The sequence below is a fragment of the Pollicipes pollicipes genome, unplaced genomic scaffold (assembly GCF_011947565.3).
Source record: "Pollicipes pollicipes isolate AB1234 unplaced genomic scaffold, Ppol_2.1 Scaffold_7231;HRSCAF=8579_pilon_pilon_pilon, whole genome shotgun sequence".
In the NCBI taxonomy this organism is placed as follows: Eukaryota; Metazoa; Arthropoda; class Thecostraca; order Pollicipedomorpha; family Pollicipedidae; genus Pollicipes; species Pollicipes pollicipes.
Window position 1 is genome coordinate 9,117,667 of NW_023597034.1, and position 70,773 is coordinate 9,188,439.

The 70,773-nt window shown below is 53.8% G+C and overlaps 2 protein-coding genes and 1 pseudogene across 2 annotated transcripts; all 3 read left to right on the plus strand.

The window, feature by feature from the left end:
• Positions 1–5,251: 5,251 nt before the first annotated feature.
• Positions 5,252–26,099, plus strand: LOC119109143 (sarcoplasmic calcium-binding protein). Its single transcript, XM_037232712.1, has 6 exons — positions 5,252–5,545; positions 19,600–19,755; positions 20,973–21,140; positions 24,039–24,182; positions 24,838–24,918; positions 25,396–26,099. The coding sequence occupies exons 1-6, from the start codon at positions 5,435–5,437 to the stop codon at positions 25,540–25,542; spliced, it is 807 nt and encodes a 268-aa protein (XP_037088607.1). The 5' UTR covers positions 5,252–5,434; the 3' UTR covers positions 25,543–26,099.
• LOC119109144 (histone H3-like) lies at positions 15,138–15,546 on the plus strand (annotated as a pseudogene).
• A 727-nt stretch (positions 26,100–26,826) lies between the features above and the next one.
• LOC119110693 (calpain-A) lies at positions 26,827–52,440 on the plus strand. The gene is made up of 12 exons (XM_037234595.1): positions 26,827–26,933; positions 27,220–27,324; positions 30,462–30,563; positions 30,865–31,002; positions 36,381–36,512; positions 38,282–38,475; positions 40,795–40,966; positions 42,034–42,206; positions 47,715–47,892; positions 50,207–50,324; positions 51,194–51,315; positions 51,602–52,440. Exons 1-12 carry the CDS (start codon positions 26,850–26,852, stop codon positions 51,827–51,829), a joined length of 1,746 nt encoding a protein of 581 aa, XP_037090490.1. The 5' UTR covers positions 26,827–26,849; the 3' UTR covers positions 51,830–52,440.
• The last annotated feature ends 18,333 nt before the right edge of the window (positions 52,441–70,773 follow it).

Here is a 70,773-nt window from a genome sequence, read left to right on the forward strand (position 1 = left end):
GGGACAGCCCGCCTCGTGCTCACGAACCGCACGGCGAACGGGGCAGCCCGCTTTGTGTTCACGAACCGCACGGCGAGCGGGGCAGCCCGCCTCGTGCTCACGAACCGCACGGCGAACGGGGCAGCCCGCTTTGTGCTCACGAACCGCGCGGCGAGCGGGGCAGCCCGCCTCGTGCTCACGAACCGCTCGGCGAGCAGGGCAGCCCGCTTTGTGCTCACGAACCGCACGGCGAACGCGCTGGCCACCAACCGCAGTGAGAGCATGACATACAAGAGACACTCCATATGCCCATATACATTGTCAAAAATGACAGGTATCACAGCGGCATTATCACAGCACATCACACACCCGTAAGCCGCCTATTCGGTACGCAGCGGGCGGTCATAAAAATAATGTATCATCGTGTGACGGTGCTAAAACCTCGCTGAGAGGAGCCAGACACCCTCGGAATCCAAACAAGTGGGTCAACAGTCACTAAAATATCCGTCTTTCGTGAGAGCTCCTAGCAACACTCCCTGAGAGCTCCATAGCCGTTCACCACCGCCTTAACTCGCGATTCGCCAATCGCACGGCTGGAAATTAGATGGGTACGGACCCGGCAAGTCGTGGCTGTTGTAGCCTTTCAAACTGACGAATTTTTAATGACTTACGTCATCTATGACTAAGATTAGGTATTGCGAAAACGCATATCTTCTGGGTGGTTTATCTTCTCGGCGGAAATTTGTCGCACCGAAGTAGGCTGCACGCCTGAGTGTCTTTAACGGTCAAATCCCTCAGTCCATGTCACGGCAAATGACGTTCATGATCGGATTAGAAGAGGTTTCATTGTCCGATAACTTCTACTGGTGTCATTCATTGCAGAACAGCGTTGGACTGCTTAGTCACTTGTAGACGGCACATTCACCTCCAAATCATCCAGTTCGTGTCAGACCATCAACTGCCGCATCTACTGAGATCGGACATAAGTCCTCAGAACGCTCCCAAACGGGTCGATCGAGTTCATGCTCGAGAGCACGTGGCCGGCTGCACACACAGAGCCTGACTTCCTCCATCAATATTGTCGTCCACATTCTTTTCTTTCAAACGGTGTTGGTTCGGCGCCGTTGCGACGCCTGACTGCCAACGCTGACGCAAAGTAACGGATAGCCAGAACCCAAACAATGTCACGTAACCCGTCTAAATCCCTCAGCAACACTCGCCCCACCACCGATGCGCCCCGTCCCCAACCCCCAGTAGGATACCTCCTGCCGATCAGAACGGTGCCCGACGCACCATATTCAGTCCCAACCATCCCGCAAGGGCTTTTCTCGGCGCCCCAGAGGACATCGTGCCCGCCGTGAATCCCCAGCTGACCGTCTGATGCCACTAGCAAGGGCACATCTCGGAAGGAGCACATCAACCACCTCCCACCACGCAACACGGCCATGGTGGAAGAGATTCTCGAAGAGAATCTCTTCCACCATGAGAGAAGAGAAGAGAGTCTAGAGAAGAGAAGAGAGTCTCGGAGCACAGGCGGCTGACGTCCACAGTCACATCTAGAGGCCATTATTATGGGGCAAAAGGCCCTCTATAAGAGCAGCTTTTCCTGAGAGCTAAGATCACTTGCAACGGTAAACGACCAGTGAATCAAATTTACTTTACACGACACCTTGCAGAAGCGCTGCCTATCACAGTGTTTTACGAATGTTTTACGATTGCACAAAACGAATAATCCTGTTTTAGCGGTGGTTCGGTTCTCTCAGCCGCGGTTCTCTTATCTTGCATACCGGCCTCCGGTTATTCACAGTTTCCTGAGTGTCCTCGTGCTGGCTACAAGGGCAGCCCACCTTCCCGCAACCTGTACCAACACTCACACAGTTCGCGTGAAACATTCGACCGGATTCCGTGGAAGCCACCAACACCCAACGCCAAGCAGGAACAAGCCAGTCGGCAATACGCGGATCCCTTTGAACGCCTCGTCCGCGGAACCGTCGGACTCGATGCCGTGTTTTTCCGTCGGCCGTCGGCCGGCAGTTCGACGGAGCGATGACCGGCCGATGCCGGAGAGGCCGCCCGGTTCGGATCCCCTCTGGCCGCCACAGCCGCCTGGCGGGGCAGCACAGCTGCTCCGACCCGGCCCCGGAGCACCCGTGCCCGCCTGACGCAAACGGCCGCTCCAGCAGCCTGCTCGACGCCGCGACACGGTGCGCGAGCCTTGAATTTGTCGCCCGCCGTCACTTTCGCGGCGCCGTTTCTGATGCAACACGGCTGGCCGTGCTGCGCCGCGCGGAGCCAGTTCACTTGCTCCAGCACAGATCCGCTAAACGGCTGGTTGGCTCGAGATGCCAGCTATCGACGCCTGACGCGCAGAATCAGTTACAGAATCGCCTCAACCCATGCTGGAAGAGGCGGGGGAGGGGGGGGGGGGCAGCCGTTTTTCCCACTGGCGTGCCACCGGAAGTGACCCCAAAGCCCCTTGTCTATTTTCAAAACCAAACTTGCTGCGACAAAGTAGAGGGTGGCCTGGGATGGCTCGTGTATAGTTACAGCCGATCGCGATTCTTAAGCGTCGACATAAATGACCTATGACGGGTGAAAACAGGTCACTGGGGCAAACTGAGTGAAATTGGCCTTCACTCTTTTTTCATATCTGCGTGTGTAACAACGGAGGGGAAGACGGTGCTGTACAGTGAATCAGGTAGCTACCAACTCATCGGTGCATGTGACGCGTTACAGGTCACATCAGGTCATACAGGTCAAACGTTATGCGCTTCCGCCCGCCCATTATTTCCAAAACCTAACATAGCGAAAATGCGCGACAAACGCCGCTGGGAAGCGATTGCAAGCCGCATCAAACATCGGTTGAGGCGGCCAAAGATGCATGAAACCACAGATCGCCATCATAACACGAAAAGCCCTCAATGACGGTCATTTCTTTGCATTTAAATCATCCACTTTCATGGTCGTGTATTAAAGTGACGACGCAGAAAAATAGGAAAAATACCGAGAATACTTCGCCACGAATAGACTTTACCAAATAAATCATGACAACGAATCATGACGAGACATGGAGGAGCGGTATGGACAGCAAGCGTATTTATGTTGTAACGACGGGTCATGAAAAGTTGAGCATCATTGCGATATTTACTCAGCGTAATTGTACTAGCTTGGCAATTGGCAAACTGAACCTGAGGCCATTGCATTTGACACAGTCGACACCACTCTGTGCGGTAAATAATCAGATGCCACAAGTCGATTGCGGACACCTATTCTGTAACGTACCAGATCGGACTCCTTCATACATAATGCAGCCGAAATCTCCATAAAGAACTGGAGATTCACGGAAAGGATCTTGAAATTGTAAAAATATATAGAGAGATGTTTTGCTCATCTGCTTAAAATCTAATCACCAAACGCCCAGTGGTACACCAGTCAGAAGCTGACAAACGGTATCGTGTTGCCGGCCGGCCGTCAGACAGCTAAGACTTGCGGCCGGGCTTTGCAACTGGAGAGTCGCAATAGCCTGTCGTGCGGAGTATACTAATCAGCACCCGTAATACGATCACGCTGAGGGAGACGTTATACCCCAGACGAGAGCGCATGCAACCGTGCGATCTCAGTCGTGTTGTGTTCTCAGCACCGCCTTAACAGACAGATTGGGTCCACGTTGTATGTTGGGTGCAGACTGTATGTGGTCTATGTTGTCGGTATGCTTCAAGTTTTCTCAGTCTCAAGCTGAGCCCTGGGACTGGAAGCAGATGCAGCTGTGCATCCAGACTGCAGCGACGCGGGACAAATAATTATTTGCAAGCCGAAGCCTGCGGAAGACTGCACCCCATTACCTTCCACCGCAGCAGGCGGGGGCCTTCACGAGGGTCCCAAAACGGAGCTGCCGTGCCTCAGCCAGCGAGCAAGTGCAGCGTCCGTGGCAAAAAAAAAAACGGCCATGGAGACTACTCCGTTATTGATATCACACTAAAAGGTGTCATTTCCCACCCAAAACCTTGAACATAGACGCACAGTATTACACTCATGCCGTTGCGAGGACTAATAAATGTACACTATCAGTTTATTGTCTACCCACACCATGCCATTCGCCTAACACCGTGTTGATTTGGTCGGAGTTGTGCAGAAAGCCCTTCCTACCGCATTCGCATCACCGACGAAGCCCGCAGCGGCGCAGATGGAGTCTTGCGGGAAGCGAGATTCCATCTTGTGAAGCTTTCCTCCACGCTTGGGACGTTACGCAGAACGCAATATGTGATTTTAAAAAAGACCTGTGGGACCCTGGGCCCAGGAAAGTCTGTTTTTAACCAAGGAACCAAAGGTAAAGATCCAGCGTGTCCGGCACAGTGGCATTTGAACACAGCTGGACCGATGCGCTGCGCGACTTCGAGCATATTCGCACAAACAAGCTGAGGGTACGGAGCTGTGCATGATATACAAAATATATGCATACATGTTTTATGCCGGGAAAACAGCATTCAGCTCGACCATTCTGGAAACAATCGGCTAGCTGCTTACTGGAAACTGACATTCGGCCAAATGCACTTCGATTCCTCGCACGGCTGCCCGGCAGCCCCCCTACGCTGGCGAGGATCGACTACGGATTCAGGATGTCAGCACTTACCGCTCTCTGAACGGTGCAATAGTGCTGGTAGCACAGCGTCCTCTGCAGGTGTCCAGCACCTCGACACGTGAGGTGAGGTCTGGACGCGGCCGCCCTCAGCGTCACTCCCAGCAGACGGCCAAAGCTGGTCATCATGTAAGCCCTCAAACACTTCGCGTTTCACACACAAGCTTCACAAAGCTAACGCCAGATGCACAACCCTCCCGCACTAACCCTTGCTATATAATGCCGCCGCCAGACAACGCACGCGCGGCCCCACCGGTACCCACCCCACCGCTCTGTTTAGGTACGATAGCTGGCGTCCCAACAGTTACCAAGGCGACAGCCATCACCCGGACTCCACGAGTCTACTGGCTTCGGTAGAGCTGCTGCGACCTTGGATACCCGTCTGGCGATTGGTCGGTGCCTCCGCCCCCTTCCACGTGCTTTTTGCTGTTCCGATTGGTTTCGAGAGCTTTTATGTTCGTCAGGCTTCTGTGAAATGTCTCACGCAATGTTGTTTCAACCAAGAGTTCTTTCCTCAATGGATCGTCCCAAGGAGTTGAACATATTCAATGAAAAGCCACCGCGATGGCCCTCGGCCACACGAGCAGCACGCCCCTGACACCTACCGGCAGGACTTGATAACAACCGTTGCCGGTCTGCGAGAGGTGCTGTGAGCGGCGTGGCGCGGTGGTGGCGGTGAGGCGAGTGGTGAGGATTGGGTTTGAGGGAATCGAAAGGCCTGTTTCGGCTCGGTTTTGTCACTTGGGAGTTTCTGGAGAAGAGTGGTCTTATCCAGCTTAATAGCGAAGTGTTGGGAGACCAGAAAGCCGTCCTTCCGAAATGGCTATCCCTCGCTTGGCGGCTAGGCTCCTATGGACCCGAACCAGACAGATCTCCGCGCTGCCGGCAGTAGCTGCGTTGCGAGTTCAGCGTCCGGTCACGTTTCCACAGGTAAGTATTTCTTGGTTTCGTTAATTCCAGCGCAAACGATTCTTGTGAGCAGGGCGAGAGGCGCAACCAAGACTTGCTTGAGTGTGGGCGGAGCTCGCTGTTGACGCATCACGTCGATTTGTTACTTTCTGTCTAAAGCCATCTACGGTGACAAAGGGGAAAAATCCTCGTTAAGGGAGGTCTCCTTTATCTGGATATGTCCTTGCATGCGATGTTAATAGTCGAATGTACCTCATCGGGCGTATTTCGTGAGCATGCGTGTTATTTATTCTGATTGGAATAGGTACCTTTCCGCAGGGGCATAGCTAAGGAAAGGGGTTGGAGCTCGGGTCCTCCCTTAGTCTCGAGATTGTTCGTTTTTTTCGTATTGGATGGCCCCTAACAGAAAGTTAAAAATCGGCGGAATGCATGCACAGCGAGTCCCCTTCGCACGCACGTTTAGAAAGTGCTGGCTGCGTCCCTGCCTTCGCGGGTGGCCCCACCGTCCACATTTTAGTGTGCCAGCTCTGGGGAAAATACCGGGGAGGAATAAAACTGGTCTAAACCATCGGCATGCGTGTTGAAGGCGGTTTCTGAAACTGCCTTCGGTGTTCACGTCATGAGAGGGTTCCTATCATAGCTCACAAACTTGCGCGCGATACCAGCATCGAACTTTATCATACGACACGCACCGTCGCCCAACTGTCCGCCAACCGATATGAACACCTGTATTCTACGCCCTTAACTATGATAACTCAGCTGTAGACTGGGGAATAATGACCTTGAATCCGGTCGAAGGTAACCGAGCTGCCAAAGCGTAGGTGCTGGTAAGTTGGCTGCAGACGACTGATCCGTACCTAGGTGATCAGTCCTACCATAGGTGAGCGACGTTGCAGTATCAGCGGTGGTAGGTGCCGAACTAGCACACGCTGCACCTGGGCGGTCCTTGTGCTGGTAACCCCGGACCTTTGTCAGTGCCAGGAAGTGAAGGACTGCATTAGAGACCCGAAAGTCGAATCTAGTTTCAATGTCGGGCAAACCTTGTCAGCTGTGGATTGGTGCCCTTGAATCCATGGCTAGCGCTGAAGCGGTGCGGCAGCTACGGCTTCAGAATCTACGGCGTCTTGGATCGTCATGAGCATTCGCTGGATGCGTGAACCACATGTGACGAATGGTTGGTTGCATCAGTCTGTTCAAGGGTGCTCAGAATTCTCAAAATATGCAATGGCTTTGATGTAACGGCGTGTGAAAATGGAGCAGTCAGCGTGGTGGGGATAAGTTGCACTTCCAGGTGCTCTGTGACGAGTGAAAGCCCCAGGTTGGTGTTTGCATGTTTCAAAGGCACAGGTGAAGCGTGGAGTGTCTTAAAGCGGTCTCTTCCATGTATCATCATACTTGAGACTGTATCGTTCCAAGAAAAGTTGAGGAGACTGGACTGGCCATAGCCTGCGTTAGGCTCCCTAGTTGGTATCCGGCACGGGTTAAAACCTGCCGCTGCCGCCTGGCTTCCCTGTTGCCGCGAAGTGTACCGGTTTCGCCAAGTGAACTGATCCAACCCGTACTGGCTCGGCCGGTGAAGTCCGGTACGTACGGCCGCAGCTGCCCCCCCCCCCCCCTCGCTACCGGCCCGCCGCACCACAAGTGCGGAACAAAGCGATGTGTCGGTCGAGGCGAACGGACGTTCGAACTTGGCGGCTTCGTCGGCTGAGTGGCGCCAGCGACGGCGGCGACAGTCGACACGCAGTGAACGGCGACTAGGCGCTGCACCTGCGACCTTTCCTGGCGAATCTGCTGTGTTCTGTGTTTGGCTGAACGATGTTGAGGCTGTTATGTTGCAAGTTGCCCTCCATTGAGTAAAAGGTTTCGAACTTTAAGTTGGCAAGCGCGTACATCCGTAGTTACCTTAAATATTTGACAACTGAAAGAAGCCGTTGGTATCATTTCCATCTGTGGCGCATTTGCGCGCTTCGGAAGGTGTGTGCTTGTTCATCTTGATCCCAATACCACCGTATGTTGACCCGGGTGGATCCGACATCGAACCTCGAGTCGGGTAATGCCAGGTACCACGTCAGTAAGTAGAAAATCAGGCATAGATCGAGGGAAAGTCCAATCTTCGCGGTCTTTGAAGCACCATGACCTTGCCCCCTCCCAGCCCTCCTCACATGCATCGGCTGTTAACGGTATTTTGTAGCGTTGCGACTTGCATGTGAGCTGCCCAGACGGTAGTGCTGCGTGACGTATGAACCTTCGGTTTCGCAACGTCACAAAGAGCGGTCAGGCAATAAACACGGGCTGGACGATGATGAAACTTCATCGTTGTTTTCATAAACGCGATCCGGGTTCGAATTATTTGATATGGCTCCCGTCTGGCGGTGAATATCAGTCCTCGACACTCCCGCTCCCGTACCTGCCGGGGGGAAGGGGGGGGGGGGGTTCAAAACGGGACGGCATGTCAGTCAAGAACTAATCGTGTTTGAAGAAAACTGACGGGTGCATTTTACCGCAAGGCTGGTTCCTATGTGTCCCACAAGCTTATTGTACTGCTAAGCTCGGAGCTCTGTTATTACAATTCTGTCGGCGGAACTTTAGGCCGATAGGATTTGATTCGTGAGCCCTAACCTGGGCCTCTGGCACCCCGCTGTATCGGATTGTTTTGAGTATGTCTTATACGCTGCAATGAGTTCTCATGGGGCTTATTTCAAAAGCAAGTTTTCAGAAAGACTACAAAATAAATGATGACCACAGATGGATAAACCAAATTAGATCTTGTTGAAGAAACATGTGTTGATGCTGACTGATTTTGAGTCCGATGTAAAATTTTCGAAATTGAAAAAAAAAATTGTGACCTGCAAGAAAATCTGAGTTATTTGGGAAGAATTAGAGAAAACTGGCTTCCATCCGAAGGCCGACTGGAATAGTTCTAATGCAAACACCAACGTGCCTGGACTTACAGGGCGTGCGTACAGATGTAAATGACTTACTCTTTTGCAGTTTCTGTTCAAACTAAAAAATACCATTTTGCTTTGAGGTGAGCTTACGTCAAAACAGAAGCCCTTCCGACCCGCAATCCAATGGCTGGTGCCACTGAATTATAATGTAACGGCATGGACAGCTGCATCGGTCCAGACATGCGATGGACCATTCAGATAGTTCGGGTCTGGAATTACAGGCGTAAGGTCAGCAGTCGCTGGCAATGTACGGCGCATGTCCGGCCGCTTCGCAGAGGCGAAGCACAGAGCAGCGAGACGAACCGACCGCAGGGAAGAGGCAGCGACGGCCATTTTGAGGCCCGGCTTGCGCGGCGACGGCCCGGAGTGAGGTGATCAGAGCCAGTCACGTAACTGCTCCGATGGTAGAAAATAGGTTATGGTTTTGCATCACGCTGATAGAAAATTAAGTGTGCTAATCAGAATAGCCCCTTCGTTTTTTGTGATAGGCATGTGAATTTTAAGTTGTACTGCAAGCCATGAATGGATCATGAGTTGGACGTGGACAAGCGAAAGTGATGCGAAACCTGATATCGGTCTCACGGGACGGGAGTAATTCGGACTATATATTCGGACTATTGTCTCACTCTCTTTTTTGGAGGGCAGGGTCACTTACCCATAAGTCGACAAAGGTGCGATGCTTGTGGTATCGCATGGAAGAAGCCGTTTGCAAGGCAACTAATTCGCATATGGGCTAGAGTTGCTGCTTTGCGGCCTGAACGCCCTCGCTGCTAAAAGATGGCTGAAGGCGTTTAAGCGAGTATTTCGAGTGAAATGACGGTTAATGACGGTGTTTAAATGTCGGACTATTGTTCTCACTCTCTTGTTTGGAGGGCAGGTCCACTTAACATAAGTCGACAAAGGTGCGATGCTGTGTTTAATCGCATGGAAGAGCCGCTTTTTGAAGGCAACTAATCGATATGGGCTAGAGTTGCTTGCTTGCTGGCTTAACCGCCCTCGGTGCTAAAAGATGGCTGAAGGGCGTTTAAGGCGAGTATTTCGAGTGAAATGACGGGTTTCTTTGGCTTTTTAAAGCCACAAAATTCCCACAAAAGGGTTTTGCGTATCTTATAAGTCGTTCTTTATGGTTTAATTGGAGCCGAATCGTCTGCAAAGAATGGAGCTCTTAACAGATGTATGAACTGACTCATAAGCAGCTATATTATCTATATTTTAGTACTAGCCATGTCACAATCATGATCAGACTTCTCGCAGCTTAGCCTGGTATACGCTGTTAATGACGGTTATGTTGCACCACTACAAAGACGTCAATAATGCATGAACAGAATGGTCGGAGGCTGCACAGCGAAATCCGGAACAGGCAGTTGATGATAGTTTTGATTTTTTAGCTTGATATATCGATCAAAATATGTTTGTTCGGATTACATACACCGGGTTGAAGTTAACACAAAAATTATTCTGGAACCAGCTGCATAAAATACGTCTGTTACAGTCTTGCCTCCAGTGCCTCAGTAGTGCCAGTCAGGACTTGAACAAGAAGGCTAACAGGGTCTTCAGGTCGTTGTGATCTTTTGGTGCTTGATTAGACCATATCGTAAATAACCCCGCAACACCTCGAAACAGCTCACCGTGTTTCAACAGACAAAATATGTTACAGACCCTGTGCTCTTCCTGCGTGTACGCCAGCACACTATTCGTGGCCCTTTCACTTTTGACTTGCATGTGTCATCGTGGATTTTTTGGTACTACCATATCGAAGTTGTCCTCCCTATAACTATCAATGCACATTTGTCGTATTTGGTTAGCTGGCAGCTGATGTGGCTCCGTTCATGTTTGCCTTTTGGTATCAGTTTTATGCCATTTATATAAGGGTCACAATTTGAAGCCCGCCGTGGGTCATTCGCCACCGTGAAGACCAGTTAAAAACACAGGAAAATAATACTCTGGCAGAAGTGGCAACGCACTTAGAACGAGGGGTATGGGATGCGTGCTTAACAAAGTGCAGTGTATGTGTCGATGTAGTATGGATTAGTTTAGATGGATTAATGGATTGTTGCATGGCGTTTTAAAAATTAGCGTGTTATGCAAAATTGCGCCCAAATATAGCATAGGCCTTACGAGTTTAAGCAGGCATTTCCAGAACCATCTCCTTGCGAGGCGTGGCGGGTTTGAAAAGGGAATTGGGCTGCTGAGGGGGAGGGACGGGTTTTCAGAATCGTAAAAAGTGGCACCTCATTAACCTTACTGGGCAGCGACATATGGAGCCCAACAGCCGTAAGGTCATAACAAGACCAGCCGGTGGCCGAGCCAATATGTACGCCACGCAACGGAAATAATGACTTAATGACGAACAAATGTTAGGTGCCTGTAAGTATTTGTGAGGTCTGTTGGTCTGCTTGCAATGCGTAGGTATTGTCAGGAAAGCTAGGAAAAATTATCTCGTGGAAAGAACCCCCCCCCCCCCCGTCGCAAGTCATGGTAACCCTCGTCGCATATTGTGGCTGCGCCCTTGCGTATGATAGCGCCGGACACGATTTTGACATGGCCTGGTATGAGCTGATCAACCTATGTTAGTTTTGGGTCACAGGCACTTTTAGATCATTTTGCACGGGAGTGACGCCATGAAAACGCCGATGGGTGTCTGCTCCCGTGCGGCACACGAGTTTGCCTGAAGGCGTCTGATTTATTTATTTTCCTGTCAAAGTGAGAAGAGTTGCCGCGGTTTGGAAGCCAACAATTTCTTGCTACGCGATTGCCCATGATGGCTTCCATTATCGTCACGCATTCGTTTCTTTATCAAGCTTTTGGACTTGTCTGCATTAGCAGGGTGTATAATCGTTCTGGACCGGGGTTATTTTACCGAAATGACCGTCTTTATCCAATGCGGCAGCATTGCACATACGTCTGCTGTGCGACTTTGTGCACATCCTGTCAGCGGTGCGAGGACAAGGAGAGGATGGGGTCGGGGAGCTGTACCCCTAACGTGATGAAAATTGAGGGTTGGCCATATGGACGCTGGCCTGAACGAAGTAGCATAAACGGCTATCGCCTCTCCTCCCCCTCCATCTTAGAATGGCCTTCATCGCCCGTGCGTCCTGTCCGCGCGTGACGTTAATGCACTGCAGGAAGTGTCCCTGGCACGTTGCCAAATGCGTGCGCACTGCATAGCAACTTGCCCCGTCCCCCTCCCCTATCCCATATCCGGCACAGTCAAGGACGCCCGCCAGACGCACCTCGTGACGAGTATGGTGGCGGGCTGCCCAGTCTCAACAGTATCCTGCTTGGTGCAGCCAAGCGGGGGGGGGGGGGGGAGGGCTCGGCCCGGGACAGTATTAATACTCCCTGCTGGCCTTTGTTAGTTGATGCGTTATACGCGGGGTGTATGAAGACACGACGAGCCCCTGTTGGTCGTCATGGCCCACCGGTACTGGGCTCAAGCAGGCGCGGGGTCCAGGTGCTCTGTAAAAGTGTTTATTACACCGCTACACAGCCACACAAGATTCTTTCAAAGTCATCATGACGTCAATTATATGAAATAACGGATGGTGGACTCTTCGATTCCGCCGGCTTTGACAGGCGGAAGCCGCCGTGCTGTTGGTGACAGTTGGGTAAAGTCGGATATTACCAGTTTTAACTAGATGTTGCCGGGGTTAACTCTGTTTTTTTCTTAGGATTGAAAAGGAATACGAACCCGTCTGGAATGAAATCATACACCCTTTCAGTTCACGTATTTTCTGATGATAGATGTAAGTGATTTTAGGCTCTAGCCCCCCCCCCCCAATTTAAAAAGTGGGCCAAATTCGGGGAGAAACAGTTTTTCGTGTAATTTGAGGGCAGGTTTAGCCTTTTTTCTCTGCTGGGCCTCCCCGCAAGGTGTTTTGCGAAACTCCAGCCCTGACACAAACTAACAAGGAATACATCAGCACGCCTTCGATAATCAAATAGCAGTCGCTTGAATGTCTCTTCAGCAGCTAGCGCATGCGTGGTCCATCCACACGAAATCTAAGCGCCCAAGGCAGGCCAGTCTCTTACTCAGACACAAAGCTACCCTTTCATTCACACCACATATATATTGTGTGAGGTAAGCCAATGCGCGCCCAACCACACAACTACGCTTCATTGTGTGGGGTCATCATGATCTCCTGAAATGTCTCCTGAGCAAGTGCTTGTCTGAGCAAGTAATCCAACCAGTGTTGCTGTAGAGAATGGCTGGCGTGATGCTTTGAGACCCTGACCTGCATCATTTGACATTTTTGTTTTCAAATGCGCGGAAGCGCCAAAATGATTTCATGCTGAAATATTACCTACAATTAATTCATGTTCAGCTCTGCATGAGTCGCCACGAGGTCGGTTGCAAACCAAGCAGCGAACATTGCTGCAGAAACATGCATGGAGTAACGAAACAGCGAAGCCTGAGTGTCGAAATTGAAGGACGTGGGATTTGCGTGCGTAAGGCGGTGAGGAGTTTTTTGTTTTAAAACGAATCAAACTGGTTGAAGAGTCCCGGTTTATTTCGCCGTGGGGTCTTATCAGGTATAAGCGCGAAACCGATTTGAAGATCCGGCTAGATCTTCGGCACTTATTTTTTAATCATGGCAGGTGCGATTAGTACGCTGAACCTGAGGCATGAGCTCCGTTCGCTCGAGTACCTTTTTACGCAGTTAGCTACATTTGCCTTTGCATGTGCACTTGAATCTTGACCTGAGTGTGTTAATCGTTCAACGTATGCGTCGTTCATCTTTGCCTTTATGTTTTTTAAAATTATTGCATTATTATATTATTTATTATATTTTTATTATATTATTTTGTTATTTGATTTTGTTTTATTTATTATTTTTATTATATTACGTTATTATATACATTATCAGGTCGTTTTTCACTGCCCATTTTCTTGGTTTTTGGTCTGCTGCTTCTGACGTTTCGGTGTCACTGGCACGATGTCCGCCTTTTTCGGGTGGAACGCGTAAACTCCACTGATAATGTGCCAGTGCGAACAGTGATAAGCATGCTGATCATCGCTTGACTTGTTGAGCTCACTGGATAATGTATGCTATATATGAGAACGGTTTAGTACCCAGTATATGCATTTTTATGCGGTACAATGTATTGTTCTTGAGAAAATGAGCCGTCCTGGTCTGCAGCTTACGCAGAAATAATCTTAACGCCTTTTGTGCATCAAGAGTCATAATTTTGTGCATCTCCGGTTCTGACAGGCCTCCAAAGCCTGCCACTTAGCCAGCAAGTTCGCTTAAAGCCTTTCGGGCTTCTTCACGCGCCTTTTGCGGGGCTGCTGCTCTTAAGTGACAGTTCTACCGCGGTCCGCCGTCGGACCCCCCCCCCCCCCCCTCCCCCACTCCCCACCGTGAATGTCACCGCTCGCTCACCGGCGGCGGTCCCGCGGGGCACGGGGCCAAGCGGTGGTCGCCGGACCAGCGATAAATGAACTCTGCGTCTCAAGGTCGACGTCGTGGCCCGCGGACGCCGTCCCGCCCGGCCCGGCCCTGTCCGGCGGTGCAGGAGCTGCCACCGGCGCGGAACGGGTCAGACCGGACCGGACCGGACCGGGCCGGGGCAGACCGGACTGGGTCGGACCGGGCCAGGCCAGACTGCATCGCATCGCATCGCATCGCATCGCATCGCATCGCATCGCATCGCATCGCATCGCATCGCACCGCACCGCACCGCACCGCACCGGACTGGGAGGCTAGTTAGCGGGTGGGTTAGTCCGGCCGAGGCGCGGGAAGCGCCGTGGGCCGCTCGTGCACGCGCGGCACGCGCTCCTGCCTTTGCCGCTGGCTACTCGCCAGGGTCCAACACTGAGACGGGTGCGATGTCCTGCCCGCTGGAGGTGGGCTTCCGGCTGGGTCCGAGTCGGCAGGCATCACGCCAGTCAGCCGGAGTTTTGTCGTAATCAAGCTCCTGTCAGATTGAGCAATCGCATCACCGGCAGGCGTGCACATTTCGGCGACTCTCAGGACCGGCTGGATGCTCAGAATGCGTTGGAGACTACAGCGCGTTCGAATCAGGAGAAACTGGTCGTTCGGGTGGTGCAGCCATGAGGCCATGACCACTGTTTTGGCGTTGTTTACATGGATCCAGCCAGGTTTGGGATCCAGGTGTGTGGATCCAGCCACGTTTGGGATCCACGCGGCCACAACTGTTTGCTGATCAGGATGCCACCCAAGGAACGCGGCGGGTCGCCGCTGATCGCCATCAAAAAGTATATCGCCGCCAGCTACAAGGTCGACGCTGAGAGGTTGGCACCTTTCATCAAGTGGGCTCTCAAGCCCGGCGCGACCAGCGGTGCGCTTGTGCAGACCCAGGACAAGTGCCAGCGGTTCCGTCAAGCTACCGGCCGCTACGAAGGACAAGCCCGCTAAGAAGCCGTCCAAATCGTCCAAGAAGAAGCCTGCAGGCTCGGCTAAGGTCAAGAAGACGCCCAAGAAGCCAACAAGAAGACGGCTAACAAGAAGGCCACCAAGTCACCGGCCAAGACCAAGAAGGCCAAGCTCACCAAAGCCAAAAAGCCCAAGGCGCCTAAGCCAAAAAAGTTTCTGGTCAAGAAGACCGCCGCGAAGACGGCTGCCAAGAAATAGGCTGGCGTGCCACCACCTCCTTCGGTCAGGGGTCTGCGCGATGTGATATGATTTGATGCGACTTGAAAAATGGCGCGCTCAAGGCAGACCGCACGCAAGTCTACCGGCGGGGAGGCGCCGCGCAAGCAGCTGGCCATGAAGGCGGCTCGAAAGAGCGCGCCGGCCACCGGCGGCGTCAAGAAGCCTCACCGCTACCGTCCGGGCACGGTGGCTCTTCGCGAGATCCGTCGCTACCAGAAGAGCACGGAGCTGCTCATTCGCAAGCTGCCGTTCCAGCGCCTGATGTGCGAGATTGCGCAGCACCGAGGGAAACCTCCGCTTCCAGAGCAGCACCATCATGGCTCTACAGGAGGCTAGCGGGGCGCACCTGGTCAGTCTGTTCGAGGACACGAACCTGTATTCCATCCACGTTAAGCGGGTGACCATCGTGCCCAAGGACATCCAGCTGGGGCGTCGCATCCGTGGCGAGCGTGCTTAAGCACTGAGAGCGAAATCATTAACTTACTGCTTACTACTAATTGTGGCAAAAAAACTGCGTCACTCACAGCTTACTGCTAATGCTGGCAAAGGACTGCGTCACTCACAGTTAACTGCCAGTATTGCCAGGGTAACTTGCTTTATGCCTTGTTCTTTGTGCAGGCATGCCGCCCCCTAATGCAGACGGGGTGGGATGGATTAACGTATTAAATGAACTAATTGTTTGAAGTACATGCGGGGTAAGGATGTATTACCATATTACATCAAAGAGTAAGGATGGATTAGCGTATTAAATGAACTAATTGTGTGAAGTACATGCGGCGTGAAGTGACTGGTACGCCACTCGCCTCTTCGGCTACCGTACACTGCACTTTGCTTTAACGCAAAATGACATTGCTCATGAAATTGTTCATTGTTCAAAAGACGTGTTTATGAACCATAAAAATATTGCGCATAAAGTGGAGGTGAGCGCGGAAAATACGGACTAGAATGTGCAAAGCTATCAACGAGAATGAGAACGTCCACGTACTTCTTTTGTCGTCCCATCGCCGCGTCACGAGCGCCACTCCATGCACGAGCTTTGAGCTGCAGCGCGGCAGTTTGTCGGATGAACGCATCCACGACGCAACAATTCAGTGCTTATGCGCCGTCAGTCCTGATGTATCCTCTGTAGAGATGCGGGAAAAATGCTATTTATACGCCGTGTTTTGTCATGCAAGGCCGTCAAGTGCATGTTATATGATTTGCCTGAGTGACCTCTGCCCCCCCCCCCCCCTGCCACGCCGTTTCCACTGCTACTGCTTCTGCGCCACCACTGGTCCGTTCCCTGGCTGTGGATTGTCTTGTAGTAGAGCGCATAGCCTCCTGGGCTCAAGCGTGTGGTTGTGGAGTCGGCGGCAGACGCGCCGCGTTTGCCGCCATACCCTGAGTGCGGCGGAGGTGGGCCGACGTTGCAGGCCGCTCCCCCTCCTGATTCAGCCCTCTAGGCTCTCCCTCGAGGTCCCGCCCGCCCCCCTGTTCGTTTCCCCACGTGCTCTCCCCCTTCGTCTAGCGCCTCCGGGCGACCTTTGTTCAGTCCTGGATCAATAGTGCCCGCAGTGCGGTGCTCCGTCGCAGCGGTGGGCAATATTAGCGGGCTTGGCTCCGCCAGCAGCCGCGCGGCTAGCTCAAGGTCAGCTGTGTGCCTGTAAATTTAACTGAACCGGTCTCTAAATTTCGCGCGAAGCTGAAACCTTGGCTGACGTTAAGGATTGTTATTTTGGGCCGGCACAAGTAATGTTGGCGTCAGCACAAGGACGCCATTTTCAGGGTCTGATGTCTCAGGGTATGGCACAGTGTGCCAGGAAAAGCACCCTGCTGCTTACCGACTGGTCAGAACGTACTCGCCCGGTCCGGGAGGTGGAGCTTTCGAAAATCCCCTCCCATGCTCTCGAGAACCATGTCCGGTAGAAAATGGGCACATTGTGAAAGCCCGCGTCGAGTAGGCCTCGCAGCACACCGTGATTTCACCTTTGGTCACTAAAAAGTCACGAGATATAATAGGGTAAGTTATTTGCTTTTTTACTTTGCACTCATTAAACTGAATTTCGAGCAATGACAGGTCTCAGTGTCTATTGAAGGTTGTAGAGGAAATACACCACACAACATGTTCAGTATTGGTTCACTGAGACACTAGAGTGTCATATGAGGTCAAATAACTGGTCAATAAAAAGGGGTCGGCGGTAATCAGGCGTTGGGGTATGATCGGATGTGCCGTCACATGGTTGGATGACGGGGTTTGGCCCTGTAGCATACATGAGCATTCTGTGCCAGAATGAGCCAACTTACGACGCATGGTCATGCCGAGCCAGTTCGACTTGACCATAGGTATGATGTATGATGTGATCAGTTTGACCAAAAATGGGCTCATGAAAATCGTTGCATGCATATGCCACTCACTTGATTTTTTACATACGACAAACCCATTCAGCCGCAGCCAGGTCAAATCAGCGCAGACATGAATATTTGATACACATGATGACGTGTTGAAATAAATTGGAGGAGTCTCGCCAAGAAAAAATCCGGCAAGGCATTAAATCTAAATGAGGTAAGAAAGTAGTAGATGACAGTGAGCCCATTTGTTTTTTGCTGACCTGACATCAGGTCACATTTAATTGCCATGTTAAATGCCACAAGAGTATTTGTATTTTGTTTAAATGTAAGCGGACAAAGTGTTTGTTTCTTGTTTCAAAATCAAGTTTCAAACAATTTAGACCATATCAGGTCAAATAAAGTCGGTTTGGGTGAAAACCATTGTACCTTGACTAGCTTGGTTAGCTTCAGTGATGTCTGAAGCGCTGCCGGATATTTATCAAATCGTTTCAATGTGTGTCCATAAGAAACAGCAAGCTGCTCCTTATAAAAGCGACATGAAAGGTCATGATCATGTTTGACCTTATCTCCTTCATGGTTTTTCGGGGTAGTGGTATTCTTGAAGCAGATGTTTATGTTTGCACAACACTTTATGACCGCTTAAATTCCATCGGGCTCAGTAATTTCCCCGCTAAGCTTTAAAATAACGACAAGAAGGCCTGACCTTAGGTTAAACACCTAAACATTTGTCGAATTTTCGAAATAGGGCAATCGTTGCAACCGTTAAGTGGTCACCTTGATGTACTTTTGCCACCAAGCGATTGCAGTACGCCATGGCACTCGAACTGTTTTTTTAAGGAATTCGAATGTATTTGAATGACCCTAGGTCAGTGATTTGGTATGACAGGAATTCAGCTCTTTTACGGTGCACGATGGAGGGATGTATGAAGTGTTACTGGAATTTTCTTGGACGTCGGACGTGTTATGTGCACAGGCCAGCGATATGAGGCTCGCGATCTGTAGGGAAGTGAACTGTCTGGTACTCTGCACGGGTGACTGCTCACTCGCGTTCATGAGAGCGCCAGGACTATATTGAATTGTGTCTGTTTGGCCCCGCGCGCCAATCCGCATGATAAGATATAATGAACGGCATATATATATATATATATATATATATATATATATATATATATATATATATATATATGGATAGGTGCGTATAATTGTATAGATATAATTATGAGTTAAATATTCATCCATATTTTTTCTTCGTCTCTGTGTTTAGATATATGTTTGGCAGTTTGAAGCCACAGCTATGGGGACGCGTTCACGTCCGGCCCCCTCCCCCCTCCCCCCCCCCTGTCCTGCGCCGTGTGCAGGCCTGCCTCGCGGCGTGCTGCTGCACACCAGGGGTCCGGCCAGCGGGCTGCTGGCTCGCTGCGTGCTGCAGGACCGGTCCGGTCCAGTCGCGACAGATCCTCTCATGCGGGAAGAGTTGGCCCGGCTGCGCTGCACAACACTGCAACGGTAGCCTGGCCCGGTCTGGACAGATTTCCTGCGAAAACCTTGGCGGCAGATGCTGAAGATATGCCGTGCATGTCATGTGTATAACATAGGCCCTGGCGTTGCGGTTAGGAAAGACGTTTCTGCAGCCCGATTTAGTTGTTGATAGTCTGTGAGCCTTGCTGCGCCTAGCTGAATGAACTAATCTAATAGCCTTGCTGCAATTCGCTGAATGAACTAATCTAATGATTTGTTTGGTATCGCCGAGCAGAAACGGCGCACATTGATTTGTTCTGGTGAAAATCTGAAAAAAATTGTTCTAAGCAACTGCACATTCAACGCGTGCTCGAGGCTGCACAGTCCTCGGTATTGTAAAGAAAACAGCGCTATGCTGTGAAAAGGTACTGTGCCGCACATGTCGTGACTGTGCGACCGAGCTGCATGTCACCAGCCGCCGGTGGCTGCGCTGCGTCAAGAGCGCAAGAGCGCGTGACTGTTCGCCGCTGTGACTTTCGTCGCTGTGTGACCGAGCTGCCTGTCACTAGGCGCCGGTGGCTGTGCTGCGTCGAGAGCGCAAGGGCGCGTGACTGCTCGCCGCTGTGACTTTCGTCGCTGTGCGACCGAACTGCATGCCACTAGGCGCCGGTGGCTGTGCTGCGTCAAGAGCGCGTGACCGTCACCCTCCTGCCGGCTGTTGCAGGTGCTGTTCGCCCAGCAGCGCCACTGCTCGTCCGGCAAGAAGCCGCCCACGCCTCGAGGCCAGCCGTCCTCGTCCTCGTCGTCCTCGTCGTCCTCGTCGAGCGACTCGGACTCCTCTGATGAGGAGGTGGACGGCAGGAAGCCCTATGGGAAGCGGGTCAGTGTCGCAGGTGCACGGTAACCGTGCGGCACTGTGGACTGTCCTGTTGCTCGTTCTCCGCGTCGAATGTGCCTGGATTACTTCAATTCGACACCTTTTCCGTGTCTGTGTGCTGCTTGTGTGTTACTTTGTGCGTGTGTGATTGAGTGAATGCGTTTTAAGCATGCCACTGTTGTATCTTAAAGGATTCGACGACCCACCAAAACTTGATCCAAATTGATCTTTTCATGCCCGAGCAGTGCGTTGTGACGTCAGAATGTGGGTTTTAATCGCAGAAAATACCGATTAACGGATAGTTGCCACTTTTGCGTGCTGTCTTCATCTGTTACGCTTTGACGCAAATCACTGGTATCACGGCCAATACTGCTGCCGCGTCCTGGCCTCCCGTAAGGTTCATGCCAAAGAGAAACTTGACAGAATTGACGAGCGGTCATGTGAAAAAGTAACAATGAACCAGGAGCGCGTGCCACAACATTTCTAAGATTGAACCCAACCCAAACATTTTGATTGGATGCATTTCAAGAACCAGCTCCAACGCTAGGAAGCGCTTGTTACGTAGGTCCTGACCCCACCATCCGATCGTGAAGTTCTATGCAAACAGCAGATTTTTGCGGCGAAGGCTGAACGTACTGCGATGCTTGTCACGGTTCATCCTGCCCTCTGACGTCACCTGACCTTAAGCGCTGCAGCCGTAGCCACCAGCCGTAGGCCCACCCAGTCAGTGATAAATAACGAGCACCTGAAACAACTCCAAGTCAGCCGCTGCGAGTGGGTGAATTCCAGGGCAGGCGCTTTAACTAACCGAATTGTCTAGATGGTTTTTGAATGACTTAACTGTAATTGCAGTAATAGTTCAAATGCAACTTTTCTAATCATCGAGTTCTGAAACGATTTCGTAATGGGTTCGCTCCCTTTAAGTGGCTGTATGTATGCACGGACAGACCTATTCGTGCGTTGGTTTGCACAGGTGCTGCCAACTGCGAGTCTTTTTCTTGCGTGTAGGAAGGGAGAGAGGGGGAGGGAGAGTGTGTGATAGACTGGTTTCCACCCGAGACGATCGCCAACGCTCGCCTCGGTTCGCGCTCTGCACAGGCGTGCTCTTGTCGTGCCTGCGTCCCGACGCGCGCGCCAGCCCGGTCACGTGGTCTGCGCGCACGTGGCGGCGCCGGCTGGCGCAGGTCACTGACCGCGCGGGCCGACCGTGTGCCGCGCAGGGCTCGTCGGCGATCTGGCAGAAGAAGATGCGGACCTACCACCGGGTGATGGACGTCAACAAGGACGGCACGGTCAGCTGGGACGACTTCCAGGACATGGCGCGCAAGTTCGCCGAGCTGGGCCACCTGTCGGAGCAGCAGCAGGCCGAGTTCGTCGCGCAGCTTAAGGTGCGCCCAGCGCGCGCCGGCCGCGCCGCGCCCCGGTGCGGCCCGCGTCCGCGCGCCCCCGGCCGCACGCGTCGGGCCGGCGGCCGTGGTAAGCTGCGTCAGGCCCAGACGGCCGGCGGCGGCTCGCGGTTTTTGTGGGCCCGACGCTGGTCCTGTCACTTGCACGCCATATGGGGCCGGCGATCTATAAAAAATGGCAGTCGCGCATGAGCCGTTTTCCCCGTGTCATCGAGAACAGGCAACCCGATTGAGCTGGTCAGCGGGGATGCGCCGCCTGTTTGTGTTGGTTAGGCTGCGTCGCCCGTCTGGATGACAATGGTGCTAGCGGGCGGTCTTCAGTGCAGATAACTTCGTCAGGGGGGGGGGGGGGGGGGCTTGGTGGTGCTCTGCCGTAGGAGGAATGTGGATGAGGGACTACAACAAGCATTCGCGATGTATTTTCTTGTTGCGATTTGTTTTTGACGAATCTTCGTGGCACCTGGCATGTCTGCAGAATTGGATAATGCTGTCAGCCAACTAGTGAGGTACCTTTGAGCCTGTGCCAAAGGAAACGTTGCTGCCGGACACACAGCAGGCTGGTGCTCTGGGTCCAACACAAACCCGGAACTAATATCAATGTTTAATTAAATCACCTATCTCCTGTAAACCCTGCTGACTAATAATGTGAGGATGCAGGATGTCAGATGCATATAACTGATGCCGATAAACCATGCTCCATAGATGTTCTCCTGACTGCTTTTGTACTTGCCCCCCCCCCCCTCCCCCGTTTTCCCTTGCACAACTTGAGTGTGTCATTCGACAGCGTGTACCGGCCCCTGCGAAGGAGGGCTCAGAGTCCTCCATTGGGTTTTCCGGAATGGCTTCTAAACGGTCCATAGCACGGTGATGGAACTTTGGTTACTTGCGTTAACAAAATTTCCAAACACATTTTGTGGAGATTCACAGGTTTTGACGTTAATAGTTCAAGATCTATGACCGCTCTCTTGAGGTAGTGTCGCCGATATTTTCGTCAGGGGCGACAAATGAAGTGTATTCTGGCAAGGGATGCACTTTTAACAGGGTTCTTAAGCTTATCTTCCGATCTTTATCCCAGGGGAACGCAGCACTGTCGTTCTGGTGACTTCTAAAATGCATGGCCATCCGAGGTCAAGCTTGGTCAAACTTTGACCTTTGTGAACACACTTGCCCGTTTGATGGCCATATGTATGAGCCTTTGTGGCTCACAGCCTGCGACTCGGCAATGCCCTTCTGACCCTGTTCTGCCGAGTGATTTGGCTTGTTGTGATATATCCGGACGGACTGATGAGAGAATCGCCTTGACCTCTTTGACCTGGCATGACACTACGGGTCACATTGGTCAATGTCCGTCAGTGCCTATCTGAAGTTTTTGAAGAGCTTTTCAAGGCGTCTTTCGCATGTTGTGGTATGCTTAGTTTTGAGATAACAGGAGGGGTCTGTAAGGGGCATATCTGTCCCGTTTGATCTAGTTTGACCTGTCAAAGGTCGCATTCATCATTGCTGGGACAAACATGCTTATGGAGTTTGACGAGAGCTTTCCAATGCCGCTCTGCGTGGCTTTAACTCATTTGATTTTTGAGATATTTCGAAGGGTCTTCAGCCCTGTTTTCCAGATTTAATTCAGGATTAAATGTCGTTGGTTGAGGCCTTGATGCGGCTGTTCACGATGGACTCCCAACTGGTCCTCATTGAATGATGGCACAGTAGCTTCGTGTCGCGTCTGTACTGTGTTCCTGGCCTTCCCTGACCCACCGATATTTCGTGGTCAACGTATCAGAGTTCCAGAGACTCATTAACACAGTTTTGATACGTCCCGTAGCCCTGCCTCCTCTGCGTGTCAGGGTTTCCCGCAGCCCCCCACCCCCCATCCCGCCGTGGGGTGGTTGGCCTGTGACCTATGAAATGTCATCCTTCGCCGCCACCTTTGCCGGCGCAGTGTTCATGCATGGCTTCGAAGCTGCGGACGGCGTCCGCGTGTTCGGACGGCGCTGGCCGGCCGCCGGTCGCTGCCGCGCCGCCCTGGGCGGTGCTCGTGTTCACCTGTGCTGGCCAGCCGCCGGTCGCTGCCGCGCCGCCCTGGGCGGTGCTCGTGTTCACCTGTGCTGGCGCGTCACGGCGTCCGGTCCGCCGGCCGGTCGACCACGCACTAAAATTAGGACAGCAGTGAAGGGTCTCCTCTGTGTTGGTGCAGAGTCGTAGCCTTCCCTGGCAACAGCACAGGATCGCTCGGCCTGGTACGGTGTCTGTCGCCGCTGGTACAGTGTCTGTCGCCGCTGGTACAGTGTCTGGCGCCTCTGGCACAGTGTCTGGCGCCGCTGGTGCAGTGTCTGCCGCCGCTGGTACAGTGTGTCTCCACTGGTACAGTGTCTGTCGCCGCTGGTACAGTGTCTGTCGCCGCTGGCAGCAGTGCAGAAACTCTACATGTTCAGACAGCGTCTACCTCCCCTGACAGTTGTGCCAGTTTTTTTTTCGCTCCAGCACAGTGCGTCAGCTGACCGTGACGGCCCCGTAGGAATTCCCCGCCCTGGTACAGTGTTGGCCTCCGCGGTAGCGGGGGGGGGGGGGGGGGGATACGCCTGCCGCTCGCTCCGCGGACGTCAGACGGGCCGGCCCTCTGCCAGCACCGGCTCCGCGCGCCCCACCGGTCTTTTGACGTGTCCGCTGACGCCCTGCGGATGGCAGGAATTGCCCTGCGGTGGTGAGCTCCTCGGAAGTGTTGTTGTTGAATACTGTAACGCGGACATCCGAAGATGATGACAGCAAAGGCTATCCTGCGCCAAGACGAACCTTGCTGCGTGTTGGTGACGCAGTGCGGTGCTGTAGTTTGCGCTGACGACGGCTAGAAAGCCTGGTCGCTGAGACGGAGCGTATTTCTTTCAGTTTGTGTGGGAGAATAACTGGGGCGCCTCGGGTGACCCGTACTGCTTTATCACGGAGGAGGCGCTGCTCACATCCATGGAGCACGTGGTCAACACGCGCGACCTCAGCAAGAAGACGGACCATTTCCTACCCTACCTGTTCAAGGTAGCCCCCGTGGCCGCGCCCGCTGCTGCAGGGTCGCTGTCCGGCGCCTGCAGGGTGTCTGGCACGACCTGGCTGGCCTCAGGTCGTGATCAGCGGGAACTAAGTCGACAGCACTGCGGACACAGGCGCTTTGACTCGTGGTGGTGGCTGGCTAATGGTATTTGGCTGCTGACTGACATTACATGATACATGATGGTAGGTTTTCTATGACATATGCGACCATCACTCTTCGCTCACCGTGCTTATGTGTGGCCTGCGTTCTCTGTCCTTGTCTCGTGCAAGTAATGCTTTATCACATTCGTCAGCGATTCACGTTCGCTTGTTAGATGTCACATGAGCATAGGGTGAGAAGGCTCGGAGCGCCCTCGCTGTGAAAGTCGTGAAACATTAACACAATGGCGATGCTTGGTCTGGATTTCCTGACGGTCCGTTTGGCATATCCATCTTGGGTGCGCTCATGCGCCCCTCGGTATCACCACTCGGTACCATTGGCGGGCGCTCCCTTCACTCTCGCTTACTCACTGCAACTCATCGATAGACTTGTGCGCTGCGTTTTTTTTTTTTTTGGGGGGGGGGCTGTTGCGTAACTGTTCGGCCAGCGCTGTCCGCCGCCCTCTCGACCGTTGTGCTGATGGACCGTGCTGGCTCGCCCCAGGCGGTCGACTACAATGCCAGCGGCGACATCTCCGTGGACGAGTACAAACTGCTCTTCAAGTGTCTGGGCTTGACAGAGGAGGTGAGCTGCCCGGCAGCGGCGGCGCCCCCGTCCATCCCTCCGACCCCACGGCCGTGTCGGTCGCCGCCGCCCCCGCCCCCGCCGCCGCCGCCGCCGCCGCCCGGCCGGGTGGCCCCAGTGACCTGCTTTATTTAGGCGGGAATCAGCAGCGTTGTGGCCCGTTTAATGCCGTGGTACTGGTCATGTTGCCAGCCTCATCTCGCCGCTGGCGAGAAGAACGGCTGTCAGCACGTGACTAACCCGGTAAGTCTGGTCGCCGTCTTCATGTGGTTCATATGGTTTCTCTCGTAAGTCTGGCTCCATCGCGCCTGCGGCTGAACGTTCAAACATGCCATGGCGCTTGTCACGTGTAACGGCGCATGTCACATGTAACGGCGCATGTGACGTGTAACGGCGCACCGCTCCGGCCAGCGTGTGCTGGTGTTAGCGTCTGCGCGGGGTGCGTCTCGCTGCTCACAAAGGCTTGCTCCGCCGCAGGACGCCGTCGTGTCGTTCAACTCGATCGACGTCAACGGGGACGGCACCATCACGCTGGACGAGTTCGTGGCGCACGGCAAAGACTTCTTCCTGACTGAGGACGAAACGCGGCCTTCTAAGTTCTTCTGGGGCCCGCTGACCCAGTAGCCGTCTGGCGGTGCGGTGCCGAACCCGAGGTTGCGACCGGCGCCGCCAGGGTCGCTCGTGGCAGGGATTGTAGTGGAGCAGGTATGGAGTGCTCGACTGCTTGTGACTTGCTGTAACTGCAGTCCGATTGAGCATCTTGTGAAGGCTGGGGCTGGTCACAGATGTGGTGGAAACAATGTTATCCAACGGTTCAACCGTGCTCTGATATGCGATATGTTGGCGCTGGTATGCTCACGTCGGTATTGATTTTCGGCTTACTGTCGCCACGTGGATAATCGGCCGGCCGGCTGGCTACGTTTTGGAAATACCCGTGCCTTGTCGCACTTAAGTTGGCTTGGCATTGCGTGATCCATGTGTGCCGACAGGCTCCCGGTGTTGCGTCAGACTGTCCGGCGAGCGTATCCGTGAGCCAGTCGCTGAGGTGAGGGCGTTAGGCCGGCGGCCGTCCCCGCCGCGCTAAAGGGGGCCGCCGCCCATGCTTCTTTGTACTGGCGTGGGCTGCCGTAGCACGGATGGGGTGTGTCAGAGTGGGTGTAGAAATAAATAATTTCGCATAATTTGCGTTTGTTCACATCGAGCCTGGTGGACAAGCTTGTCCAGCGGCCGGTCCCTGTACGGCTGGCAACGAGATCATCGGAGGTGCGCCAGCCTCCCTGACCAACGGGCTGCTGGGGTGGCAGCCGGTCGCGTGGCATGACTCTGAAGCGCGCCACTAAAGCATGAAGGTATGCGGGGGTCGCAGCCCTGGACCCTAAAGCAGACCGGTCGTCGTGGCCGGTCCAGTGATGGGACGCCGACCAGTAACATTGGGTCGCCCGTGACGGTGCGAGACCGGCCATCGGTTCACCGGCCCGTGACGTGACGCCGTCGCGATCGCGACCGGCGGCGCGGCGCTGACCGGCGTGACATTGACCGTCGATTCCGACGCCAATGGCGCGGCATTGTCCACCGAGCAGCCATGGCGACATGGCCCGTACACTCAGGGAGGCGCGCGCGCGCGCGCACGCCGGTCGATCGATGCCCCGTCCAGGCGTGCCAGGCCGGCCTAGAGCGCGGCGGCCGGTGGGCGTAGGCGGTCGGATCGCGCACCCGCAGTCCCGCCCTGCGCGTCGCTGTGGACGACCTGTCGGCTGGTGTCGCCGGACAGCTAGCTCGCGCCTCCGGACGGCTAGCTCGCGTCGCCGGTCGGCGAGCTCGCGCCGCCGGACGGAGCGCACGAGCCGCCGGACAGGGCGCTCGCGCCGCCGGACAGAGCGCACGTGCCGCCGGGCCGTGTGCGCCCGGGCGGGGAGCCGCCGGCCGCCACCATGGGCTGCGGGCAGAGCTCCGCGTCGTCGCCGGTGGTGGGCGACGTCAACGGCGGCGTCTCTGAGGACGACACGTCCAAGAAGGTGGGTCTGCCGCGCCGGCACCGCCCCCAGACGCTGAGGCTTCATCACCCGATGCAGTATGCCGCACCGCGTTTTGTTTGTGGCCATTTTTGCTTGCCGCCACCCAGAGATCGCTTCGTTTGGCCCACCGTGGAGTGTCGTCCCGGTTCTGCCCCTGCCCTGTAGCCCTCGGCCGGCCGCCTCCGCCTGCGGGGCTTGCGGCCGCTGCATGCGCCGGCGCCCGCGCGTTTGCTCACTGTGCCGGGCCGCTGCGTGTGTGACTGGCACCGGCCGGCGCGCCCCGCAGGTGTACGACGACCGCATCACGCTGCCAAACAAGCAGAAGTTCCGCATCACCGTCTCACCGGCCAGCACTGTGGTGGAGGACGACGGAGCCGGCGGCCGACCGCGGGTAACTGGGGCAGCCCCGGCTGGGGACGGGCGGCTGGGGGCGACTCCAGTTGAGGACGGAAGAACGGCTTGGGGCGGCCCCCTAGCTGGAGACTGAAGAGCATCTTGGGGCGACTCCAGCCGAGGATGGAAGGGGCGCTGGGGGCAGTTCCACCTGGGGACGGAAGGGCGGTCGGGGCGGCTCCAGCTGGGGACGGAAGGGCGGCTGGGGACAGCTCCAGCTGGGGACGGAAGGGCGGCTGGTACCGATCACACCGAATAGAACTGGGAACGGCAGGACACCTGGCTGGTCAAAGTTGGATACGGTGCTAGTTGTGTGCCGGACCAAAGTGTGAATGGGGACGGAATCGCAACTGGTGAAGAGGATGGCTGGGTTCGGCGGAGTAATGGGGACCAGCAGGCTGCTATGGCTCCTTTACTGGTTGCGCTCACGAGAATGTCAGCCGACGGGCAGTACGGTGAACTCTGCTGAGTTATCCCATCATTCTGCCTCCGACGATTATCGCATTTCACGTCATGACTAGCGTCACATGACGTCATGACATGACTACCCGTACAGGTAGATTTGTATTCAGGGGCTTCCACAAAGTGGATTTCCTAGCTTCCATGTCGATGTACATACAGTAGTTACAGAAGATAAAGCAGACAACGCAGATGAAGGCGGCACACTACACGACAACACGTGCTCGTCCACTTGACAAATAGGAGGTCGGAATGGTCCTAAATGTCGCCTGGCTCGCGACCGCTGACACCTGCGGGTCTGCGAACCACGAGCTCCATTCACTAGATGCCCAAAACATGAACAAGCTGCGCTCAAACTTAGTGCGAACACGCGGCACCTGCAGCCGCTTGACGGCAGCTGCTTGAGGGGAGGGGGCATGAGCGTGTGACATATATATATATATATATATATATATATATATATATATATATGCATTATACCACGCTCACTACATAAAACATCATCACATCAAGGGAAATGCTTCACTAGTTTTGCTCAATTAGAGCGGTTTCAGCTAGTTGCGAACACTGTTCAAAACGTATTTACCCACAGCGCTTTGTATGGCAATCGTTACCCGTTTGATCCGTGTTGGTGTTGTCACTTTGGACTCAGATGGATCATGGCCATCCGCTTGGCAGGTTGCATGTGTCATGATTTGTCCACCTCGTGGCGTTTGAAGCGACAGCGTCGTGTAGGAATCACTCCCCATCGTACTACAGTTGGATTGGGTTTGCCGTGCGTGTATGCGCACTCCCACACGTGAAAGTATTAACACTGTCTTCACGGCCCGCTGCTTAACACCACAGCCATTTGGTCCGCACTGGAGGAGTGGCAGGATTCTATACAACGACAAGTCACAGTTCCACATTACAGAGTTTTGAGCCATCGGCGTGGCCGCTGGAGAGCAGAGCGCCGTTTGTGTACTAGGGTGTGCCGCGCCGCGAGCATGCGGTCGCGCAGTCGTCACCCCTGGCAGTACGACCCGTCACTGCCGGCACATGGCCGGCGGCACCCATAGACGACAAAAGTCAACGGTAGGGGGCCAGGCCGAAGCAGAAATCAACGGTAAGGGGCCAAGCTGAAGCAGAAATCAACGGTAGGGAGCCAGGCTGAAACAGAAATCAACGGTAGGGAGCCAGGCTGAAGCAGACCAGGCCGGCTCAGAGACTTCTGTGGTATCAAAATCACCAAACGCCTGGAGACATCGCGTCACCTGCTATGTATCACAGCGGGTAACTACTGAGTGAGAGCTCCCGGTGAACAACGCCCGCTTCAAGCAAACGACGGCAGATGATCGACGCAGGGGTAGATGCGCACCCAGCTCGTCGCAACCCTGTGCGCTCACACCTACCAATCCAACAAACGTCCTTCGCAACGACGCAAGCCCTGCCGCCAAATAACTACTGTCAAACTCAATACGTTATCCAGGCGTGCCAGCACACAGAAGGCGAACGTTTGACGGGTTAACAGGGGTTACCCTGAAGGTAGGCAGACTCTCCACAGAATGACCCGCACATGGTCAGTTAACATGCCAAGCTCAAAGAAATAACTAAAAGCCAGACTCTGCGTGCCATTCAACAAACAGGTACGATGCGTACAGTATACTGCATAGTAACATATACGCAGGCAAGTGTTGGGCGACGCCGACAGCCCATTGTCGTACGGTATGGGGCGTTCTGTCGCTCGGACCAGCAGTTCTTCACTTGAGGGAGCTCCAGGGAATATTGGAACACTCCCTGTAGACCTATCGTCGGAGACCCAATAAACCGAAAAAAAATGAATGGTGTACGCGCCAGGGAGACAACTCTGCCAACAAAAGCAGCTGGCGCACTGGCCGCTGGAGGTACGCATCATATCTGGCAGGCGCCATCACCAGCATGCATGGAACGCTCGATGCACGCAGAGAATGCTTGCTGAGCCCTTTCACGGATAGAAGAGAAGGCGCCCATGCGTACGCACATACCTCGTACACTCTACTGTGTTTCTTATTCGCGATACGCTCCTCCTGTGTGTGGTTTGTTTCCTTGTACTGCAAATATGTATAACATGGCAAATAGCCTGGCTGTGTCTCTGGCTCGTTCAACCACATCTACAGGCATTGCTTTCGCCCCTCTCGCCCCCCCCCCCCCCCCCGCTCTGGCTCAACCTGTCGCCTGCCCAAACCAAATGAGCCCTGGCGCAGGTGCATACCGGTAAGGTCATGACGCCAGCGTATAGGCTGCCGCTCCGATGTGTCACCGTGATGAATGTGCCGACTTTGCGGCGGCGGCCGTCGTGGTGCCCAGCCGCGCCGGTGACGCGGACCACATCGATCTGGCTGCCGCGGCCGACATTGACGCCGCATCAACACTCGCGCTCTGACGCAGCGGCCGTCCCGGCAACCACTGCATTAATTAGATAACCGCCGCCGTTTCAAAACACATGGCGGGGAAGTCCTGGCGGGCTGTGGTAAAAGTGATAACAAGGTTGTATTTTTGTGGCATTTGCCGCATTTCCGTTTGTAGCCTCTGCCTAATCATTTGATCTCACGTCGTACGGGGCTAACGGGCGGTTTTCAAGACTTTGCTTTCCCTGTATTTTCTGTCGAGGTGCGGCGTTGTCTGACGCAGCCCTGACGTCACGTGGCGCACTTGCAGGTGCAGTGCCAGGATAGCTGTCAGCAGCGGCCGAAGACGGGCGAGGAGGGCGAGTACGAGCAGCCCGAGGCGGAGTTCGACGGTGGCACCCTGGGCCTCAACGTAAGGCGGCCCGGGTGGGACGCGCCCGACCATGTTGTGCCTTTGTGTGCGCTTTGCCGACACCGCCGCTACCGTGCCAGACAGATAGCTGGTAATAGAGGCAAGTTGCCTTGCTTAGACAGTCTGGTGGGTAGTATTTTCAGAGCGTTCAGATCTGTTTTCTATTTTTCGTGATGTACCTTTGTCTTCCCTGGGCATCGTGTGCATGTGCTCAGCGTCCTTCGGAACGTTCTGAGCAGGCGATAAAACGGCCTGCATGCCGGGACAGGCCAAAAGCGTACACATGTGGTCGGCGCTTCAGAATGTCGGGGACGTGCCGAGGCTGCTGGACTCCCTGTCCGACGGAGATCTGTTCGAGGACTCGGAGTTCCCTCCGAGTGACACCAGCCTGTACTTCAGCGGGCGAACCAGCGAGAACGTCTCCTGGAAGCGACCGTTTGTGAGTATGACCCGGCACAGCAGCCATGACCTGGAGCATTCGACGCATTCGTCGGACCGCCGGCGCCGTGGCACAGTCGGAGAGGGGGAGGGGCACCGTCACCGATGAACACAAGGTGTCAGAGCAGGGGCGGGACGGGCTACGACCCACTCACCTTTCCTTAACACGCGCCCGGGTAGCGGGTTGGATACCTTTCGCTCGGGTGGGGGCCAATTTGACCCCCTGAGATTTCAAGAACTAAGAGAGCTGGAGACACCAGATTCACAGGGTGCGTTGAGCTGTACGTGAACTCATTTAGGTCAAAGGTTAAGATTCCTAGATGATGACCTTTGGATCAAATAAGGTCAAACGAGGTCAAATTCCAGGCTGGTCTTCAAAAGGCCCTCGAGTTTCGATAACTGCTCTAGGCAAAAGGTCGCAGGCTCATTTTAGGTCAGAGACCTTTTTGACCTTTTGAAGCTCATGGTGCCGAAAATCATACCAGACTTCTTTGAGTTTTGCATTTGAACAGGCGTCAAAAGTTATGCTAGGCAGTATGTTCCTAAAAAAAAGTTTTTGACCTGGGTCTTTTTAGGTCAGTGATCTATTTTGACCCATAAAAGGTCGATGGAAGCTGAATAATGCGGTTCCTGTTATTGGTGAATTGGAAACGGGCGCCAGCAGCTATCTCATACAGAAGGCCCTGGACTAATAAAACAGGTTGGCTTTTACCTTGGTCTGACCTTCATACTCGACCTTAAGTCAATGCAATTTGTTCATTCAATTGTTGTGTTGCCCAAGAAAGTATATCAGGTCTAACGCTCCGTTGTTGGATCAGATTGAACGTTTCCCTAGAAATTGCTTCCCCTGAAAGCATGGCCTAAATTTGACCTACCGTAGGTCGGCGACCTTACACATTTAAATTTTCATGTCAGACGATTTCCTATTTAATTGTCTACACCTATGCAAAATATGGCGCGGCTACCCCACGCCGTCCGGAAACCATTACGCAAAAACTTTGGGGCCAATTTGACCCCCACCTGAGCGCGTGTTAACACGAAGCGTAATATCTACGTTAATGCATGGCAAGAGTTAAGTTAGCTGAGTTCAGAAAAGTAGTTCTTATGCCGTCCATAATTTACGATATCGAGCGTGGTGTTCTAGTACTTAATCATATCGATAATCATATGGCAGGTGCACATCAAAACAATAATGACGATAAGTGTAACCAAGCAAAAAGAAACGCCATCGGTGACAACATGAACCAAAATACGAAATGCGCTACAGGCTTAGGTCAACAATGATATCTTGAAAATGAGCTCGATTTTTCTTGATGTTGCATTATCCAGCATGGTCGTCATCATAGAGCGAGAATTGAATGAATGGAATGTTGGCCGACATTCGTTTGCTGTGACTTTAACCTGATTGGAACTGACCTGATTGGATTTAACCGAAGATTTGATCGTCCGATTTGCTATCTGAATTCAGTAAAATAATTGAGAAGCTCTAGTTGCATTCCCTAAAACTGGGTGAAAACGTTCATGTTATGCACTTAAGGGCTGTTTTTGTAGCTGTATAGTAGAACTGATCCAGACCATCTGCCGGATGGAGGAGCCTTATCGTGCAGGAAACGATTGTCCTCCATTGGTCTCCTGCATGATATGATTGACCGCTTAACATGAGAACCCAGACTACCAGCAGGATGGTGTAGCTATATGATCGAGCACATTACATTTTTCGAGTTATTGGACAAAGCGGAACTGTGTCTTATCATTCGAAGTAGTTAAAGCTGGAGAACATAAAACGATTTATTGTGCAACTGTCGTGTGTGAAAACTGTGTGCAAACAACTAAATGTGTGCAAACACAACATGAAGGCAACAACTTCAGAAAAGCGATAAACAATAGGATGAGTTCGATGATTTGCAAATTGACGTCAATAAGCAACAAGCAGCACGGTGGAATCACAAAGGAAACTTTGAAAAGGCAGTATCAGATGTCCGGCAGTCCGATATCTGAAAGGTTGTGGTTACAGTATCTATATTTTTGTTTCAGAAGCATGAGCCGCGTCTAGCGACTTGTGTCCATATTTCGGGCACACGGTTCTTTTTTATTGGGAATAAATGTCCGATCATGCCCTGATAATGGTTTGTGTATACTGATTCTAAAACAAAATCAAATGCATAAGTTGTTAAGTGTATTTGCGGGGGAACATTATGCACATAGATGCTGAATGCTTCCCTCCATTACTGTCTCTAAATACTGTTTGTGCTGAGCCACGAAATACATCAGTGTTTTTTGAAACTAGATCATCCTGCTCTTTTAACTTAGTCCGAACAGTTTGAAGAGATATTGATGTTTGAGACTTCCGTTTCGCACAGTGCGACGGCAAACTTTGCCTGCACCTGTCCGGGAGAACCTTGTACGCGTCATCCAATGCTTTGACACGTTATCGGCGTATAATCGTGGAGACCCTTCATCTCCTGTCAACTGGCATTTGCCAGGTCAAGCAGCCAGACGCCTCCGGATTCAAATCCAGAGTGTACCAGATGCGTGGGTCGGCTATTCGAACTGCTCGGGCATGGCTGTGTACACCGGCATAGACACACATCCATGAGGGATATGTATGTACCCTAAAGCTTGAGCAACGAATCGTGAGATTGGAGCCACTGAGAACCATACGAGCCAACCATATGAGAACCATGCGGTCGACGTCTGAGGAATTAGTGCGATTAGTTTTAGCCTATCAGGCGAGATATCAATAAATTGCCATGATCGAATTGAATCGAAGATCAAACATGAAGCGGTCATACAAAATTCCTCATGCTAGGTTCAGTCAGCCTTTCGTTCGGGCGTTTCATGAGATACCTTCACATTATCTGTACTCGTCAGGATAATACGGAAATATCAAGCCGGTTGCGTTGAAGACGGGGAAAGTGAATGCTCGTTGGACAAATTCATGCCTGAGACAGGCAGTACCAGAAGTTTTATATTACGCCTTGGTGTGATGGTGGGGCATAACATGCGGTAATTAGTACTGTAACAGGCGTCCCACCTGCTCCGCATGCCATTAAGCAGAGGTGCCGGTCCACAAACACGTGACCGAGCACTCTAATGATCAAGTCACAGTCTGTGATGAGGGCGGCGCCCGCCGTCGACCGGCAGCGGCCGGGCCAGGGGGGAGGCCGCCGCCACCGACTGGTAGCAGCCGGGCCAGGGCGGAGGCCGCCGCCGACTAGTAGCAGCCGGGCCAGGGCGGAGGCCGCCGCCGCCGACCGGCAGCAGCCGGGCCAGGGCGGACGCCGCCGCCGCCGACTGGTAGCAGCCGGGCCAGGGCGGAGGCCGCCGCCGCCGACCGGTAGCAGCCGGACCAGGGCGGAGGCCGCCGCCGCCGACTGGCAGCAGCCGGGCCAGGGCGGAGGCCGCCGCCGACTAGTAGCAGCCGGGCCAGGGCGGAGGCCGCCGCCGCCGACCGGCAGCGGCCGGGCCAGGGCGGAGGCCGCCGCCGCCGACCGGTAGCAGCCGGGCCAGGGCGGAGGCCGCCGCCGCCGACCGGCAGCAGCCGGGCCAGGGCGGAGGCCACCGCCCTGATCGTCGCCCTGATCAGGACCGCCGTCAGTGCCACCGGCCGGAACCATCAGGAGTTTGCAAACATCAGGCAGTCAACCACTCAGCACAGAGCAGAGGTGATGGCTGCGCGCCGGCTGCAGAGGGGGCCACTCAAGTGATATGCCCCATGGGAGGGATAAGGATAGTAGTCATCTCCGGCAGTTCCGGAATTGCGGCTCTGAATACGGGTGTGCCCAGTCACACTCCGTAAAGGCCGCGCCATAAACCCTTCCCAACGGAGGCAGCAGCAGCCGCCGCGGGCGCCAACATAAGTTGGCGACAGTCTAAACAATGGACAACATTCTGACAGCACTATCGCGCCCATGGGTCTAGGCCGGCTCGAGTGGCTGAAAAATGAATGAAATTATTGTGGTCTGATGGTGGCTGAATGACTCGAATGATTGAAAAATTATGTGCGGCTGCTCAGCTTTGACCCCAGCAAAAAACAAAAACCGGTACAGCCTAGTCCCCCAGGGATCCCTAACCTATCCCATGTATTTTGGCGAAACCTTATACAAAACTTTCACAAGAGTTGCCTCATCGCAGCGGTGGGACCGATCCCCAACGGGAATATCCCACACGTTGACACGCCGTGCAATCACTGCAACTAAACCGGCAGCCAATGCAGCCTGACCCACAGCTATGGCTATAGATGGCATAGCATAGTACCCACATCTCGCCATAAGGTTTAAGGTCTACAAAAGATTTACCACCAACAACGGGGCCCACACGAAACGAAAACCATGCTTGTTGCATTTTTAAACCACTTTTTGTTGCTGCTAGCCATAAATCACGAATGAACCCCGGTCGATGGTCGACCAGACAGTTGCCGCTGGCCAGCTGCACCTGTCGGAAAAATTCCAAACTATTATTCTCTGTCTTCTACCGCCCGGACACCTCTGTTGAAGCAACATTACAAATGAGATGGCAAACGAGCATTGTTTTTTATACCAAACGGATTCTATTGATTCGTTGCTAGCGTCCAAAGTTGCGTTTAATGTCTTCTTGAATTATTTTTAAGCGGTACTCGAAACCCCAAATCACGTTAGAATGGACACTTTTCCAAACGAGTCGTGCGTGGAAGTTATTTATAAGATTTCACACTTTTACGGGCAATGTTCGGAAGCAGCGCTGCAAAATGGAATCGATGACCAATCGGAAACCATAACTTGCAGCCAAAAGTCACTAACGGGCAGGCCTAATGTAGCAGCCTGAAGTCTTGATAAATCAAAGAAAGGAGGGACCGCCATTATGCATTACCTGAGTGGGTTTTCCCGTTGGGTAAATGTGATTGCGATGTCACGTAACATGATTATTTTCACTGACACGTCTGCTAGCCGACTTAGCTAATTCCTTCGTGCAGGCTCGCAGAGTACCATGGTGCATGACGCCGGTGTGAGGTGGACCCAGTCGATATGGCGACCTGGACCTGGGCGACCTTGCGGGGTCGCTGGAGCCTCACTCACTCTGTTGGTAGGGCCGCAGCAATGCGTCACATGTATCGACTGGATCCCACAACAGTCGGGAGTGTTGAGGATAGGCGATGGAATTGACTAGGGTCTGTTACAGGAGCTGTCGGGGCAGCTGTCACCGGATGGTCCGAGGTGCTCAGGACCTAAATGACGCTGGACCGGCTGTCACAGGAGCTGTCGGGGCAGCTGTCACCGGATGGTCCGAGGTGCTCAGGACCTAAATGGCGCTGGACCGGCTGTCACAGGAGCTGTCGGGGCAGCTGTCACCGGATGGTCCGAGGTGCTCAGGACCTAAATGGCGCTGGACCGGCTGTTACAGGAGCTGTCGGAGCAGCCCCAGTTGTTCGTGGAGGGGATAAGCCGCCGAGACGTCGTTCAGGGCGTCCTCGGCGACTGCTGGTTCCTCTCTTCCTGCTGCGCCATCGCCAAGGAGCCCAAGCTGATAGAGCGGGTTAGTGGACGGGTACCACAACAGCCTTTAACCGCCCTGCAGTCGTGGTAGTTCGGTTTTACTGCGCTCGCCGTGATTAGAAAAGACGCACTGCTGAGTGATGAGCCGCTTGAACTTTTTAAAAAATCCGTCGTCTGTGCTTTTGACAGTGATTGGGATGTTACGGCACACAGAAACTTCTTGTGTGCACCCGACAAATTGTGTGTGCTGCTATTTGGTCGGGTTTTATCTTTTTGATCCAGTTTTTCCTCAAAGCTTCTCAATTAGGTGGTTTGAGCCCCATCCTAGGCCCAAAAACATACGCAAAAAGGAAGATATAAGCGCCCCTGTCGCTGCTACCTGTTCTTCAGCACCGCAATCAAAGCGAGGCATCACCTTGTTTTCTCGTAAAGCTGTCTTTCTTTGTGGGTGTTTTTGTCATACTAGTGGTACAGTACAGAGATGGGTTTTGGTACAGTTGGGGGCGAAATCCTTGTACCCTATTACTACCCCCATCCCAGTTTGTAACCAGCCGCGTAGATTTAACATCAGGATAGATTATTTTGTCTTTCATTGTGCTTTTAGTTGCTTTCCGTAAATCCAAATCACACAACCGGTTTGAACATCCCCCGCACTTCATAAACCAAAGGTATGCTTATGAGGCCAGCGCCAACCAGGAACCCCGTCTCCTTTGCCATCTTATTCCAAGCACCCTCCGGTTATGTCGGCTAACGTCACTAATGACTGACCTTTTTGAGGAAATGCTTTTGGGCAATCCCTCGCCCACTCCTCATCTGGATAGTGAAATTGCCGCTCTAAACGGCGCTTGGCCTCTGCTAAACCATTCCAAGTGAATGCGATGCCCATTTAGTTATTAACCAGGCTGTTATTGTCATTGGGCCGGCAACGTATACTTGTGGCAGTCGATATTAATGCACACAGCGCATGCACCCGTTGGATGAAGTTCGACTCCAACAAGCAAAGGAACGCTGCGCTGCAATTGAAATGGTGCTACGAAAAGGGGCTTCTGGTTTTCAGTAGTTTAGTTACTCCATGTAACGTCAGTAAACGCCCAATCAGTTTCTTGATAAAGAGATGCACTGAATCGGCTGAAAATGGGCACAAAGACGTCAGGAGCACGCCTTCGCTGCGGGAAATAAATGCTATCGCGACTGCAGAGGTTTCGGTGGCTGATAACGACGACGCCGTCGCACGGCCGACATCCCGAGCTGCAGGAACCTGGTCACGTCTGCGGGCCTCTCTAGCAGCGCGGCACAGGTGGCTCGAGCCACCTGTTCACGTCTGCGAACGTCTCTAGCAGCGCGACACAGGTGGCTCGAGCCACCTGATCACGTCTGCGAACGTCTCTAGCAGCGCGACACAGGTGGCTCGAGCCGCCTGTTCACGTCTGCGAACGTCTCTAGCAGCGCGACACAGGTGGCTCGAGCCACCTGTTCACGTCTGCGAACGTCTCTAGCAGCGCGACACAGGTGGCTCGAGCCGCCTGTTCACGTCTGCGAACGTCTCTAGCAGCGCGACACAGGTGGCTCGAGCCGCCTGTTCACGTCTGCGGGCCTCTCTAGCAGCGCGACACAGGTGGCTCGCTACAGCGCAAACGATGCCTTACCTAACACGTATTGATATGAGCTGTGTTCACACTGTGATAAAGCGCGTACCAACCTTTGTCACCACTGCGCAAACTTCTGTATAGCCCTGGCCCTTCACCCTGGTCGAACGCAACTTGGATGTGCCGCCCACCGTTCACTTCACGACATGTGGCTGTGAGGCAGGTGGTGCCTCCGGACCAGCCGCTGGCCGGCGACGGCTACCGCGGCTGCGTCCGCTTCAGCTTCTGGCGCTTCGGCGACTGGGTGGACGTGTTCATTGATGACCGGCTGCCCACCAAGAACGGCACCCTCTTCAACGCCAAGTGTCTCGACCCCAACGAGTTCTGGGTGGCGCTGCTCGAGAAGGCATATGCCAAGTGAGGACTTCGATTGCTCTTAGCCGTTACTGAGCTCTCTTGCTGTGTAGATGTGTGTGAAAGTAAGGCTGTATGCTTACAAAAAATATTCACCCCGTGGGTGTAAATTTACATTTAGTGTGCGGTGCTCCACCCCCCCCCCCCCCGCAAGTGGGTCCCAGCTCCATCTTTGGGAAGAAAGCGAGAGCCCAATCCGAGAAGAAACCCGTTTATTGGCGTATTTGGGAGTAGTTTTCCTCGTTTTCCGCTGTCAAGCACCCACACCCACATTTTGCGACACTGCTCTGCTGCTTCATCCTTTTGCAGACACCCAGAGCCCTTTTAAGGTTACAGGTGCTAGCTGAGTATCAAACTCCACACGTTTGGCCAGCTGTTGTTTCGCCTGAATCGGGGCTGCGCCACATCGTTCGTTCGATGCTGTGAATTGGTCGAAATTCATCTGCCCCCCCCCCCCCCCCTTCAAGAGCAGGGAATAGTTAACACTACCAAACAACGCCGCGAGTTCTCCGCACACTGTAGAGCGAGCAGCACGCCGCGCTGGATCAGCTCACCCATGGGCCACAATGACGCATGTTGCGCATGCGTCAGTTGTACCCCTGATACGCCTTGAAGTGGGGCGGCGTGCGGACGCCTCTGCCTGATGAAGCCTCCTGACGGGCGACGTTGCGAGCCGCCGGATGTTACACGATCCGCCCTGCCGACGTGGGCACCGTACCTGCGGCTAATGAGCAGCACCAAGACGGGCCGGGCCCAGCCGGACGGCACCGCACATACGGCTAATGAGCAGCACCAAGACGGGCCGGGCCCAGCCGGACGGCACCGCACATACAGCTAATGAGCAGCACCAAGACGGGGCGGGCCCAGCCGGACGGCACCGCACATACGGCTAATGAGCAGCACCAAGACGGGGCGGGCCCAGCCGGACGGCACCGCACATACGGCTAATGAGCAGCACCAAGACGGGGCGGGCCCAGCCGGACGGCACCGCACATATGGCTAATGAGCAGCACCAAGACGGGGCGGGCCCAGCCGGACGGCACCGCACATACGGCTGATGAGCAGCACCAAGACGGGGCGGGTCCAGCCGGACGGCACCGCACATACGGCTAATGAGCAGCACCAAGACGGGGCGGGCCCAGCCGGACGGCACCGCACATACGGCTGATGAGCAGCACCAAGACCGGCCGGGCCCAGCCGGACGGCACCGCACATACGGCTAATGAGCAGCACCAAGACCGGCCAGGCCCAGCCGGACGCAGTCGGCCTGAGTCGTCACAGCTAATGATGGCCTTAGGTGGGGGGGGGGGGGGGGGGACACTTCCGGCCATTGGTAATGGGCTGCCTTGCCCGCAAAGGCGCGGCGGAGGCGCACCGATTCGGCACGGGTGCAGGTGGGCGCTCACTGCCGAGAAGTATTTCCTTCGGAAGTGATCTTTATGTTTGTGAACCTAACGTGCCAGTGCGACGCATCGAGCTTAACTTATTTTACTTGGAATGACACATCAAAACCTGTATGGGTTTGGAATTGCACAGAATCCCTGGAATTACACCTTTGAGAAAACATCTCTCAGATTTTGAGTAGCATCGTTCAATGTGTTTCGTCAGCGTTGTGAGGCGGAGGCGCTTGGTTACTGGCGTATAACTACTCCATCCTATTTACACCTAGAATCGCTTACCTTTGGCAGCATCATGTTCATAGCCGATTGCCGCAGCATGCATTTATTTTTGTTATATTATCTATCCGTTTTATCTATCAGAAAAAGATAGTCTGAACGCTTTAAAACACGTGGTCAGACGTAGACGAGACATCTCTCGATCGACGAAGGCCGCATAAGACGGAGCAAGCATTCAGATAAGCGCACTCAGCCGCCTGGAAACCGCACAAAATGTTCCCGTGCAGGACAGTTGCTATTGGAACTCCCTGCCGTGGAGTTCTCGCACGGCACTTGATATACCTGAGCGTATTTAAACGGCAAAAAATATATAATGTAAAAATGCCTCTACCACACCAAAACTTGGACGAACCCAGGCTCCATTAACTCAAATGCGAACGTGTGCAGGCTCGCCCACTGGCAAAAGCCTTCAGTCTAACAGCGTGTAATAGCGTGCTGCGTTCGCACCACATCCGCCCACTAAGTATGCTTCTACCATGTCCATTGCTTCCAGTCACCACGCGCGCATTGACTCAGTGACAGGGCAGCCGTTGCCTTGGACGCGAGCACAGTCCACCACAAGCAAACAGCAAAAAGACTCGCTCTACTGCCGGCCCATCAGCTGGTGCACGTGGCGTGTTCTACTGGCGTGCGTTGGTACCGGCAGGCTGCACGGCTCGTACGAGGCCCTGGAGGGCGGCCAGGCCATGGACGCGCTGGTCGACCTGACCGGCGGCCTGGCCGAACGGTTCGACCTGGTCGAACACGACCAGAAGTACCTGTTCCGTCACCTCTACAAGTCCACCCTGGCCGGGGCATTCATCACCTGCTCCAGAAAGGTGCGTGCGGCCCCACGACGCCGCTCTTCCGCGCAGGCCAGGTGCGGCCTCGATCGAAGCCTAAACGGAGTGTTGTGCGCTGTATGATTATCCGGAGTTGCATTGCTCTCAGTGTCTCGACGTATCACCTGTGTCTGGGCAGCCGCTCTTCCGCGCAGGCCAGGTGCGGCCTCGCTCGAAGCCTAAACGGAGTGTTGTGCGCTGTATGATTATCCGGAGTTGCATTGCTCTCAGTGTCTAGACGTATCACCTGTGTCTGGCGAGTCGCATTCAGTGAATGCACGCCACACACCTTGAAAGGCCAGCAGCGGGGTTAGAGACGATCAGCGCGAAGTGCCGCTGCTGGGGCTGAGAGGAGCCCACAGTGCCTCCTCCGGGGCTGAGACAGTGCCGCCGCTGGGGTTGAGGGGAGTCCGCAGTGCCGCCTCTGGGGCTGAGAAGAGCTTGCAGTGCCACCGCTGTGGCTGAGAGGAGCCCACAATGCCGCCGCCGGGGCTGAGAGGAGCCCACAGTGCCGCCGCTGGGGTTGAGGGGAGTCCGCAGTGCCGCTGCTGGGGCTGAGAAGAGCTTGCAGTGCCACCGCTGTGGCTGAGAAGAGCCCACAGTACCACCGCTAGGGTTGAGGGGAGCCCGCAGCGTCGCCGCTGGGGCTGAGAGAAGCCCACAGTGCCGCCGCCGGGGCTGAGAGGAGCCCACAATGCCGCCGCTGGGGTTGAGGGGAGTCCGCAGTGCCGCTGCTGGGGCTGAGAAGAGCTTGCAGTGCCACCGCTGTGGCTGAGAGGAGCCCACAGTACCGCCGCTAAGGTTGAGGGGAGCCCGCAGTGTCGCCGCTGGGGCTGAGAGAAGCCCACAGTGCCGCCGCCGGGCTGAGAGGAGCCCACAGTGCCGCCGCTGGGGTTGAGGGGAGTCCGCAGTGTCGTTGCTGGGGCTGAGGGAGCCCGCAGTGCCGTTGCTGAGGCTGAGGGGAGCCCGCAGAGCCGTTGCTGAGGCTGATAATAATGTGCCACGGCCGACAGACCGCGCCACAAGCAACGGCTAACAGCTGTGGGCGGTTGGTGCTGCCGCAGGGCGACTGGCGGCAGGCGAACAAAGCCGACGAGCTGGGACTGGTGCAGGGCCACGCCTACACGGTGACGGCGCTCGGACGGCCCGTGCACCAGCAGCTGGGGCGGCCGAGGCTGGTGCGCATCCGTAACCCCTGGGCGGACGCCGTCGAGTGGAACGGCGCTTGGTCAGACAGGTGGGTAGAGCGACGCTGGACCTGGAGACCCATGGTCAGACGGTAGGTACAGCGGCGCTGGACCTGGAGATCCATGGTCAGACGGTGGGTAGACCGGCGCTGGAACTGGATACTCATGGTCTCGTGGGTGGAGCGTCGCTGGGACTGGGAACCCATGGTCGGGCAGATGGGTCTAGCTGCGACACCACGGATCAACACATGTTATATGGTGCTAAACGGTACCACCCGGCTGATGGCGCGGCACGTCACCTCACGCCACCACACGATGCCATACGTACACGGTACCACCACATGCTGTCATGTCCAGACCATGACGCGCCGGACATATTGCTTTCGAGAACTGCAGATTGATACATGTTGGTGTATTGCCGTTACATCTAGATAAACAATAACATCTAGAGAAACGTATACAGCAACGAGCTCTTGAAAATGCCGTGCTTCGGCATTTAGCAGCACCCATGTTTCTTATCTTTGCTTGTTGCAACCTGGCAAGTCTTTAAAACTCGGTCATCTTCCATTTTGGCACGAGGCCTGCTCACAGCCAAAATCAGGAAGCATTACCTGTCGTAGGGCTCCTATTCCTTCTTCAAAAAAAGGCACCGCGGCCGCGCGTCGCCGCACACTGCTGTATGGAGCGTCCTCGACTGAGGGGCCGCTCAAGCACCCAGAGGTCTTTACACCATCCGGGGACCGAACCCAGCCTGCGCACGTGGAAGGTGAGAACGATCTGAACGGAGCTCTTTCAGCCCCCTTCCATAGAGTTTCCTTTGCCGTTGACGTTACGCTAAATCGTCAAAACAGATTTGAGAACGTTCTTTGTAACCATCATCATCCAAAGCGAAGGTTGGTAAACACGTGGCTCAGCAAACATGTCATAACGACTTGAACTTTTTTGGAGCGGGGTAGAAATGCTGCAGTTTCATTGCTGCAGAAACGCAGTTTTCAATCAGTTTAGTGCATCATCACCGGTCACTGCTAGCTTTCATGAAAAGTTGGAGGGCTACGGCCCCTCCCGCGCTTGTACGCCCGCGAATGTTTTCGCACCAGATAGTGCAGGGCCTGTGTTCTGCACCAGTCCCGGAGACGGGCTTTTGCATACAACGCATGCATGTAATCAATCTCTGTCGGCTGGTTATCATGGAAACTAAGGCGTGTAAACTAGCCCAACCCGGCAGCCCTTGTGCAGGAGGTTTTTCGAGCCACATGAAAAGCATGCATAGAACATTACTCCTCACCCGAAAACCCGGTAAGTGGGTAGCGTAAACGTTCTTGCCTCCTATTATCATCTTGCACCAGCTCAGCAATTTAGAAATTGGCGTTCTCCTGGTATCCTGCATTCAAAGGTGAACAACGGAGAGGCTTTCCCACTTTTGATTCGCTGTTTGCGGAGGAGAACCTCGCTTGTTTCCCCTTTGATTGTCTGGTGTGATCTTGACCTCGAGCTGTTTCGGAATTCTGAGAAGAAAACAAAGCTGAACGCTTTGCTTTGGCGGCACGGGGCTCAGGGCGTCATTCGGTGCAGCTTTACTGGTAATTGGGGATGTAGCTGCAATCTTAACATCTCAGAAGATGAACGTTTGTTCCATTGCGTTGCATAGAGCTGTGGGATTAAAAAACTGCATTTCCATCCAGCATGTCTTTTAGATACTCTCGTTTAAGAGCAACTGCACGCTTCATGTGCAGGAGATCGGCACTGGGGTGGTCATTGTTGCACTGAATTGGTAACTGTCTCGCGGGAGAGCTGTGTTCGATTTTCGCGACCGTCAGCTGGTCCCCGCTTATCTTTGCCTTCAGGGGCGGCGCAGCTGGGCGGGAAGGGAGGGGTAATACACGTTTTCCCCATACAACATTTTGGGAGGTCTCTCCTGCCAAGCACATGGTCATGTGGATCACCGAAATTCCTATCGAGGAGGCTCTCCTGGCTGAGCTAGAGGGTGCAAAATCAGACTCAAAAGACTTTTCTGTATTAAGTGGCCGTTTTATGGATCATGAGATCGCCGATATGAGCTGGATAGCCCATTGGCTAGATCAGGAGGTAAAATTTGGCGTTAAGGAGGCTCTTAACCGGCTTGGGAGATAACCGCTATGAACTAGGATGCCAATGATGAAAAAGAAGGCCCATGATGAACTAGGAGGTCCAGTTATTGACTAGGAGGCTCCGTTATGAACAAGGAGACCTCTGTTTTGAGCTAGGAAGTCACCATTATAAACTAGGAGACCCCGTTTGGAGTTAGGGGGTCCCGTTTTGAGCTAGGATACGCCCATTGTGAGCTAGGAGGTCCTCTTTGTAGCTGAGGGGCCCCGTCATTAACTAGAAGCCCCTTTTATGGACTAGGAGACCTCTATTGTGAATTAGAAGGGCCCCGTCTTGAGCTAGGAGGCCCATTTTGAACTAGGGGGCACTCGTTTTGAACTAAGAAGCCCCCGTATGAACTATGTGGCCCTCGTGATGAGCTAGGAGGTCCCGCCATAAACTAGAAAGCCCCTTTTTAAAGTAGAAGGCACCTTTTATGAACGAGAAAGCCCTGTTATAAGCTCGGAGGCCCCCGTTTGAAATAGGAGACCTGCTTATGAGCCAAGTGTTGATTTCAACGTTTTTCCTCCATGGTTGTTGCAGGTCTCAACATGAGGGAGGGTTCAATCCAATGCTCATGAAACCTCTATGTATTAAGCACAAGGGGTTTTCAGAACGAGGCCAGGGGGAGGGGGGCGGGCACATTCCAGGGATGCACGGGTAGCTAGTGCACCCTCCTGGCTGCGGGTCTGCGTATCAGATGGCCCCATTTCGGGATCAGAATTCCCTGTTTTAGGAAAACGGGGCTCTCTGCTGGATTTGGTGCTCTTCATGAATCGTAAGGATCCTATTCTGAATCACGAGGCTCTTCTATGCATCACAAAACCATTTTCTGGCACAGGAAGCCTTGTTTTGGGATTTGGAAGCCGTTTGCTGGATCAAGAAGACACATGTATCAATCAAAAGGCACTCGTTCTGGATGTCGATGGATGTTCTGTCGATATTAATTTACATCAATATTGATGCTTGTAAGAATTCGATAAGGGGGCACGTGCCTACGGGGTCCCTCCCCTGAATACATACAATACTGCCCAGCAGGTCCACCTGCGAAGATGCCCCATTCTGTCCAGGAAGTCAGTTGGAAAATTTTGCCCCTCAACCCAAAATCTGTGGCGCCGCCCCCGTTTGCCGTGGCGACTGAACCCATGCAGCCTTAGGCAGTGTCTTCAGCAATATGTTAAAGCGAATGTTTCACATTTGAAGATATTGTACCAGGCATCAGATTTGATGAAACAATTTAAATTATAACTATCGGTATATTTTATAAGTGGAAAAGACTGCTTTAGACCGCACAGTTTTCTGTTCAGTAAACACGATGCTCAATCCGTCATGGTTTGATTATGTCATTCCACCTTACACTACATTTATTGAGAGCCAATTAACGGCCGTGGTAGTTGAAAATCGTGCCATGAACACCAGATATGAACATATAAGCAATTATATTTGTATTGCCTTGATACCGCATGGCTTATCGAACGACAGGATTTGAATGACGTTGTTATGATGTCATGAATGCCAAGATGACTTTAAAATGGTCTCCCCGAAATACTCTCCCCATTCTTGCGGACGTGTAGCTAAGAAACAACGGGGATTTGGGTCTCAAGAAGGGCAGGGTTTTGAACAACACTGAAAGGTCTTCAATATGGCTCTTTCAGTTCAGCACCCCGCATAAATGCGAAACACTCCCGTTAAGTGAGTAAAATGGTCAGGCGAATTTCAGAACCAGGCAATGTCAACTGGGTTGGTCGCATTTGTACCACATTCTGTGTCGCAGCATCCTTGCATCAGCTGTGCGCGTTCACGTTCATGGGAGTGGACAGTGACGCCAATGAACATCGCTGCATCGCACAAAATCTGTCACTTTGGCGTTATTAATGAACACCGCCACTGGCTGTCATCCACAGGCGCGGGGGTATTCAGTGGTATGTGCGGTAGCCGCAATCGGCTTCATACGCAGAGATGATAACATCAGCACGGCTGCTCCAGCGGCAAGCTGGTCTTTGCTGACTTCCTACGAGGCTTGATCTTGGAATAGACTTCCAGAGTAGTGCGACGTGGGCTGAAAGGACCCGATAAAGTCAAGGTCACCCTGCCAAAAGAGTCAATGCAAAGGTCACCCTGCCAGCCGGCAGTGGTCACTCGGGCTCTCGCGAGCGGTCCTCGAAGACGACCGAGTGTCACACAAATCCTCTCCACGAAGCCAGTGGTCAGTCCGCACAGCGTCAGCGGACCGGCGTTGGTACCGGCACCAGCGCCGGTCTTCCGTACCGGGACCAGCTCACCGGCGATGATACCGGTACCAGCGCAGTTCTTCCGTTCTGGGAACAGTTCACTGGCGTTCATACCGGTACCAGCACCGTTCTTCCGTACTGGGGCCAGTTCACCGGCGATGATACCGGTACCAGCGCAGTTCTTCCGTACTGGGGCCAGCTCACCGGCGGCGCCGTCTGACGTGACATCGCCTCTCGGCGTCCGGCCAGAAGAGGACGCCGCCAGACAGTCAGGGCATGCAGCATCGCGACGAAATGTGCTCGGCGTCGTTGGCGATCGATTGTATTGGAGTTGTTCGAGGGAGCAGCAGAAGCATGATGGAGGAGGGACGTTAGATTATACGACACCAGGAAATCCCCTGTCAACATCCAACAATTTTTCCTAAATAGTGCGTCCGATACAAAACATAGTCAGCCCTGCCGCCTTTGTTGGCTTGCGTCCCTGACCTGTTGATGTCAGTCGGTCGTCTGCCTGACGTCTTTTTGTTGTCTTCGCCGGCAAGTATCACTGCGACAAAGACACTACTGTGTTCCGCCTTGCTCTGGGGCGGGCCTCTTCAAGCCAGCGTTTCTGCGACGCCGACCCGTCTGGAGTCGTTTGCTCTGATGCGAGCCCCTGTGTAAAGACAGGTTTCTCTCCAAAACGGCCGCGTTGCGGCAGCGCCAGCGTTACGGATGGGGCGTCTTTTCACCAGCGTTTCATCCGTGATTGGCTCCGCCCGATCTGATGTGACGCTTCTCTGTCATCACGCGTTCTGTGGCCATGCCCTCTGCTGCCGCCCGCACGGCACCGGTGTCCTTCTGTCACTTCCGGCCCTGCACCGGTGTCCCTCTGTCATCACCCGCCCTGCACCGGTGCCCCTCTGTCACCACCGGCCCCGCACCGGTGCCCTTCTGTCACCATCCGCCCGGCACCGGTGTCCCTCTGTCATCACCTGCCCTGCACCGGTGTCCCTCTGTCATCCCCCACCCTGTGCCGGTGTCCCTCTGTCACCACCCGTCCTGCACCGGTGTCCTGTCACCACCCGCCCGGCACCGGTGTCCTTCTGTCATCACCCGCCCTGCACCGGTGTTCCTCTGCCATCACCCGCCCTGTGCCGGTGTCCCTCTGTCACCACCGGCCCTGCACCGGCGTCTCTCTGACACCGCCCGCCCTGCCAACAGCGACGAACGGTGGTCCGGCGTGGACGCGGCCACCAGGGACAGACTCGGAGTCAGCGCGCTAGCAGACGGCGAGTTCTGGATGGAGTTCGCTGACTTCTGCCAGCAGTTCGAGGAGGTTTCGGTCTGCACCCTTGGACCCGACTACGATAAAGACGGCAGGGTGGATCACGTCGGCCAGGTGAGCGGAGCCAAGTCACTCGTAAAACCTGACGTGTTTTTCCTAAAACAGCTGTAACTTACGCACCTAGAAATATTTCTGTGGTGACACATACATAACGTACCAATAGGCTACCTGTATCAGGGGCACGATTTTTAGAAACTTCCTCCACATCAATAGGCCAAAGCTTTCCTCACGCTTATAAATTCAGCATTGTTTTGGCTCAAGTCATACCGCAGCGTCGGTTCGGCTATATCCTCGAACACCCCCGCACGCACCCTATGTCTTGTCTCGAGACCTGTGCACGACAGTAGGCTGATTCCACTTTAGACCATTCTAGTCAACCCCTTACGAACCGATCAATAATACCAAGCCCATACAAAGTCAGTAGAGATCTCAGCTTCCTGTACAGGCAACATATCCAGCGAACTGTTAAAAATGTCGCCTCCAATGACCTAACCTGGATCGGCACACGCAGAGTAAGGACAAGATGGAGTACCATGGAAAGGTTTTGTTACAGAAAACCTGTCTGGTAGACGTTGGTGCAAAACGTGCGTCCATCTTGCACTGGTCCTAAATGTCGGAACTTGCACAGTTGCATCTGCCAGCATTTATTTAAATATATCCGGACGGAAGTGTCTTGCAAAATCTGACCCCTTCCCCATACGAGGACATTAATTTACACATGACTCTCCAGTTTTGGCTTCCGGTTGTAGAATCTCGGGCAGGACATAGTCTGTGCTTGATTTGATGACTCTTAGAGTCTTCCTACATTAAAAACGTTGCCTTTTACAAGCAACCTTTACATACAAGCTTTGAGAATAGCACATGAAACGCCGAACTGAAACATGTCCAAACATCGCACCGGCAACGGCGGCACACGCGCGGGGAAGCGTTCTCATGAGATCATGAGATGAGGCCTGTAATACATGCTCCAGGCTAAAATCTCTCGCCGAGGGATGCTGTCTGACAGACGACCCTCTGCAGCACTGTTACAGACACGCTGTCTGAAGCGCACTACTGGCCAGTGCCATTGACTATTCGAATTGTGGCTGCACGCTTTGAAGGTGGAAGCAGATGACAGTGAAACTTCTCGTCTTGCTGCGCAGGCTGACTTTGCCGTACTTCTAGAAGTCTACGAACTGTGTAGCGGAGCTTTTGGTCTGGTCCAGAATGAACAGATTTTGCGGAATGCCGCACGTTTGTCATTGAGGCTTGCGTGGAGCAACATTCATGCATGACATGAAATTAATACTTAGTTTAAGTTTAATCGAAGTATAAGTTTAGTTACCTTGAATGTTTTGTTTATGTTACAAGTTTAATTTCTATTGACAATCCACCCAGCTTGATAACGGTTGCTGCGTGCTAAGGCGAAACGAATGACCAGTGATGCCGTTGAACAAAGGTCACCCCAGCGAACATGGGCGACGGTGCCGGACTGAGTCTCCGCGCCATGCCGTCCTTGTTGGAAAGCTGAGCATACGCTCGGCCGCCGCTGTTTGTCAGGGCTAAGCCGCTGTTTTCAGCGAGGCCAGTCGGCCCGCTAACCGTCAAGCATGCTTATCCCTCCTTCCGCCCCCCCCCCCCCCCCCACCCGCTAATCCTGCACAGTTCGGTGCTCGTCGATACAGTGCGTACAGTACAGTACACTTCTTGCCAAATGCTCGAATTAGAGGGAATGTTTCACATTTGAAGATATTCAAGCAGGCATGAGATATGATGAAAGAAGATCGCTTGTAACTATTGGTACACTTTTAGTGGAAAATACTGCACTAGAGGGCATAATTCCCTGTTGAGTAAATACGCTCCTCAATGCGTCTTAGTTTGACCACGTCATCGTACATTGCAGAACATTGATTGAGAGCCAATTGACGGGCATTATATCCGGAAATGACACTCACGAACACCATACATGAACGCCTCGAGAATGATATTTTCCTTGACCTTCATCGCCACATGGCTTTTGGAATGACAGGATTTGGATGGCGTTGTTATGACGTTAGGTGCCAAGGTGACTTTGAAGAGAATGCCAAGGTGACTTTGAAATACTCTCCTCCATATACCTTTCCCCATTTTTACTGGCGTGTAGCTGAAAAACCGGACAGGCTTAGGTCTTAGGAAGGACATGATTGTGAACAACACCGAAACGTCTTCAAGATAGTTATTTCAGTTCAACACCCCATGTAAACGTGGATGATCAAATCTCACAGTATTTTCCTCTAAGATAAACTTACACAGTGTGTCCCTCTAAGATCAAAGCACACAGCGTGTCTGTACTCCTGGCGTGTTATGGTGTACACTGATCGCTCACGTCATCTGGACATGGCCGCGCCAGGTACAACAGATCCGAAGCGAATGGGTGCCTGGCGAGACGGCCGGCGGCAGCAGGAACAACTTCGACAAGTTCGCCACCAACCCGCAGTTCCTGCTCACGGTCATCGACCCCACGCCAGGTCAGCTCACCGATCCCGCTGCCTTTCGGTACGCGCTTGCCGTTGGCCCCCTGACTCGAGAAGTGACATCCCTCTCCGGATCTAACAGGTCTGGATGACGTGTGGTAACACGTTTTCTGAACAACAAGAGTCGACTGAGGAACAAAGCAAAGGGAGTGGCCTAGTATGATTAATGTGAGAACTCTTTAAAAAATCATCTAGCGACAAGGGTCAGGGCAAGGTCTCTTAGTCCATCTTGTGATCTTTATATTTTCTTGACTTTCTAGGCCAGGTTTAACGCATGTTTTTGTCGTATTACCCACGAGCGTGCGGCATTGGATTAGCATTGGTCGAGGCGCACGCGGGGTCGGCCTCCTGACCACACGCCTGGTGACCGAGCATCTCCCCTGTGCCGGGGCCCGAAGCACCGCTTCGGTGGTGCCCGCTCTTCGTGTCGACTCTCAGGCCAGATCCCCGATGCCACGACCGGTGGACACAACCACTGACGTGCCAGCCGGTCGGAAATGGGGATCGTTCACGCCCCGTGGTGCAGCGTTGGTGGTGATGGTCGGCCCAACGAGGTGCCATGGGTGCTACGGGCGCACGTTTTCTGGTGCCGGCAATTTAACGCGATGGCGTTTTGTAGGTTTCAGCGGTGCATTCGGATTCGTGGCATTTAAAAAAAAACGCTTTATCAGAGGAGTGGGGACTGCTGTGCTGCTTTGAACCCGACACCTTCGAACGCTGGTTCGGTGGACAGCCCGGCGAACACTACGCGGAGCTGTCATTGTGACGCGGTGTGCGTAGCGGCGGAGGGTCTGGCAGTCGAGGCCAGCCACCGATGACGCACTTCCTTCCCGTACTTTTGACCTGTGTTATCTGTGGCCCAGACGAGAACGATGACGAAGACACCGACAAGGTACCCGTGCTGGTCACGCTGATGCAGGAGTACAGACGGTCACAGCGCCAGTTCGGCATCAAGATGGCGCAGATCGGGTTCCTGTTGTACAAGGTGAACTTCGTGGTCAGCTGTTGTGGAGGCTCGCAGCCCCCAACGGTGCAAGGTTGCTCCCTTCACCCGCTTTGAAACGCCGATCTTCGTGTGTTACTCGCTTCCTTTTCGTCGCGTTTGAGAGGTAACCAAACATCCAGATGTTCTCACAACGAAAAGATGCACGCAGTCGCATGCACAATACTGGCGGGGGGAGGGGGGGCTTATAACGCCGTTCAACGCGGCTGGGTGTCGACAGTCCAGGCACCATCACCATTGGTCCCCACTCATCTCCCGTTGGCCGCAGGTGGACAACCCGATCCAGCGCGTGCCGAAGCGTTACTTCATGTACCACTACGAGGACGCGTCGTCGGGGACGTATATCAACTACCGAGAGGTGGCGGCGCGGCTCGAGCTCCATCCCGGCCACTACGCCATCATCCCAGCCACGTTCGCGCCCGACACTCCAGCAGCCTTCATGATCCGTGTTTTCTCCTCGGGCACTTTCAAGTTGCGCCAGCTTCCTGATGAGTAGCCCGGCTGCAGCTGCCTGGTGCAGCGGCTGGTCAGCTGCTTGCCGCCCGTGACGGTCGGGAGCGGCGGCAGCGGCAGCGAACCGACCCCCGGTACCGGGCGGTCTCCTGTGACGGTCGGGAGCGGCGGCAGCGGCAGCGACCCGACCCCCGGTACCGGGCGGTCTCCTGTGACGGTCATGGCAGACGCTCCGGCTCGGCCTATGAGTCGCTCATGCGGCGACTCCGGCAGCTGGCGGTAGGCGGCCTACAGCCCACAGCCCGCCAGACGGAAGGCCGGTCGCGGGTCCGACACAGACGGTCCGACGACGGCAGCACTCAGACGCAGCGCGGCTTGGTTCGACGCCGTGTTCGGGAAAACGCGTGAAGAAATCTGAGCAAGCTGCTGCTGGCTCGTGTCACTCCTGCTGCACCGCGCACTCCTGCCCTGGCCGGAGATGACGTCGACAGGAGTTGAAACGGCGGCTGTGACAGCTGAAAAGAGCGTGGGAGAGGGGGATGGGGGAGAGGAGGGTGATTGCTGGAGCGGTAACAGCGTGCGGAACCGAAATAGGTTGTAGCGGCGCTGCTTCCTGCTTGTGTGGTGACCGTGCACCGTGGTGTGGCCTCCGGAGAGTGGAGCCCCCCCCCCCTCCCCCCCCCCCCAGTCAGCAGCGTGCTTGGGGAGATGTCGGGAAGGTTTGGGGAGCCCAACATTTCCCCAACCGGCTTGGGAAATTGTTAGGGGTTTGCAACCTTTCCCGGATCGAGCCGCCGCCACCAGTTATTGCCCTGTAAAGTTGTAGTTGTATCGAGCCTTTCCGGTATCAGATTTAACTTGTGTATTTTGTTTGCGTGGTCAGATTTGGGATTTGTTTCAGGAAGTCATTTTCGGTGCGATAGGCAGCGTCGGGGACGTTCGAGCTTCGCTGGTCGCATGGTTGGGGAAATGTTGGGAAATCCTGATCAGTATCGGATATTTTTCGGCGCGTGATCGTCATAGGCAACTCTAGGGTTGCGAAACGGTCCGAAACTAGCCATCCAAGCCAGTCAAGTCCGGAACAAGCCATGCCATCCAGGGTGTATTACTTTCGACGCTGTTCCCAAACATTTCCCAACCGGAAAGTTGGGGAAGCACGATGCTGGCCAACGACTGTGGGTTTGGTGTTCTGCTAACGACTTCAACAGTTCTGAAAATGGTTGCCCGTTTTCGGTGTTGGTGCGTGATTAGTACAGGCTCTTGATGTACAGGTAATGGTTTAGCACCGGCGCTCGAGCAGCCGAGGGCAGTTAATTGGTGGTCGGCACAGAATCATGAGCGTGTTTGGTCGGCTGGTGTGTCTGTCTCCGCGCTCTGCGCCGCCTGTGTCAGTAAAACAGCCGAATGCTCGCAGCACAACTTGGCGATAGGTTAAGGCGGTTGGCGTTGACAAAGCCTGCTCAACATGACATGCAGACGCCAGCTGCCATCCCGGATCATAGTCCGCCGCCCGGCCAACACTGTTCTGCACCAGCTGTAAGCAGTGCCGTCCAGGGCGCAACCAAGGCCGGCGAGCTGTGCTGCCCTACGTCAAATGACTTTACTTGGGTGACTCGTGGGCCATCACACAATGACGCCACGAGATGCCTTGGCAAGGCATAGTGGTTGCCGCCACACACCCAGCCTGCGACACACCAGTGGAGGTTGGCCTAGTCGCCGCTGAGCGATGCGGTTAGGCTGTTGACTGACAGTCAGCAGTAACGTGGTCGGTGCGGTGACGCGCGAGCACGGCAGCGGGGAGGAACTGAGCCTGTACTTCGGCTGTTCCCGACCCTGGCTGCAGGCGGCCCCGAGCCACCCGTAGATCACGTCGCTTCTGCCGAGGGCGGCAGATACAGCAGGCGTCTGACGTCCGATGTGTTCTCTCCGTGCCTTCTTCGCAGTCTTACCTGGCCATCTGATGCTATGTGTCGTCGCGAACGCGCAAGCTTTGCCTCCTGGTCGACAGACGACGTGCGGTGCGTGCGTCCGACGCGCGCCATGCCACGCGACCTCCGACAGCTCTGCGGACAGCCTGTACATTGCGAGGGGCTACCAGGGGCGCCTGCTGCCTGTTGGGAAGGTCTGTTGTGTGGGTGTGCCAGCGTGCAGCCTGTGGATGGCGCTTGTATATTGGACGGGCCTTCAGAGCAGACCTGAACCCACCGTCAGACAGACAGACAGACAGACAGACAGACAGAGGTGGCTTTGCTGTGCAGGCGTGCACGTGGACAGGTAGACTCCTTAAGGTCCAGCTAACCCACGGACTCGCTGTGGCGTGGCACCACATCCGGGCAAACTGGATGCGGCCAGGCGTTGCAGATGGATGGTGTGTGTTTTGCTGTTTACGCACCACGCTGTGCATTATGTTGGGGTGCTAACTCATGTGCTGTACGTCCGTACAAAACAGTCAGCGACATCCTACACGTCAGAGCTACAAGTACGTTGAGCCCCTAATTGACGCTCCTGATTTGACATCGGCGAAGTAAGTGTGACTGTTGCGTTCGATGGAACAGTCTGTGTCATACGACCAAGCTCCATTAACACTGTGGATTTACCTGTCATTGTGCACTCGTTCTGCCTGCAATATATACATAATATTTCCCGTTATCAGTTGTTGTTTGCAGAGCAAGAGAGACGCATAGAACTTAGATACAGTGTGAACATACCTAGCGGTGTTCTTTTGACAGTGGCCGCTACCGCTGTCTGCTAGCTGTTGCCGTGGGTCGTGCGGATGTATTGAACGTTGTTTATACCAACCCATTAGTGTTACCCCTATCAACATGATTCGCCTTTGGCACTGTGTTTTCGCCTTTGGCACTGTGTTTGAAGGTGATAAATTAGTTGACACCTAAGTTTCGCCTAAAAAAGAAAGCTCACTTGGGCCTTCTCGCTCAACAAGTTTTTCGTTATCGTCTGTTTTGCGAAACTGTTGGAAATCATCGGCAGCTACATTGTTGATTGATGGCGATGTCGCACGGTGCTCGGCTGTTCAGCACGGTGTCGACACTTTCCGCCAGGACGACAGTCGGACGACATCATGTATCTTCAGACGCTGAGTGAGTCGTAAAGCCCCAACAACAGCAACGACTGTCATTACTGTCGTTGATCACCAAACTTAGCAAGATCACCCTACAAGGTCAAATTCAAGTTCATGGGACGGGAAACACAATAGTGCGCAGCATTAGAGTATTCACCAACGCATGAGCTAGCATCCGTCAGAGTCTTGTTAAGACATGCCTGCTTAAGAATTGAGAATATTGCGGCAGTTTTTAGGTAATACCCACCGTTTGAGCCTGAATTTAAACTTGATATGTGACTGAGATGGCAGGACTGTTTGGTGGACGCTAGCTCATGGGCTGCTGAACATTGTATTGCTTAAAGATATGAAATTGGCCGGTAACTTTTAGGTGACATTAAGTTCTCCGTCCTTTAAATCTGGAGTTGACCTTGAAGGGTGACCATGAGAGAACCGGAATTTTTTAGGACGCCGGTGCATGCGCTGGTTAAGTTCCTCATGCCCAAAAATCTAAAATCGTTTCCGTCGTTTGACCTTATACGAGGACCCCCAGAACTTTGGCCTTTTGACGGTCGTTAGTTTATGCGGTGCCTAGAAACCTGAAATCGCCCACTAACTCTTGGATGATGCGGAATTCCCCGTCATCTGGGCTTAAATTTTACCTTGAGGGACAAGTGATATTGCAAAACAAGTGTGAGACTCGTTCTGTTCTTGTGCCATAATATACCACTTGTGTCTTCAACGAAATCAAAAATATTTGCTAGATAAATTGCCAACTAAATCGCTAGCTTCACTGCCGCATCACTGGTGTCACGAGCGGCCCGGAGCTGGCACCATGCCAGCTCGCACGGGTGGTTCACCGCCGGATGGCGATGTCTGGTTTTTAGGGCCTTGGCGCTCTCTCCCTCTTCAGCGCGGGCTGTTGGACTGGAAATGAGTCGGCCTGTGTGACAAAACTATTCCAGCTTTGTAGTGTTTATTTCGTTCATTCAACGTTGTTCATCTGTCAATAGTTTTGCTGAAACGGCCAGAAACCACTCGCAGCAGCCATTAAAAGTAGCAGTCATTGTCGTTCTGCATGCGATTTCGACGGTATTCACGAGTGTTGAGTAAGAATGCCGTGTGGTGATCACGCGATGGCGCGATCTGTTGTGTTGCACCCCACGGGCGCGTGGGCACTCTCGTGGTGGCTGGCGGACTTCTTCGAGCGGACGTTGGGACCGGAAGGAGGCTCGAGCCTTGAAGAAATGGTCTTGCGGATGGAAGCAGCAGTGATGCAGGCCCTGCAGCCTGAGGTTCTTCAGAGGCAAGTTCTTCAAGGGCTAGGGCAGAAGATGCTGAAGATGGGCAGTTGCCCCGGGAGTTTGTCGAAGAAGTGAGGGTGCAGCTAGTAACAGTGATGCCAGAACTGACGCGTGATAGTCTAAATCGGCTCTTGATCCTACACGCATTCAAGGGAGCTCTTGTGGAGTGGAGACCATGTCTGCTGAAGGTGAGCTTCTCACGTTGACGGACTTCACGGGAGCTCCTGTGGAGTGGAGACCATGTCTGCTGAAGGTGAGCTTCTCACGTTGACGAACTTCAAGGGAGTTCCTGTGGAGTGGGGACCATGTCTGCTGAAGGTGAGCTTCTCACGTTGACGAACTTCAAGGGAGTTCCTGTGGAGTGGAGACCATGTCTGCTGAAGGTGAGCTTCTCACGTTGACGAACTTCACGGGAGCTCTTGTGGAGTGGGGACCATGTCTGCTGAAGGTGAGCTTCTCACGTTGACGAACTTCACGGGAGCTCTTGTGGAGTGGGGACCATGTCTGCTGAAGGTGAGCTTCTCACGTTGACGAACTTCAAGGGAGTTCCTGTGGAGTGGGGACCATGTCTGCTGAAGGTGAGCTTCTCACGTTGACGAACTTCAAGGGAGTTCCTGTGGAGTGGAGACCATGTCTGCTGAAGGTGAGCTTCTCACGTTGACGAACTTCACGGGAGCTCTTGTGGAGTGGGGACCATGTCTGCTGAAGGTGAGCTTCTCACGTTGATGAACTTCACGGGAGCTCCTGTGGAGTGGGGACCATGTCTGCTGAAGGTGAGCTTCTCACGTTGACGGACTTCACGGGAGCTCCTGTGGAGTGGAGACCATGTCTGCTGAAGGTGAGCTTCTCACGCTGATGAACTTCACGGGGTGGCCCCTCTTCAAGCAGTGAAGGGACAGCAGGGTACTGCTACAAGAAGGCTGGCTGTGGCTAGCAGCGGATCCAGAGGTGGGGAGCACGGGGTCATGACCCCCTTTGGACCCCGAAGGTGTCCATAGGCTCCTAGGAGGCCCATAGCCGGCCGAGCAAACGCGGTTTTTTGCACAGACCGCAACAAAATTGGACGTCTTTGGGCACCCACGCGAGCAAGGACAGTCGCAAGCGAAAGTGAGGGGCCTACAAAGAAATACAAATTATTTTTCCCTGATGGACAGTGTGGTGATTGTGAGGTCTCAAGGCTGCTTACGCTGTGCAGAGGCCCTACGCTGTTTCCAGGATTCCGATATGTCCACTTGCAGGGTCAACCTGATTGTTCAGCAGCCTTCTACGTAGCCCGTGATTTCTTTGCATTTGCTCGGAAGGCCCTGCGCTGTTGCTGAGGCCCTTCCTGATAACGTGCCGAGGCACTTTTATCAATCACAGGCCTTCCACTGATTCTGTCCATTCGCCCGAAACGCTCCATGCGCTGCAGCCGAGGGGAGCGATATGTTGACATGCCGGGGTATTCTCGGTTACTCAAAGGCCATTCAAGTTGGTCACAGTTAACCTGCCGGCACACTCACGATATGTCCATGGGCCCTCTACATTGGTGTAGGGCCCTTCCAGTTTTAATGGCGTAGGGCCCTTCCAGTTCCATGTCACTTGCTAAGGGCCCTACGCTCTTGTTTGGGCCCCCATCTGTTAATATACTTGGGTTCACGCGGTCCTTCGGGCCCTCCAAATTGAGTCTTGGGTGCATCCTATTTTAATGGAGCGCTCTATGCACTTGTCGGGGCCCCTATCTGTTAGCTTGTTCGGGTGCACTAGTTTGTTCGGGGGCTGCGCACATTGGGTTTTGGCATTTGAATGTAGGGCCCCTTCTCCTATCGCGGCCATTAGCCTGCTAGGATACACTCGATCTTTTGGGCGTCCTGCACATTAGGTTTTGGGTGCTTCTTATTTGAATGGAGGGCCTTACGCTCTTATCGGGGCCCCGTCTGATGACCCCCTCGGGCAGACTCGATCGTTCGGAGGCCCTCCTCATTAGGTCTTGGGTACTTTCTATCTGAATGGAGGGGCTTACACTCTTGTCGGAGGCCATGCCTGTTAACCCGCTCCGGCCCACTTGATCGTTCGGACCCTCTACATTGTGTCGTGGGTATTTATTTGAATGGAGGGCCCTATGCTCTTGTCGGGGGCACCCATTTGTTACGCCGCCCGGGCACACTGCATCGTTCGGGGGCCCTCCACATTGTGTCATGTGTACTTCCGTTTTGAGGGGGGGGCCTTACGCGCTTGTCGGTGGCCCCATCCGTTCACCTCCTCGGACACACTAGATTGTTCGAGGGCCCTGCACGTTGGGTCTTGGGATTTGAACGTGCGGGCCTTTTCCCTCTGGTCTCGTTTGCGGAAGACCTTTCATTCCCATCGCGGCCCTTTCCGTTAACCTGCACAGCGGAGCACTCCCGATCTTTCATGTCCCTATAACGCTGGTCTAACGTCCTCCTCGCTTGCTATGATCACCCCATACTTGTTGACGGAAACCTCTTTGATGGCCCGCCGCGGCACCCATGACCGCCCAGGTTTCGTCGCTGTTGGTCTTGGCGCTTTTGCCGTAGAGCGGCAGTCGGATATGCGCCGATGAGTTTTTACGCGCCATTGTCGATCATTATTTGACGAGCGGCTGACGTCGCGTGTGACATTTCGGTTGATCACGGGTGTAGGAACAGGGAGGCCAGAGCGGCCACGGCCCCCCACTTTTCAAGGTGGAGGGGGGAGGGGGGGCAGCAGTGTTAACTGGGCCCCGCTTTTCAGGTTAAGGTTGTGTGTAGGTTACGTTTGCACTATATTAGATACACATACCGATTTACCTAGTTCACCAGCCAGCTTTCTCACGGTGTGGCATCTTTTTCGTTTGCTTATTGGCCAGCGCTTAGTATCACAGCCGCAGAACCAACGCCGCGCGGCCTATGGAGACTGCAACGCCGAGCGTCGAGGCTGTTGTTGCTATGACTTGCGAGCGCGCATGTCATAGCAATAACGTGAATTAGTTGTGTTAATACAAGTTTGGGACCCCATTCCATCCACAATCTACGATCAGGGAATCATCAACATGTCTGAACAACACGTAAAAACATGAAACTAGAGTCTATGGTACAATTATTGGACCACCTGCGGAGATCAGAGATTTTGTTGCGTCAATGAGGATTTCCTTGCTGATCTGGAGCCAGCTGCGCGGGTCAGAAGGCCTCCCGTGTCAGAGAAGGAAATACAATGATTGGTGTATTTCTAAGGGCTTCTGGATCGACCAGGAGATCCCGCCCGTGTCAACAGAATGACAGCCAGAAGACAATTCGCGATGGGACGGAATGACCCTTCATACCTTGGCCAGGAAGGGTTATGCGCCACTGGTGTTCTACACAAGGAGCCTCTTGCCCGGAAGGAAGTAAGGGGTCTCAATATTGTTGAATAGAATGAGGTTTCATTATTGTTGAATAGAATGGGGTCTCATTATTGTTGAATAGAGAGGGTCGAAATGAGCATGAAAAACGAACAAGGCCATTCCATGCTTGCCTGAGCACGTTCATTTTTTTCAAAATAAATTGGTGAAAGAAATTGCATTAAAAGGTTTGAACATTTCTGCCCGCAATCTCGAGAGCAAGGACAGCGATGGCCTGGGCTGCAGCTTTCATAAAACCGAATGGCGTCGGTCGGTTTTTTTTGTGCTAAGATTTGAGAGCTCCCATGCTGAAAAACCACGTTACATAAACTGTGTGGTATGGTAAACATAATCACTTATCGATTCTGAGTGAATGTTGCACATTTTCAGACAAACACGGCTTGGCCATGTCATTACACATTGTAAGCCACTCGATCTACAATCCAATTTTAATCTTCAAATTTCGATCAAACATGTCGGTCTGCAGTCAACCTTCGCGATGTCTTTAATGTCTGTAGAAGCTAGATAAAAATTCTGACAAGGCTTTCCAATTGTATCGGATTAGAAAGACTCCACTAAACCGTTATAAGCTAAGGGCGCCGGCGATTTATTCCTTGCGGTCGTTCAACGCCTGACTTCTGCAGTTTAAGCTTAAAAGTGCAAACAAAATTGATCTCAAGGCAGTTTCTGGTTCCTATTCAGATTACAAGGTAAAAATTACAATTAAACGAAGAAAACCGTGCCTCCCGTTTACAAGTGAGCTATATCCGGCAATTTTTTGGGGGAGGGTCACCATAAGAGGGGCTTTTGTCAACCCTGTGTTCCTCCTTGGCAGAGCTCTGGCTACGCCCCAGCCTACACACAAAAGTAGATCAAGTTGACTATGTTGAATGATGGACAACTGAATGTCCGTTGGACCAATTCATACCTAAGGCAGGCAGCTTCCCGGAGTTTTTTTTTCTGCGGTGGTGTGGTTGAAGGGAAGATAATTCGGGATGCTGTTGCAGGTGTCCAACATATCTTGTACACACCAATTAGTAGCAACGCTTATCCAAAAATATGCAACAAAACAATCCCCCGATTAGTTGGCAGTCAGTCACACGGGAGACGGCCGTGCCAGGGCAGTGGCCGCTGACGGCGGACGGGAGCGGCGCCCAGATAAGGAACATATAACAGAAGGGCCTTCATTCTGGGTCTTGATTTTTTAAGGAGAATCTCATGTTGTAAAACACTTGTCACTTTTGAGGCGGTTTTGAGCTTCCAAATTTGTTTCCGCCCAAAATGCCGCGACAAGTCTTATCTCTTGAAAAGCAGCCAGCGAAATGAAGACGCATGAAAGGTCTGTCGCACTGTGCGCCATCGATTCACTTTCGAAATTCCCACCGGCCTATGTCCAGGCCGTATTTTGGTATCTACTCAGTGCAGGTAGATGCCTCGTCAGTGGCCGAAATTGCCTACCTGGTCGTGGAATTTCGCCTCCGCAGAAAAGACAATGTTGCAATGGAAGAATAATCCCGGAGAGCTGGATATCCTTATTTGCCGAATGACACAGATGTGTCGAACAGGCAAGCTTTTGCGCCAGTGGGAAACAGTTCTACATGCATATCCGGCAAAGCAGCCATGACATTTGAATAAAGGGCGATAACAACCTTCATCTCTACCCCCCCCCCCCCCCCCCTCGGTCATCGGACTTGCTTTCCAGAAAAAGTTCCTGAAGTACACCCTGAGCTTGGCCCCTCTATTTTTTGAAACGTTTCTACGCCTATGCGGTTCGTTACTGCATTCGTGATGTATGTGCATACACAGCACGCCAAGTTCTCTGAGGATATGCACGGTAAGATGGGTTTCCGCATAAAGCATACTAACTATCTAACATTTGATAGCCGAACTTTGGTGCTTTTGGGGGGCCTAAACTCTAAACCAACGAGGAAGTTGGTGCAACAAGGTTGCACCATCTCGCGAAGGGTTGCAGAGGAAGGCGCCAAGACGGGAGCCACAGAAATCAGCCCAGATGTAACAGGTGTGCACTGCGAAAGCATGGAGTCAGCGCCTGCTGTACACAGTGCCGCAGGTGCCACAAGACCGAGTACACCCGAGTTGACTGCAAAAGTGCCAGTACTACCAGCCGCCGAATGGCAATTGAATTCATATGTCTGCTGGACGTGGACCTGAATGGGGAGAAGGTGTCAGCTGTGATTGACAGTGGCAGTGACCGGACTCAGGTGGACACAGCTGATGCACTTGGGCTTTATTTGCAGCCCACCAGCCGTCAAGTGGTTGGATCTGTGAACGAGCCGTTGCTGGTGTAGGGGTCCAGCACTGCTCAGCTGAGTATCAGTGACAATGAAGTCGTCGTGGAGGTTCCGGTGACAGACTGCCGGGGCAGCTTATTCTTGGCACAAACTTTCTTCGTGTAGCTCAGGTGAACGTGGATTTTGCGTCCGGACAGGCGACTGCGTTCGGTCAGCCAGTGAAGGAGAGGCCAGCGCCTGTGTGTCGCTGCACAGTGACAGCACAGACTGTGGGCATGGGGACTCTTGTTGTTGAGTGACAGCAGGAGGAGGTGGTTTTTGTCTCCCACAGAGAAGAAGCCCGTGGAGCTGTGCAAGTCGCAGCTGGATCGCTTGGATGCTGAGCAGGAGAGTGTCCTTGCTGGGGTACTGGCTGAGCATCAAGAGGTGTTCTCTCAGCAGGGTAAGATCGGCCGGCTGAAGGAGAAGGACCTTGGGCTCAGGATCGAGCTGGACGGTGTGCCCAAGAAGTTGAAGCCGTATACAGTTTCACCGGGCCTGCGGTCAGAGCTGCGGAAGAAGGTAAACGGCACACTGGAAAAGGAGATCACCAAACCATGCAAGCATCGTTCACCTGTACGGTTCTGCTGGTTCCAAAAACCAAAAAGGTGCCATCAGGTGGGCCACCAGCATACAAGTTTGCTACCGACCTCACAGAGCTGAATCGGGTAACAGTAAAGGATCGTCATCCACTACCGAAGATCGAGTTACTGTTGTCAGATATTGGCCCGAAAGCCAGATACTTCAGTGCGCTGGATAAGTAGGGTGTGTCTGGCACCTTCCTGTAAGGCCAGAAGATCAAGAGAAGTTGGTGTTCATGACAGACGAAGGGCAGTTTTGCTATCAGGTCTTGCCGTTTGGTGTTTATAACGGGCCAGAAGCATGGTGAAGGATCATGCAGTCTATTCTGCATGGCATGAAGAGCACACTGGTGTACCTGGACAATTGCTTACCGCACAGCAAAGCGCTCGAGGAGGTGGTGGATTTGGAGGAGGAGGAGGAGGAGGTGGGGGTAGTGGATTCCAGCAAGTTTGTGAGCGGTCCAAGAATCCCGGACTGAAACTCAACCCTGCGAAGTGTGCGCTGGCGAGATGGAAATGAGATTACTGGGCCATGTGCTGGGCGAAGGGACTACCGAACCCACAGAGTACAGGCCATACTCGACTGCAAGGAACTGACATCAAGAGGTGTGGTTCGCCATTTCCTGAGTCTCACTGGCTACCTCCGGCAACTAATTTTGAGATGTGCTGTAAGAGTTACCCCTCTGAGACGCTGATGACTGACGTCGCCGAGTTTCGGTGGTCAAAAGAGCGTGACAAGATCTATGAAATTCTTCAGAAAGTGATCTTGTCGTACACGGTATAGTTGTCCGACTCGCGGACATCAGTTTGCCGTTCTAGTTAACGACGGACGCCTGTGGACACGGATGGGGTGCAACCCCCAACCAGCAGTGGCGGCATACGCGTCCAGGAAGTGAACGTCATCGGAGACCCGTTACGACACCACAGAAAACGAGCTGCTAGCGCTTATCCGGGCTGTGCGTCGTTTCCGGCATCTCCTGCAGGGAGAACACTTCGCGGCGGTGACCGACCACCAGATTCTGAGAATGTCCCTAAAGTCAGCGATTCATTCAGCGATTTATTCAACGACGAGTTCCGATCTCTCTGAAAAGGTATCAAGGTCAATTATGGCACGAGAGAAGGGCTTCGGGGTCAAAAGCTGGGTCAAGGGACAGGAAACTCGAAATTCCCCAACAATTACCAGCCAATTTGAGAATTGTAAGCTTCAAAATATTCACAAGCGCCAGAGCTAGCGTCTGTCAAAAAGTCCTGACCTCTCAAGGTCACCCTTCAAAGTAAAACGTGGGCTCAAGGGACGGGGAACTCCATACCACCCAAAAGTTACCGGCCGATTGTCAATTTGCGGATGTCAAAATATTCACCACAGAATAAGTTACCACCCATCAAAAAGTCCTGACATTTAAAGATCACTTTTCAAGGTCAAACGTGGACTCCAAGAACGGGGAACTCAATTTCACCTCAAAAATACCGGCCGATATTAAGCCTCCAAATATCAAAATACTCAGAACAGAAGGAACTAAGGTCCGTCAAAAAGTTCTGCCCTTTCAAGGTCCCCCTTCAAAGTCAAGCGCGGGCTCAAAGGACGTGGAACTCGATGTCGCCCAAAAATTACCGGCCGATTTGAAAACTGCAAGCATCAAAACATTTACAAGCGGAAGAGCTGGCGTCCGTCAAAATGTCTTGACTTTTCAAGGTAACCCTTCAGGATCAAACTCGTGCCCAAAGAACGGAGAACTCAATGTCCCAAAAAAATGCCTGCTTATTTTAAATTTGCAAACATCAGCATGTTTACCACAGAAACAAACTAGCGTTCTTTTAAAAGTTCTGACCTCTCAAGGTCATCCTTAAGGTCAAATTCAGTCTCATATGACGGGAAATTCCATGTCACCCAGAATTTTCCGTGCGGTTCAAGACTTCAAAAGACAAGAATATTAAAAACAGAAAACACCAGCGTCTGTCAAAAAGCCCTGGCTTTTCAAGGTCTCAAAGTCAAACGCGGCAGCAGCAAACGGAAATTAGTTTGAGGGACGCTGGCCCTTTCTGTGATGTGTCTTCTGACGCATGTTTTTCTCTTCAAGTATTTTCTGCAAGTTTAAAATCGACCGGTAATCTTTGGGTAATATTAATTTCCTCGTCCTTTGAGCCCGCGTTTCAGCGTGAAGTGTGACCTTAGGAGTTCAAGACATTCTCATAGACGCTGGATCTTTCTTTGTGGAATGTTCTGATCTTTGCAAGTTAAAAATCGGCCAAAAATTTTGTGGGTGATATTGGGTTCCCCGTCGTTTGAGCCTGCGTTCGACCTTGAAGGGCGAAATTCAGGAGGCGGGACGTTTTAACGGACGCTAATTCTCTCTGTGGTGAATATTCTGACGTTCTCAAGTTAAAAATCAGCCGGTTATGCTTGGGTGATATGGAGTTCCCCGTCATTTGAGCTCGCGTTTGACCTTGAAGGGTCACCTTGAGAAATCATGACTTTTGACGGACGCTTGTTTTTTCTATGGTGAATTTTCTGACATTAGAAGTTAAATTCCTCCGGCAATTTTTGGATTATATTGAGTTTCCCGTCGTTTGAGCCTGTGGTTGAGCTTGAAGGGTGATCTTGAAAGGTCAGGACTTCTTGACGGACGCTAGTGGTGGTGGTGGTGATATGGGGAATATTCTGACATTTCCAAGTTAAAATCGGGCGCAGTTTTTGCGTGATATCAAGTTACCCGTCCTTTGAGTTCGCGTTTGACCGTGAAGGATGACTTTGAGGGGTCAAGATTTTTTGATGGACGCTACCTCTTTCTGCGGTGAACATTTTGAGGCTTGGAAGTTTAAAATTGCCCGGTAATTTTTGAGTGATATTGAGTTCTCCCTGCTTTGAGCCCGCGTTGACCTTGAAGGGTAACTTTCAGAGGTCGGGACTTTTGACAGACGCTAGCTCTTGAGCTTGTGAAGAATTGAGGTTAACAGTTTTCAAATCGGCTGGTTGTTTTGGGGCGATTTTTGTTAGTTATTGGCCCTTTAACCCAGCTTTTGACGTCGAGTGTCGCATAATATCGCAAAATAAAGGTGATTTTCGATGTTCTCGTGCCGTAATTGACCATCAAACCATTTTCAGAGAAGTCGGAACTCGTCGCTGAATAAATCACTGAATAAATCGCGAACTTCACGGACATCCTCTGAGATGTCTCAGGAGCCTCAACAGCCCATCTGGGAGACTAGCCATGGGGATCCTGCGTCTGTTGCAGTACGACTTCAATGCTCTACATCACCGAGGTGTGGGCATCCCGCATGTGGACGTGCTGTCACGCGACTGCTCCGACGCCGCACCTCTGGAGAGGGCCGCGACCCACGCGCCAGCTGCGAGTCGCTGTATGGCTGATGGTGCTCTAGCCGGAGGCTGACTGTTCCAGCAATGGAGCCGCCGCCAGACACGCTTGGTTCGACCTGCCACCGGAGCTTCAGCAGGGTGCGTAACGCAGTCGGATCCGGTGTTGTCTGCGGTCCTGCACTGACCGTATAGACAGTTGCTGAAAAGAGACTGGGCGATGCGTGGGCATGCTACACGTTTGGTAAGGACAACTTGCTCGTCCTCGACAGTCTCGTGCATGGACAGGCTGGGCAATGTCGGGACCCTCAGATCCCTGCGCCCGAGAGCATGAAGCATCGCATTACTCGATAAACTCATGATGTTCCTACCTATGCGCATGTTGGCCTTAAGTGCACTATGCATCAGATCACGCGTCGCTGCTGTTGGTACACCACAATACTGCCTGGGATAACATCGCCAATGGTGTGGTAGCGCCGCCAAAATGGGTGGTGTTACTCCAAATGTCTGTCTTCAGCACAGCATCAGTGGCACTGTTGCCGACAAAAGCTCTTCGGACCGACCAGTATTGACCAAAAGCGATGTATTTTTCCCGGCAATGTCAGTAAAACAAACTGAAAAACGAACAGCTTTAAAAAAACTGTTCCAAGAACAACTGTGCAGGTGGCAGCAATAGGTCCAGATGTGAGGTAATCGATTCCAAACCGCCCGTCCAAACTTGGTCTTCAACCCACTCCGCCGGCGGCGAATGCCCGCAGCTTCCAGGCATCCAGTACCGACGTGCGGATCGTCTGGTGCCGCGCGCGCACCCTGGGGTCCGCCCAGTGGCGCAGCATGTGCTGGCGCCAGCGCAGCGCCAGGTGGCGCGCAGCCGGCCCGTCCAGCCGCAGCTGGCGCTCGATCCCGCCGACAAGGTCGCTGTCGTAGACGGCGAACGCCTCCCGCAGGGCATCCTCGAACGGCACCAGATGCCGCCTGGTGACTGAGAGCCACTGGAGCCGATGCCTGTGCTCGGCTTGTTGCATTGTAGCGCGCCAGCCGGGCACGCTCTCGCTGATGGCGCGCAGCAGCAGCGGCGTGTTCAGCAGGAGGTCGGCCAGGCCCCGGGCCGAGAGTAGCTCGGCGGGCAGGCCGGCCGGCCGCTCTGCCGGCGGCAGCGCACGCTGGTCGGCCCACCAGCGCAGCACGGCGGCCCTGTCCTGCAGCAGCAGGTCCACGTCGGCGGGAAGCAGCAGCGTCACAAGCGGCGCCGCGTCCCAGGTGAAGCTGACATCATCGCGTCGGACCAGTCGGGCCTGGCCGGCCACGTCGTCCGGCGCCACGGCGAGCGCTCGTAGCAGCATCGCCTGTTGACCCACCAGCGCCGGCAGGAGGCGGGTCATTCGGGCCAGCTCAGGCCCCGCTCCTGAGCGCAACAGTACCGAAGTCAAGCCCCAGATGTTCTCCGCAAATGACAGGCCGTAGTGGAAGGTGACTTCAGTCAGGACGGACTCTATGAGCAGCGCTCGCGCCAGGCAGACGCGCAGTTGACGCTCGGTCAAGGGCTCGGCCGGGTGCTCCAGCACGAGGTGAAGAGTACGCCTGTGCAGGTCGAGGCATGAGCGCATGAGCAGACGCGACATGTCCTTCGCGATGAGACCGACCGTTTGCGCCATCGCTTTCAACTCGTCCTCCGTGCAGAACTTCAGGAGGTTGATGTCTGCCCAGAAGAAGCTGGGGAGGTGACGGGTGGTGACGGCAGCCTCTAAATAGTTCAAGATCATTCGCGCACCCTGCGTTACACTGCACCATTGGTCGTTTGGGGTGTCTTGGCACAGCCACAGCAGGGCCGTCTTCATAAAGTACGACTTGATTCCTTTGCCGCGCTGCCCGAGTCGCATCTTGCACGCTTTGAGGGCGAGCAGGGCGCACCGTTGAGGCTCTGTCAAGTGCCAGGCGGCCACTACCTCTGCGCGCGAGAACGACAACCGCCACTCGGAGCTTTCCGTGGCGCTGCCACGGCACCCCGTCGGCACCAAATGCACACCGAAGCGGCGAATCTCGTCACGAACAGCCGGGGGTGGCCAGTCGCGTGCGCGGCGCCGGTGCTCGAACTCGTCGGCGGGCCACCAGGGGGCGCGCAGGCAGGGCACGATGTCGTCGTCGTCCAGACCCGCCACGCCTCTACCCGACCGCTGCGTCATGGCCGCCGCCGGGCCGCTGGCGGCCAGCTGCGCCCCCTGCGGTAGCACGGCCAGCACACTGTCACGTATCAGCTGCCGTACGTCGTCGCCGGAGAACGGCAGCGGCGCCGAGTGCGCACAATCGGGCCGCCGCTCCTGCATCAACCGCACGAAGCCGGCGTTCTCGGTGGGCTCCGCTATCAGGCAGGGTGCGTCCTCCGCGCGCAGCGTCGTGCACGAGCCGGCGGCGCCGGCCAGCACCCAGCGCACCGGTCCCAGCTCCACCATGGTGTCTGCGTCCGAGTTGAGCCGCGCCGTAAGCTCGTAGTCGCCGAACCCCTCCATCTGGCTGCCCGACAGCACGGCACTCAGCTGGCGCAACCGGCCCAGCGGTGAGCAGCGGCACACGGCGCGTCCCTCCTGCAGCGCGCGCAGCAGCGGCGCGTTGTACAGCGCCCGGCCTGCCTGCACCTGCTCTGTGGACACCTGCCCTGCGAACTTGACCGCCGGGTGGAAGTTGGCCGCCTTGCGCATGACGCAGTCGATGACCAGGTCCGCGTGCGCGCCGCACTTGCGCAGCAGCAGTTCAGCCTCCTGTTCGAACTGCGGCGGCTCCCGGTCCCAGTTCTGTGGGCCCCGCGGCGGCGGAATCATCGCCGCCCCGCGACGCGGGCCCCTCCGCTCAGACCACTGCTGGCTGTGGCCAGCTGTGGCTCGCCCGCCGCTACTACCGGGTCACGTGCTGTCCGTCAGATAATCCAGAACGGAGGTGCAGGATCGTGGTAGCGTTTTCACCTGCCTGAGTGTCTGCATGCGTGAGTCCGTGCGTCCGTGCACGGGTGTGCTTGTGTATGCTTGTGTGTATTTGGTGTGTGGGTGTCTTTGAGTGTTGCGCGGTTTGTCGATCTGCCGCCCGCTTGGGTGGCCGCGTGCGTGGTGTTTGTAGGCAGTATAGTTGCGAATAATACGAAGGTGGCCTGTGACACCTGGATTTGAAGGTGCCCGGCTTTTGTTTCGGGAAAAGTTGGTTTACCCTGGGTGCAGCGAAAGACGGTAGCAGCGTTGATACTGGCCAACAGCGACGTCACCGTGGGGTTTGGCGATAGGCCTGCCAATGGCGGCGTGGAAAGTTTGCATCTCTGATCTGGACGGGAAGCGGCCTCAAGCCGATGACCCTGCCAGAGTATGTCCCAGGCCGCCGGCTCCCGGGGTCCGGGGGGGGGGGGGGGGACAGCAGCCGCGTTCGAGAATGTGTGTTGCAACCTCCGCAGAGCCGGCGATGCCGCAGTGGCCGCCCTCCCTGGCAGGGTGAGAGCCGACGATGCCGCAGTGGCCGCCCTCCCTGGCAGGGTGAGAGGGGGTGACGCCACATCGTCTCAGCAGCTGAGTGTGGGCAGACTCGACGATGCCTCAGTGGCCGCCCTCCCTGGCAGGGTGAGGGGGGGGGGGGTGACGCCACATCGCCTCAGCAGCTGAGTGCGTCGTAAAGCTCCAGTGACGACGGAGCCGGCGGCAGCCCGGCTCATTGCAGGACAACTACGGGAGCGTGTGTGTGGAGGAGGGGGGGGGGGGGGGGGGGGCGCATCCAAGTAGGGATGCATGTGTCCCCTCTCATAATTGTTCACATATGCCTGTTCATATCCATGCAGAGGTATACACGTAAAAATGAGTACAAGGGAAACATAGAACGTTCATACAGGAAAAAAGAGCTTTGGCGCGTCTGTGGCGCACTAACACGTCCTTACAGATTTCATAATTCTTAGTGCAGCTCCCTTTTGCAGCATTCCTTGTCAGGATAGCGCTGTCAGGGCACGTTCGTCAGGATGATTGACAACTGAGTTTCCAAATCATTCGCAAGCTTGGTTCGTGAGCGATTTGGATTTGGTGTGATTTGGTTTCGAGAGAAAGATGTTCTCAGCACACATTATATTAATAGTAGTTGAGTCAGGTGAACCAAGATCAATTCGTGGCAATTGTTACGCGCAATAAAAGGCCGATAGTCTGCATTGATTAATGCAAACGAAAGAGCTCAATAGTCCAGACAGTGTTGAAGCCATTCAGCACAGCGAGCCATACGGAAACATAAAATGCAGACGAACGGGACAGGTCAAATGATACTTACAGTGAAAATAGTCACTTCGAAACGGACTGAATCACCGGACCACATCGTAATATAGAAAGGTAAGTACTGTGGCCGATTCTAAGTACCCTATCCAACGGACGTCTTTCGATAAACGTATGCGACACGGGGTGCGCGAGCTAATACACAACATTGATCTACTCAGAAACACGCACGCCACGTGAAATACAACTAACGTATGTCCGAGACGGATCTATCCGGGCTGGTGCAACACCGGCATGCAAAACTATGTCTTCTTAGTCAGACTCACTCTGACAAAGAGTTCACATGCTGTCGGAGCTCCTTTCAGCAGTGATTTACGGCTCAGATGGATTACGTAGACATAGGCAACACCGGCTGTTCTACTGCGTGCGCACCCAAAGCAACCGGATTTGTGAAATTAAACGCACATGAGACTGTCAATCACGAACATAGTCGCCTCATAAAATGGGCGACATGGAAAACGCCTGCCAGGAGCGACAACCAAAGAACGACCGCCTCCTAAATGTCAACACGGAAACCGCATACCAAAACAGCCTGGAACACAGCTTGGCAAAACGTAGACATATATACCACGCCATCTAGAACAGAGAAGCTGCACACAAAATACGTGACGCACAGGACTGGCTCTGATGCACCCGCGCGTCTGCTCCCCACCAACCTAGACCGCACGTGCGCTGAGGATGGACAGACGACAGCGGCCGTCACGACCACCGCTCCATTTCAAAGGGTGAAACCAGCGCGCTCAAAGGGTGAAGACGGGTAATTCGGGTGGTAAAAACGGCATCTTCAAAGTGTGAG

Coding starts and splice junctions, on each gene's coding strand:
- LOC119109143 (XM_037232712.1), top strand. CDS start 5,435: ATGGCTATCCCTCGCTTGGCGGCTAGGCTCCTATGGACCCGAACCAGA. Junction 5,546..19,599: donor GTCCGGTCACGTTTCCACAG/GTAAGTATTTCT, acceptor CGGCTGTTGCAG/GTGCTGTTCGCCCAGCAGCG. Junction 21,141..24,038: donor AGTTCGTCGCGCAGCTTAAG/GTGCGCCCAGCG, acceptor TATTTCTTTCAG/TTTGTGTGGGAGAATAACTG.
- LOC119110693 (XM_037234595.1), top strand. CDS start 26,850: ATGGGCTGCGGGCAGAGCTCCGCGTCGTCGCCGGTGGTGGGCGACGTC. Junction 36,513..38,281: donor AGCCCAAGCTGATAGAGCGG/GTTAGTGGACGG, acceptor GCTGTGAGGCAG/GTGGTGCCTCCGGACCAGCC. Junction 50,325..51,193: donor GGTCATCGACCCCACGCCAG/GTCAGCTCACCG, acceptor TCTGTGGCCCAG/ACGAGAACGATGACGAAGAC.